We start from the raw sequence: 70,722 nt of genomic DNA, 5'->3' as shown, positions 1-70,722 counted from the left end.
TCACCAAGCTCAGGTTCTGAGGGAGCTCGAACGGCGTCGTGCTGGAAATGGGTCTGATTTTGTCTTCTGTTTTTTCAAGTTAATTTTGGATTGAAAATAGTTTAGGATCTGTGTGGATGAGACTTTTTATGGATTTATGCATTAATGCTTAGTTAAACAATTAGATTTGTTATTTCTAAAATGTTAAATTTGGCATTTCTTGCTTTACTATGTTACTTGAGATTTTATATCCTCATTGCTCATCTGTGTTGCTTGATATGTTCATTTTCTGCAATTGGTTTTTCGTGATTTGCTTCTGGATTACAATTTCATTTTGGGATTCATAGATATTGGATTTCAGTCTATCTACGAATTGGATTTCGTAATTGGATTTCGTCTTGTGCAGCTAGATGTGCTGATTTTGTGCATAGATGGTGTGCTTTTTGCACAAGATCATTTGGATTTTGTATAGTAAATTGTCCTGTATACTTACGTATCAGTTGAAGAGTCACTTGGTAATGCTAAACGCATCTGAGTTTATTGGTAAAACCATTTCTAGATCTGTGTGGAGGTAAGAAATTTGGGGGGAGGAGGGGTAGGGGGAAGAGAATAAATCTGGGTGGGGGGAAGAAATTGGGGGAGGGAGAAGAAATCTGGGTTGGGGGGAAGAAATCGGGTCTGGGTTTCTGGGTTCGTGGGGATGTGGTTGCAGGCTGGGGTGTTGATAGTTTGCAGGTGGTGGTGTCATGGGGTAGAGAGCAAAGAGAAGAGAGAGAGAGAGCTGGGTTCTGAGTTCGTTGCAGAGAGAGAATGCAGAGAGAGAGAGAGAGAGAGAGAAATTTTTTGATTTTTTGATTTTTAATATTTTATTCATATTTTAATCAATTTAAAAAATTAAAAAATATGGGACCCACAATGCCACGTAGGTAGTTAACAGAGAGATCTAACAGAAACCCTAACGGCAGAACCACATTGCAAAAAATTTACAAACTAAGGGTACGTGATTGTTAAAATTGAAAAGATAGGGACTAACATGCCTTAAGTGTACAACTTCAGGGTACCAAACTGTAATTAACCCAATTAATAACTATAATAATAATGGCAATATAAGTAAACACCATTCTCAGGAAAATGGGTTAGTGGGTCGCTCTATAGTTCATGCAAGGAGAGCCTTGACAGCTAGGGTTTTGGCTTTTCTAGTTTTCTTTACTCATTCTCTGCGCCCTATCTCAGTCTTCTCTAATTGTCTCTATGGGTTCTTCTTGGTGTATTGGATACGACGGTTTTTTGCTCTTTTGTTCTCCATGGGGTGGCTGCGTCGACTTCCTTTCTGGGTTCCCATGGAGACAGTCGCCAGTGAGGGATCTCTATCTTAACACTATGGGGGTGGTTACCGCCTCTTCTGCTCAAGGGGGTGACAAGTATGTGGCACCAAGCGGGAATCAAAAGCATGCGAAAACTGGTGTTGGGCATCTGATTGTTAGTGGCATAGCTTTTTCTGGTAAGCATAGTTTTTATATCGAGGATTTAGTTGACAAGGTAGAGAAGACCAGCCTCGAGGGGTCTCCAATGTCTCCCTGATAATTCTCCTAAGGAACGTTCATGGGCTTGGCAACCAATGAACATTCTAACTATGAAGATCTTTCTTTGGAAATTTCTTTAGGCTAAGAGGCCAATCTTGGTCTCCCTTGCTTGCCAGCTGGGGTTCTGGATCAAGAAAATTGGAGGTGGCGGTTGGTGTTTGGCTGGATCTACGTTTTTGACTCTGTACGAAGAACTATGATGCTTTCTTTAGATCATAGGAGGCTTTCTTTGACAGTACATGCGTAGTGATGTGATGTGTTTCAATAGTTTTTTGGTTGGGTGATTGGCTAGATCTGTCCTGAAACGCATAGTACGTTTTGGACTCTGTATGAAGAACTATGATGCTTTCTCTAGATCATAGGAGGACTTCTTTTATTGTACCTACGTAATGATTGGATGTTGTTTTAAGGGTTTTGTAGTTGAGTTCTAGGTATGTCTGTTTCGTATAGGTTGTTTGACTATTCTGCTTAGTCAATAGCATGGGTGGTACTCTTTCCTACTCCGGGTTTTTGTTTTCTTTGGGAAGGTTTTAACGAGACCGCCATTAACATGCTAGTTCTTACCATATAATGTTCCATTAGGTTTAATGAAATACCATCTTTTCTATAAATAAAAAATAAAACAAGTAAACACAATTCTCTAATTACTTCTTAAGTTTTGGCAAGATACACACGGTTTAATCAATTAACATAGGTCTGGTCACAATATACACACAAGTATACATACTCAAAACAAAACCTCATTAGTGAATTGGAATTTCTATCTTAGTGAGGCTGATCAAATGTCAAAGTATGTACAATTATACAAGGGACACGTATTTTGTTAAGAATTAATTTTGAAAATTAGGTGGCTGTTTAGAAAAGTGAGATGAGTTAAAGGTGTAAGGTAGCAAATATATACCAAGTAGGCAAAACATTTAGGAATTGTTCACATAAATAAGCCCTCCCTGAAGTCCAGAGATTCTGCACTTCTCTGTAAAGGAAAAAGAAAGAGAAAACGATGAGAAAGACATAAGAAAAACTGGAAAAACAAAGAAAACAAAACAAAACAAAGGAAAAAACCAAGGGCACATATGCTAACACATGTACAGAAATTGACTGTTATAATCCAATGAGTACACATCCCTTCTTTGTGCCTTTCAAACTTGTATGTTGAAGGGAATCTAATAACCAACTTCCTACCTTTCATCTATGCTCTTTCTAAGCCAATCAAAGCATCTTTGCGAAACGAAGTCCCTTGCTTTCATCATAACAAATACCAAACAGTCGATAATTGAAACCAGCAATAAGAAAATGAAAAGAGACTGAAAGAAGAAAACAAATATCCAACAAAATTTGTACGTGATTCCTCGACCATGCGAAGGATGTTGCTGGAGTTGGTCTTCGACCCAACCAACACAATCAAATATGCCTAAGAAAGGGAAAAACACTTTCAGCCCTAAATCGATCCAAGGAATTGTGGATGCCCAAATCCTAAACAGAAATTTATAAGGTCACCTTTAAACTCTAAATCTTGAAACCTAGGAGGGTGAAACTTCTAACTATTGTTAACCACAGTAGAGAAGATTAGAGGGGGGGACTTACATAAGCTACCTTCACTTGGGTTTCTCAGAAACAGAGAGACAGTAAGGAAGTGGAATGGGTAGTTGAGAGGGTTAGAGTGAAAAGCAAACCCGAGAGAGAGAAAGAGAGAGAGAGAGAGAGAGAGAGAGAGAGAGAGAGAGAGAGAGAGAGAGCTGAATGGGCTTCAAATATGTTTTCCAATGCTTATCGTTACACTTAAACGTATATGACCAAGCTAGTAGCTACGGAAAGAAGAAAAAAAATAAAGTTCCCCGAGTCACCAATGAGTATGCAGATCTATCTCAAAGCCCTGCTAAGACAATCTAATCAAATTGTTTTAGCTAAGCAAAGATGTTTTAGTACCAAGCTGTCTATAAGTTATTCATCTCTCGCTTATGCAACTGCTACATCAAATCCTCACTCCAATTACAGACAAATCAAGCAAGCAGTTACTTAAGTAATCACTGAAGGACCGATATCATGCCAATTTTTTAATCACACTATTCACAAGCAAAGATATGTTTGAGAAAGAATAATGCAACGAACCCCTCAATAATGCAATGATCCATATCATGCCAAGCAATAAGCATCATCAATTCATTTTACAACTTGCCAAGCAATTTAATTCAGAACATACCAAGCTAACTGATCAAGCAAACCAAAGCCAAGAAAGGGGGGAAATCCAAAACCAAACACTTCATGTCATTTCAATTTTTGTACAATAGAAAAAACAATACAAAATTCCAAAAGCAACTCTCACAAAAACTCCACCACATCAATTTCGTCTCCCACCAAAAGACTTCAGTTCAAAAAGACTTCGAATGCCCAAACTCTACATTGGGTTCAGCGGACTTCGAACTCTCAGCCTCAACCTCAAGCACTACATGCTTAGAACTCTGAGCCTCAACGGTGGCCTCAGCATGCCTCGAATTTTGTCCCTCTGCCACTATAGGTTCCAACCACTGGTCTCGACACTTGGTTCCCCGAACAGCTTCCCAAACAACGCTCTATTGGCATCTTTAAAAATCTTCTCATCGTCCTCCCGAACCCTCTTATTTCAACTCTCCAGACCATCCAGCTTTACCTATATCTCCTTGGAGTATCCTACTACCATTCTCGATAGCTTATCATTCTCCTTTTGCAGCTTACGATTCAGCTACTGAAATACGATAACCCTTTTAAAGATAACGATGCCAAGTCATGACAGTTCATTTAGTTTTGGCAGCCAATTATTCTTGTTACACCTGTATACTTTTGGTTAAGTTATGTTTGTTACAGGTTGTTAGAGAAAGTTTTGTACATAGCTTTGGCTATATATATACCTCAAATGTAAGTGTAATTAATCAGGTTAGTAAATGAGAAGAGGATTATTCAATAAAACCATTCTTCTGTTTTCCTTTGGTTTCTTCATGGTATCCAATGCCACCGCCTCACGGCACTCTTCAATCCTAGTCTCTTCCGCTGTGCTTTCTTCTCCGATCTGTAAGCCATTGACTGTTGCTGTTCTTCGATCTTGATTTTTGTGTCCTTAATCTTGATCTCTGATGGCGTCACCTACTGAATCCTCTTCTCCGATTCCGTCAATTCCCACTCAGAATCCCCATTCTTCCTCTTCAAACCCTAATTCGTCCCAATCCTACACTTCTCTTACGATTCAAAACATCGGTAGCATGGTGCTGATCAAGCTCAAGCATTTGAATTATCTGCCATGGTGTGCTCTTTTTGCCCCAATTCTTTGTCGCTACAAGCTTCTTGGACTCATTGATGGAACTGAGCCTTGTCCGGAGCCATTTTTCCCATCCGGATCAGAATCTTCTCATCTGGCTCAATTCAACACTCTCTGAGGAAGTCATTCCGTTTACTGTTGGTGTTTCTTCGTCCAGAGATCTGTGGCTCAAACTTGAGCAGCGTTTTGGTGGTGTTTCTGATGCTCATATTCATCAGCTTCATTCTCGTCTTCGATGTATTCAGAAAGGCTCCCAATCAACGGCTGATTATTTGCAACAGATCAAGGAAATTTCTAATTCCCTTACTGCAGCCGGAGCTTCGGTTTCATACCGTGATCTTATTGCTCCTACACTAGCTGGGCTTCCTGATGAGTTCGAATCATTCATTGATTCTATCATGCTCCGTCTCTCTTCAACATCTCTTGATGAATTACATGGATTATTACTCACAAAGGAGCTTTCCATGACTCGAAGGAAGAAAATTGTCTCTTTTGCAACCACTGAACCGTTTCATGCTTTCTCAGCCCAAGCCTCACCACCTCTTCTTCCTACACCACCTCAGGCATTTGCTGCTCAACATCCACCACTTAAAAACTCTTTTCAATATAATTCCAATCGGGGCAACTACAATTCTGGCTTCACTTCTGGTTTCAATCGTGGTTGTAATTCCAACTCTCGTGGTTCTTTTTCCTCTGGTATTCGTATTCCTTGCTGTTGGAAAAATGGCTCACCTAAAAGGATACAAAGTTTTTGGCGCTCAAAGGATGATTTTGAATCTGCCTAAAAGCGACCGGTCGCTGGACATTTGCGACCGGTCGTTTTGAAGCAGATTCGAAGTCTGGAGCAAAACTGAAGAGCGACCGGTCGCTAGTTATTCGCGACCGGTCGCAGGAGCATGAGCGACCGGTCGCTGGACATTTGCGACCGGTCTCTTAGAAGCAGATTCAAAGTCTGGAGGGAAAACTTCTGGCGACCGGTCGCCCATTCCTGACGACCGGTCGCTCCAGTCGTGCTGTGACGTTTCCTTACGCGTTTTCAACTGTGTTATCAATGGCTATCGCTTTCCACATGATTTCAGAGGCTTTGTGGGTCACTTCTGAGTTAAATGAATGTTGACTACGTGCTGGATAAGTTGGGAGAGCACTCATGGCTAGTTGGTTATCTTATTTCAAAGATATCACTCTCCATTTTCTGGTGTAAGTGGGAGGTGGCTGAGTTGGATTCTATTTACCTACTTGATTTGACATTTAGTCTAAATGGTGACTAAAGGGAAGAACGTGGAGGACAAGCTGATATCTTATCTCTTGTCTATTGGCTTGTGTAGGAAATGGGGTGAAGTAAGATAACACAAGAGGAGAAAACAAGTTGGATAATTAGGAAGTGGTTGCAGCAGAAGTGATAGTTTTTTCCTGTGAGAGTTTTCAGAAAAGCCAAGAGTGAGAGCAAGAGAGTTCTCTAAGTGTATCAAGGTGTTGAGCAAGGGTGAGAGAGAAACAGATTGTGAGGGTAGTGTTCTAAGGGGGTTTCCTTTGTAAACCAAAGTTGTAACCTATCTTCATTAGTGAAATTTCTCAAGGTGATCATCAAAGAGGATGTAGGCAATTTGCTGAACCTCTATAAACACTTGTGTCATTTGTGCTTGGTTAATTTCTGTGTGTGTGTGTGTAAGACTCATCCATCATTGAGTTCTTTGTCTAAAGTCCATCAACAACAAGATCTTAAAAGGGCAGTGAGTTAGTCTTTAATTCACAACAAGTGGTATCAGAGCTGTGTTTGGCAGCTGGAGCTAGTTCTTCTCTTGGAGTGCTAGTGTGTTGAAGATGGCAAGTGACATGGAAGCTGAGAGTGGTAGCAGTTCACAGCATATGAAGCAACCACAAGCAGCAAGCATGAAGGTGGAGTTAAAGCCTTTCACAGGGAAGGAGAACTTCACTCTTTGGCAACGAAGGATGAAATCAGCTCTTACACAACAACAACTCCATGTTGTGTTGGTTGGCAAGGAGAAGAAGCCAGCAAGCATGACGGATGATGAGTGGGGAGTTCTTGACGAGTTAGCCAGAGGAGCTATCGAAAACTATCTCTCCGATGAGGTGCTCATCAACGTGATAAAGGATACAGCGAAGCAAACATGGGAGAAGCTCGAAGAGATGTTTGCAGGGAAATCGTTGTCCAACAAACTCTTCCTCAAGGAAGAACTCCTAAATCTTCGGATGGAGGAGGGAGGAAATCTAATGGAACATCTAAGTAGTTTCAATAGATGTGTTGCTGACTTGCAAAGAATGAAAGTGAATTATAGTTCGGAGGATAAGGCTCTTATGTTGTTGACATCCTTACCTTCGTCCTATAAACACTTTCGAACCACTCTTATGTTCGGAAAGGTTACTCTTGATTTTGAGCCTGTGGTGCAAGACATCATGACACACCATAGGATGACTCAACGTTCGGGAGAAAACTCTCAAGGTGAAGGTCTAGTTGCAAAGACCGGAGAGAGAGGTCGTTCAAAGAGGCGTGAAGGCAAGAAAGGCAATAGAGGAAGGTCCAAATCCAAGGCGAAAGATGGTTGTTTCGAGTGTGGGTCAAAGGAGCATTGGAAAAAGAATTGCCCCATATGGAAGGAGAAGAAGAACAAAGGGAAGAATGCAGCAAACACAGCGGAAGATGTCACGGAAAGTGATGGTGAGCTTTTGTGTGTTAATAGCAATGTTAAAACAAATGCATTGGCTAATTCTTCAAGGTGTTCCTCTTCCGATTGGATTTTGGATTCCGGATGCTTATATCATATGTGCTCAAACAAGGAGTGGTTTGACACGTATGAGAAAGAAGACAGCAGTGAAGTGATGATGGGGGATGGCTCAATGTGTAGAGTCAAAGGAACCGGTACAATCAAGGTGAAGATGCATGATGGGGCTGTTAGGACGCTTGGAATGGTAAGACATATTCCAAAGTTGCGTAAGAATCTCATTTCCCTTGGAACTCTTGATAAGAATGGTTATTCATTCAAAGCAAATGGAGGGAAACTCATAGTCTCAAAAGGTTCACTTGTGATTATGAAGGGAGAGATTCAACCTAATTGTCTATATAGGTTGTGTGGTACAACAATCATAGGTGGAGCAACTGTATCTACAAGCAAGGACTCGGAAGATGAAACTCAGCTTTGGCATTTGAGGCTAGGGCACATGAGTGAGAGGGGCATCCAGGAACTACACAACAGAAAATTGTTGAAAGGTGTTCAAAGTTGCAAGCTTGAGTTCTGCAGGGAAAGCAATCAAAAATAGCTTTCAAGCAGCGAAACAAAGAGGAAGAAAGCACGGATGTGCTAGATTATATTCACACGGATGTATGGGGGCCATCACCGGTTAAATCAAAGGGTGGAGCTCGCTATTTCGTGACTTTCTTGGATGATTTTTCCAGGAAAGTTTGGGTCTACTTCATGAAGGAGAAATCTGAGGTCTTCACCAAATTCAAAGAGTGGAAGGCGGAAGTAGAGAACCTAACCGGAAGAAAGATCAAGATCCTAAAGAGTGACAATGGTGGTGAATATAAGGACAGCAAGTTCCTTGAGTTTTGCAAAAGTGAAGGCATTAAGAGGCACTTTACCGTGAAGAAGACACCCCAACAAAATGGAGCTGCGGAGAGGATGAACCGAACTCTCATGGAGCGTGAGAGATGTATGAGAATTCATGCAGGGTTGCCCGAATCTTTTTGGGCAGAAACGGTTAATCACGCTGCCTATTTGGTTAACCGATCGCCTTCAAGAAATCTTGAGTTCAAGTGTGCAGAGGAGGTATGGTCTAATAAGTCAATTGATTATTCGAATCTTAAGGTGTTTGGGTGCAGTGCATTTGCACTTATTCCTAGTGATGAAAGATCCAAGTTGAAGCCAAAGTCTCTTGAATGTATTTTCATTGGATTTGAGAGTGGTGTGAAGGGCTACAAGCTGTGGGATCCAGTGAACCACAAGAAGATACTCAGCAGACATGTTGTGTTTGATGAGAAGACCATACCTATGAACAAAGTCAAGAATTCAGAGGCAAAGGAGGATGTTGTTCAGAAAGAAACAACCATTGAAGTTCCACTCAAGAAGGTGTCAAGAAAGACTTCACGGAAACAGCCAACTGAAGACGTTCAGGAGGAGGTGGAGTCTGACATTGAAGAGGAAGAAGCTGGGCAGCTTCAACAACACACTCAAGAAGAAGAAGAGGCTCAAGAACAGGTGGAGCCATCATCTATAGCTCGGTCCAGACCCAAGAGAACCATCAAACCACCTCAAAGGTTTGGATGGGAGACGGATGCAGTTCACTATGCCCTAAATGCTAGTGAAGAAGAACCAACCACGTTCCAAGAAGCTGTTGAGAACAAGGAACGGGAAAGTTGGATGGAAGCTATGATGCAAGAGATGGAATCTCTACACCAAAACTCAGTTTGGGAGTTAGTTCCTAAACCCAAAGGTCGCAAGGTTATTGGCTGCAAATGGGTGTTTAGGAAGAAAGAAGAAATGCATGAGAAGGGTGCCACCTTATTCAAAGCTCGGTTGGTGGCAAAAGGATTCTTGCAAAAGGAGGGAGTTGATTATGATGAAATCTTCTCTCCGGTGGTGAAACATACTTCTATACGACTACTACTCTCCATAGTAGCACAAGAGGACATGGAGGTGGAGCAAATGGATGTGAAGACTGCTTTCCTTCATGGTGAATTGGAGGAAGACATCTACATGAGCCAACCTCAAGGGTTCATTGAAGCAGGGAAGGAAAATCTGGTTTGCAGGTTGAAGAAGTCTTTGTATGGGCTGAAGCAATCTCCAAGGCAGTGGAACAAGTGCTTTGATTCCTACATGATGAAGATTGGGTATAGAAGATGTGAATCTGATTGTTGTGTTTACTCTCATGCATTCAAGGATGGTAACTTCATCATTTTGCTTCTTTATGTTGATGACATGCTAATTGCATGTAAAGACATGTCAAAAATCCAGAATTTGAAGACATTGCTTGGAAAGGAGTTTGACATGAAGGATCTTGGTGCTGCACAAAAGATCCTAGGAATGGAGATAAGGAGAGACAGAAAGGAAGGCAAGTTGTGGCTGTCACAAAGCAAGTACATTTCCAAGGTACTTGAAAGGTTCAATATGATGGATTGCAAACCGGTGTCTACTCCTTTGGCGGAGCATTTTAAGTTAAGTGCAAAAGAATGTCCTTCTACGAATGTGGAGAAGGAAGAAATGAGTAAAGTTCCATATGCAAGCTTGGTAGGGTGTCTCATGTATGCAATGGTGTGCACACGCCCCGACTTAGCCCAAGTCGTTAGTGTGGTGTCAAGGTATATGGCGAATCCTGGAAGGCAACATTGGACAGCAGCAAAATGGATTCTCAGGTACTTGAAGGGCACCAAAAGGCTTGGGATATTGTTTGAAAGACAACAAGGAAATGCATGTGTGTCGGGGTATGTAGATTCTGATTATGCAGGAGATTTAGACAAGAGGAGATCCACCACAGGATATGTCTTCACTTGTGGTGGAGGACCGATTAGTTGGAGAGCGGTGTTACAATCGGTTAGTGCCTTGTCTACTACGGAAGCGGAGTATATGGCTTTAACGGAAGCTTCAAAAGAAGCGGTATGGCTGAAGAGATTGGCAAAGGAATTCGGGATAGCTCAAGACTTGGTGGTGATTCTAAGTGACAGTCAAAGTGCTATTTGCTTAGTGAAGAATCAAGTGTTCCATGGGAGGTCCAAACACATTGATGTGAGATACCACCGGATTAGGGATTGGGTGAATGATGGAGACATCACAATAATGAAGGTTCATACAAATGAGAACGCTTCAGATTGCCTAACAAAGCCAGTCACAACAGCAAAGTTCAAGCATTGTTTGAGCTTGCTCAATCTTGTTACATGCTAAAGATTGAGGTGGAGTTCTTGAGAGTTATCAGGACGATTCTCAAGACATTACAGATGTCCTGGAAGGCAATGATGTCCACAAGGAGTTTTAGGCTCGCCATGGTGGAGATTGTTGGAAAAATGGCTCACCTAAAAGGATACAAAGTTTTTGCCGCTCAAAGGATGATTTTGAATCTGCCTAAAAGCGACCGGTCGCTGGACATTTGCGACCGGTCGTTTTGAAGCAGATTCGAAGTCTGGAGCAAAACTGAAGAGCGACCGGTCGCTAGTTATTCGCGACCGGTCGCAGGAGCATGAGCGACCGGTCGCTGGACATTTGCGACCGGTCTCTTAGAAGCAGATTCAAAGTCTGGAGGGAAAACTTCTGGCGACCGGTCGCCCATTCCTGACGACCGGTCGCTCCAATCGTGCTGTGACGTTTCCTTACGCGTTTTCAACTGTGTTATCAATGGCTATCGCTTTCCACATGATTTCAGAGGCTTTGTGGGTCACTTCTGAGTTAAATGAATGTTGACTACGTGCTGGATAAGTTGGGAGAGCACTCATGGCTAGTTGGTTATCTTATTTCAAAGATATCACTCTCCATTTTCTGGTGTAAGTGGGAGGTGGCTGAGTTGGATTCTATTTACCTACTTGATTTGACATTTAGTCTAAGTGGTGACTAAAGGGAAGAACGTGGAGGACAAGCTGATATCTTATCTCTTGTCTATTGGCTTGTGTAGGAAATGGGGTGAAGTAAGATAACACAAGAGGAGAAAACAAGTTGGATAATTAGGAAGTGGTTGCAGCAGAAGTGATAGTTTTTTCCTGTGAGAGTTTTCAGAAAAGCCAAGAGTGAGAGCAAGAGAGTTCTCTAAGTGTATCAAGGTGTTGAGCAAGGGTGAGAGAGAAACAGATTGTGAGGGTAGTGTTCTAAGGGGGTTTCCTTTGTAAACCAAAGTTGTAACCTATCTTCATTAGTGAAATTTCTCAAGGTGATCATCAAAGAGGATGTAGGCAATTTGCTGAACCTCTATAAACACTTGTGTCATTTGTGCTTGGTTAATTTCTGTGTGTGTGTGTGTAAGACTCATCCATCATTGAGTTCTTTGTCTAAAGTCCATCAACAACAAGATCTTAAAAGGGCAGTGAGTTAGTCTTTAATTCACAACACTTGCCAGATCTGTGGAAATGCAAGTCATAAGGCCATATACTGCTATGTTCGCATGGATCCAGAAATTTCTGGTAAAATCCCTCCAGCAAAGCTTGCTGCAATGTGTGCGCATTATACATCAAAGCCCTCTCCTCCTTCATGGCTCATTGACTCTGGCGCAACTTCTCACATTACCAATGACATCTCCAACATCTCTTCTCCATCTCCTTACACCGGTGAAGGCAAAGTCTATATTGGTGATGGTAAAGGTCTGTCCATCAACCATATTGGTTCCTCTTTGTTACATACTGCCAGTACTTCTTTTAAATTGAAAATTGTACTTCATGTTCCTCAAATGAAGCACAACTTGTTGTCTGCTTTTCAATTTTTCAAAGACAATTCATGTTCATTGACACTTGATTCTGATGGATCCCTTGTAAAGGATCGTTCTACGAGGAAGATGCTTTTGCGTGGACCAGTTAGAGATGGCTCCTATCCTTTGCAAAGCTCTACTTCAAATGGTACTTCTTCTTCAATTTCTTCATCAGCATTTGTCAGTATTAAAGCTCCAGTGAAGATTTGGCATAGTAGATTGGGTCATCCCTCCTCCAATATCTTTCGAAAAGTGATTTCTGGTAATAAGCTTGCACTGCAAGGTAACTCCTCAATTGACTTCTTCTGTTCGGATTGTGCTATAGGTAAAAACCATGAACTGCCTTTTCACCCTGCTGGTTCATCTACTTCCCGTAGTCTAGCTTTACTTCATTGTGATGTATGGGGACCTGCCCCTGTAACTTCTGTGAGTGGTTTTCAGTATTACCTGTTGTTAGTAGATGATTACACCATATATAACTGGTTCTTTCCTTTGAGAAGTAAATCTGAGGTGTATTCTACCTTCGTAACTTTCAAGACATATGTGGAAAATTCTGTTTGTAATCAAATAAAGGCTATACGTTCTGACTCAAGGGGTGAATTCACTAGTGCTTCTTTTCAGTCTTATCTTAAGTTGCATGGAATTTCTCATCAGTTCAGTTGCCCACATACACCTGAACAAAATGGATGTGTAGAATGAAAGCATAGGCATCTTGTAGAAACAACTAGAACATTGTTCGTAACTTTTAATGTCCCTAAAGTCTATTGGGTTGAAGCTCTATCCACTGCTACTTACTTGATCAACATGTTGCCCATTTCTAGTCTTGCAAAATCTCCATGGGAGTTATTATTTCATACATTACCATATTATACTAGGCTAAAGGTTTTTGGGTGTAGTTGTTACCCCTGGTTAAAACCTTATGTCACCTCTAAACTTGATGGCAAAAGCAAGCAGTGTGTTTTCCTTGGATATAGTTTACAACATAAGGGTTATAGGTGCTTAGACATGACCACTGACAGAGTCTATTTCTCTCGGCATGTCTTATTTGATTAGAAGTCTTTTCCCTTTATTACCAAGTCAGCTTCAAACTCTGATTCTATCCCTACTGTCTCTCCTGTTATTGACCTGCAATTTCCCATTTCCAACTCACAATCTGTCTTACCAAGTTCTCACTCCATCAATCCTTCTTTAAATGCTCTTCCCCCTAGTGAATTTGTATCACCACACAATTTCAGCCCTTTACAATCTCACTCCTCTTCTCCATATTTACCAGGTCAAAATATTCATCCTATGGTTACTCGATCAAAGAATGGCATTTTTAAGCCTAAAGCTTACACTGCTACCAAACACCCTTTATCATCCTCTCTTGATTATGTACCAACATCCTATAATCAGGCCTCTAAATTTGCTGAGTGGAGATCAGCCATGCAAGCTGAATTTAATGCCCTCCAATCAACTGGAACATGGATTTTGGTTCCTTCTTCTTCATCCCAGAATGTTGTAGGTTGTAAGTGGGTATTTAGAATCAAGAAAAAGCTTGATGGCACCATTAACAGGTATAAAGCCCAGCTTGTTGCCAAGGGATTTCATCAAAAAAAGGGTCTGGACTATCAAGAAACCTTTAGTCTTGTGGCAAAGCCTGTCACTATCAGAATTTTGTTAACCTTTCCTGTGCAATTCAATTGGTTTCTGCATCAACTTGATATTAGTAATGCATTCCTTCATGGTGATTTTAAAGAAGAAGTATTCATGCATCAGCCACCTGGTTTCAGTGATCCAAACACTACTACAAAAAGTAAAAAAGACAACCAAAAAAAGATGACGGTAGAAGAAAAAACCGTCGTTGTGTTTAAAAAGACGACGGTAACAAAAAACCGCCATGGATAAGTGACCTAAACAACTAAAAAACGGAGGTACTGTTGAATATTTTTTTATAACGATGCACACAAATAAAAAAGCGTCGTCTTATTAAAAAGGTTTTCTTCATAGTTAAAATATGACCAAAAAACAACGACAACAGGTATGACAAGCGTCGTCTTTTAAAAATCAAGTGTCCTTTTTTTGGTAAAGACATGGTTGTTTTGAAAGAACTGTCGTCTATTATATGTAAAGATGACGGTTTTTTTTAAAGAAGGGTCGTCTATTGTGAAGTAAAGATGACAGTTTTTTTATAAAAAGGGTCGTCTATTATATGTAAAGATGACGGTTTTTTTTTAAAAAGGGTCGTCTATTGTGAAGTAAAGATAACAGTTTTTTTTTTAAAAAAAGGGTCGTCTATTATACGTAAAGATGACTGTTTTTTTTTAAAAAGGGTCGTCTATTGTGAAGTAAAGATGACGGTTTTTTTTTTAAAAGGGTCGTCTATGATATTGTCTGCCGCGCAAATCTCACGGCCTGGAGTTCCGGGCCGAGGGGGTATGCGTTGACACGCGGCTTCCTGCTTTTGGGTGCGGTGCGGTTGTGCACGGGCGTGCCAGCACGGTCTACCGTGCGTCGAGATGTTGATAAGTGTAGGATGGATAAGTGGTGCACCTATTTGAACTCGTCTTCTAATCAAACGATTGTAGCCGAGAGAGGAACTAGTCTCGGCTGTTAGGTTCACGGCCTGAACTACAAGGCCATTGAGTGATGGTGTTGGTGGTGGGTTTTGGGCAGTGCTCCAGCGCGTTGCTCAGGGAGTGACGATCGTATGATATATGGGGTGAGTGAACGAACAACAGGGATGGTGCTCCGGCGCCTTGAAAATCAAGGGTCGTATGATATATTGATGAATGAATTTTCCTTACAGTCTAACACTACTCATAGGAAAGCAAGTAAAGATATTGAAAGTGCATTACAGGAAAAAATAAGTTGCTCCGTGGGAGGCTTTGGTTTGGTGTTTGAACCCTTTGAATGTAGCTTGAGCCTTGTATTTATAGGAAGAGTTCCTGGAGGAGTAATCGAGGCTGAAAATCTGCATGGTGGAGCCTGATTAGAGCAAGTGGGTAGTCCAATCGACATTTGGGATCGTGAAGTATGGTGGTGTGACCCCATAAATCCTGGTGAATCTCGGTCGCCGCCCCGATCATGGACTCTGCGCTTCTGGCCGTGGAGACGCATTTATGGCCTTGATAGCTGGTGACCTAATATCTCAAGCTGTCAGAATTTTTGTGAGAATGTCTACGTCTAATCACTCTGATCCTCATCACCAAATCCTGACTTCAATCACTTCCCACCTTCCCTCATGCATTAAATGCTTATTTGTGGCCAGTGGGTTTGCTGCATTAAATAGGCACTACTTCATTAAATGAAGCATGGGACCCTGTTGTCACGTGATGATTTGCCTTTAATGCCTTCGGCCATGATTTTGCTCGGCCTCGGCCTCGGCCTGCTCTCGAGGCCGAGATGATCATGCCTTAGCATTTTTCTTTTGTCTTCAGGAAGGCAAAGCACCCTGTTGAAACGCTGCGTTTCAGTTTTACGAGCAAGTGCCAGGGCCGAGAAAAGGGGCTCCTTCGGCCAGCCCATGGCCGTGATTTATTAGGCACAAACAGATATGTAATAGATGACGTTTTTTTTTTTAAAAAGGGTCGTCTATTATGAAGTAAAGATGACGGTTTTTTTTTTAAAAAGGGTCGTCTATTATGAAGTAAAGATGACGGTTTTTTTTATAAAAATGGTCGTTTATTATATGTAAAGACGACGGTTTTTTTTAAAAAGGGTCGTCTATTATATGTAAAGACGACGGTTTTTTTAAAAAAGCGTCGTCTTTTAAAACACGCTAAAAAAAGGCCGCTTAAGTGAATTCGCGGTTGACAAATTTTCAAATTTTCCCCCGTCTTGGAAAACCTTATCTCTCATTAACAAGCGTCGTCTTTTAAAACACGCTAAAAAAAGGCCGCTTAAGTGAATTCGCGCTCGACAAATTTTCAAATTTCCCCCCGTCTCTGAAAACCTTATCTCTTCCTCCTTGAAACACTCCTAAGCTCTCTAAAACACCCTTATGAAAGGTTTGATTTGAAAGTGACCTAATCTCTCAATACCCTTCTATATCTTGCTAGTGAATTCTGGATTAGTCTCTTTGCATTTCTAGTATGTTTTTTGTCTCCCTGATTTCAGATTTTCTGTCTCTCTTGATTTGTCTGGTTTGTTTACATATTTTTTTTATTTCTAGTTTCTTTTTAGATTTTCTGATTTGGTTCTCAGGAGATGAGGAGGAAGCTTGCAGATTTATAACTTTTTCTTTTGCAGGTTTTCTATGTGAGTCGTATGTTTTTTTGTTGTTGAAAATTTGTTACCTTCTCTTTTCACCATCATTTTCTTTATATATTTTTCCTTTTGCAGGTTCTTGATGGTCTATTTTATGCTCATTTTACAAGTTTTCTATGGAAATATGGTCCAATGGTAAAATTTCTCTTCCACCTAATTTTATATGTTTATAATCTTAGCTTTTTTTCTCTCTTTGTCATTTTGATTTATTTACAGGGATGATGGAGGAGACTTCAGTTGTGCATCATTTGTCTGTTTGGATGAGGAAGGCTTGGATTAGGTGTACGTAGGTCTTGTTAGGAAAAGATTGTACTACTTAATTGGTAGTAATTATGTTTGTTGTAGAATAAAGATTGGTTAACTATGTAATAACTATTGAATCTTCAAGTTTTATGAAAGAATTATGGTTGGTTTTCCAGTTAAAATCGTTGTATAGCATCATATGAAATCAAAAAGAACTAAAATGTAGCAGTTTAGGAACTTATTAGACGACGGTTTTCATAATAAATCATGGTCTTTACAGATAATTAACGACGGTTTTTATAAAAAGAGTCGTCTATTATATGTAAAGATGACAGTTTAAAAAAAAAAAAGTCGTCTATTATATGTAAAGATGACGGTTTTTAAAAAAAATGGTCGTCTATTGTGAAGTAAATATGACGGTTTTTAAAAAAAGGGTCGTCTATTATATGTAAAGATGACGGTTTTCATAAAAAAAAACTGTCATCTTAACCTACAATACACGACGGTTTTCATAAAAAACCGTCATCTTAACCTACAATACACAACGGTTTTTAATAAAACCGTCGTCTTTCCTCCTATAATTAACGATCTTTACCTCTAAACAACGACGATTTTCTTTAAAAATCGTCGTCTTTACAGATAAACAACGATGGTGAAAAGCCGTCGTAGTTTGACACCCAAAAAGATGGCGGTCGATTTAACGGCGGTTTTCAAAGCATTACAACGACGTGGATCCCCGTCGTCTATTTCGTTTTTTGCAGTAGTGAAACTTTCCAAATCATGTGTGTCAACTCCAAAAGTCCTTGTATGGACTCAAACAGGCTCCCAGGGCATGGTTTGATAAATTGTTTCAAGCTCTCAAGTCTCTTGGTTTCGCTCAATCATCATCTGACGCATCCCTCTTTGTTCTCAAGGTTCCAGTTCTTGTTATTGTCCTTGTATATGTGGATGACATATTGGTCAGTGGTCCAGATTCATCAGTGTGCAATCTATTCATCACGAAACTGAGTTCTTTGTTTCATGTAAAGGACTTAGGTCCCTTACATTATTTCTTAGGTCTTGAAGTTCAACGAACCAAAGAGGGACTCTTTCTATATCAGGGTAAATATCTGATGGACTTGTTACAAAAGATAAAAATGGAGGGTCCTAAGCATTGTTCTACACCTCTTGGAAGTGCCAAACTGGATCACAGTGGTACACCTTTGGTAAACCCCACAGAGTATTGATCCATTGTGGGAGGCCTCCAGTATTTAACTTGGACTCGGCCTGATATCTCATTTGCAGTTAATCAAGTATGCCAATTCATGCATACTCCAATTGATTCACATATGCAGGCAGCCAAGCGAATACTCAGATTTCTCAGAGGTATATCTTCACATGGTATCTGGTTTCATAAAGGTCCTCTCACTCTATTAGCCTACTGTAATGCAGACTGGGCTGGCTGCACTTTTGATAGGAGATCCACGAGTGGATTTTGTGTGTTTCTTGGCTCAAACTTAGTAAGCTGGAGCGCTAAAAAGCAGCCTACAATAGCTCGTTCTTCTACTAAGGCTGAATATCAATCCCTGGCTCACACTGCAACTGAAGTTACATGGATCTGTAAAGTTTTTAGAGATTTTGGTTTCTCCTCCTTTGTTAAACCTACCATTGGTTTGATAACATTTCTGCCATCTCCCTTGCATCAAACCCTGTTTTTCATGCCAGAACCAAACATGTGGAAATTGATTACCACTATATAAGGGAGCTAGTTCTTGCAAATCTAGTTAAAGTTCAGTATGTTTGTAGCCAAGACCAGATAGCTGATATTCACCACTAAATCTTTGTCTAAGAATCGGTTTCTCTTTCTTCAATCCAAGCTTTCCCTTGGAACTCCTAGTCTTTCCAAGCTCAGCTTGAGGGGGTGTAAAGATAACGATGCCAAGTCATGACAACTCATTTAGTTTAGGCAGCCAATTATTCTTGTTACACATGTATAGTTTTGGTTAAGTTGTTATGTTTGTTATAGGTTGTTAGAGAAAGTTTTGTACATAGCTTTGGCTATATATATACCTCAAATGTAAGTGTAATTAATCAGGTTAGTAAATGAGAAGAGGTTATTCAGTAAAACCATTCTTCTGTTTTCCTTTGGTTTCTTCACCTTTCTTTAGTTCTACTGTATACTCAAACTATCACACTACTCATATGGATGAACTAAGCCATGTAAATGCCATCCTAAATAGACAAGGAAAATCCAAGATCCATTCACCGTTACGATTCTCTCAATTCCCAAACCACTCTCAAGATCCACACCCCCTCGAATTATGAATCCGATGTTTTTCGAACTCTTCTTGTCAACATTCAGAAATTTCAACTCGACCCATGTCTCGTAGTTCATCTCTTTTCAATCTAATCCCAACTTTTCAGAAACTTAACTGCAATTTCGGAAAAGTTGTTGTGAACAGTTCCAACTAATTCAACTTCCCTGCAATTCAAGAAAATTGCCATAAACAATAAACTCCAAGGACCTCTTCAGATCCTTGTACAAAATGCACATCTCGTATACACTGTTACCTTCGCAATAATTCTCATCCAGCAATACCTCAAGCTTAACATGTGCAAAATGCCAAGTAGTTCCCAACACTCCAAGCTCACTGATCAAGAAAATCAAAGCAATGCAAAACCTCAAAGGAACTTACAAGCCAATTACAACGTGCCAAGGAGATTTACGAACCCAATTCACATGCCATGAAAATTGCAACATGTCGACAAAGCAATCCAAACAATCATGAACTATCAAAATTATTCAAGTTCAAGTCATTTGGACACATGTCCAAACCCATGCCAACCCATGCCATGCAATATCAAGTTCATGCAATTCTGGTTTCTTGCAAGCAAACAAGCATGACATGCAAAATCCAACTCTATAAGCAACAAAGCAAGTAACCCAAGTAAAACATGCATTACCAAACACCAAGCAATTACATTTTGTTTCAACTGTAATCAAGCAAGCAAATTAAGTATCAAGAAAACTCATACTCTCTTATAAAAACTTCACTCAAAACTATGCTCTCACAATGATATTGCCAAAACCATTCTAATCTCTATGCCAAGAAAAAGATAAGAAATCAAAAAACGACTACGGCCAAGAAAGCAAGTATGGACACTTGATGCATATTACATGCTGCTAAAAGACTATTATGATGACGCCAATACTGGAAAAAACCAGCGATGCCATTGCCACTTATTTTGGGCTGAAAATTTATTATTCGAACCATTTCAATACTCTTTTATTGCCCCAATAATCAAGGGGGCTAATGTTGAGGCCCACATTGTCACGAGAAGCCCAATGATATTTAAAGTCCAATATAACATATAATGTTGGCCATGCATTAATCCAAGCTGTCTTTTGGGAATTAATTTAGTAAATAAATATAACTGTATTTTTATAAAAGTTCAAATAGTGTACATTCCATGCCAAGAAAATATCGAATAAATATGTGCAAGCTAATACATTTTCCTATGCTAAACCATTTTACACACTTAAGTGGGCCCAAGGCACATACATGCCCGGGGCTTGCTGAGTGGGTTGTGGTATGGATGGTTATAAGTGTTCATAAGACATGTTGAAGGATCAGACAATGGCAGTTTTGGGGCTGCTTAGGAGTACCAAAACTCAGCCTCATTTTCCTTAGCCTAATTACACAGGTAAGCAGAGAGAGAGAACTCCCAGCCTCTTCTCTAACATTAAACCACAACTACCAATCATATTAAAATCCATTACTATTCATTACTGTTCATCATTGTACACACAATCATTACTGCACACTCACGGATCCATTATTGTGAATTATTGTACATTAATGTACACTCTCACAATAACCAAAAGCCTATGCATCCCACCTTATAAATAGAGGAAGAAGGAACGCAGAAAAACACAACAAACCAAGGTAGAGGCAAGCTCACCCTCTACTGGAAAACACGCAGAAACAAGCCTTAGCCAAACCCAGAAACAAGCCTTAGCCATTCCAAACCCAGACACACAAAACCAAGCAGAGACAAGCTCATCCTCCAGCTCCCCCAAAAACCCAAGCCTTAACCATTCCAAACCCATGAACAAGTAGAGGCAAGCTCATCCACTAGCTACTAGAACCACCCAAAACCCAAGCCTTAACCTCTCCATGCTCATTTTCTTTCAGAATACCACTTCAAGCCTTAAACACCATCCAAATCCCTTGACAAAGCACATCAGCAACAACAAGAGAAAGCCCATCCTCTAGCTGTTAAGAAGTACCAGACTCAAGCAGCAACCTTTCCCAAAACACCACCCAATCAATACACTGCCATAGTCATCTATTTCTCAAGCAAATCACTCTATCTTTCTAAACTTATGGATTCTTAGCTCCCACACCACAATTCTCTCATGCCAAGCCTATACGTAATATCAATGCAGCTATCAAAGACATTCAAAGATCTCCAAAGAGCAGCCGAAGACATTTAATACCACTGATTTTAGACACAATAACCATCAAAACATTAGTTGGAAGAAGAACATAGTATTCCCTAGAACCTGCTTCTCCTTCAGGATACTTTGGGCCTAGTTCTTGATAACTTAGAAACGAAGACTTGAAGGCTATATTCACATCTTCCCAACTATCCAACCCTACTAAGCCTTCTCAACAAAAAGACACCCACACATTTTAAAATGAAAAACTATATAATAAAAAATTAAATTAAAAAACATAATTGGTACATGCTAAAGGGTCTGGTGTATGACATATTTACTCATTTGTAATCAGAATCAAAATAAGGAGTTAGATTCCGCTTACGTATTACTCATGTGTTGACTTCACATAAAGGAATGAAAATGCAAGTGGGGCCCACACAAAATCAGGAGTTCTAGGGTGAGTGGTGGTATTCTAATTTTTGAAGAACTAACCCATCAGAAATTCACCTTATTTACTCATTATATCATCACACACTTAACCCAATAAAAATTTGCATATAAATTAATTTATTTAGAATAAGGGCATTTTAGTAATCAAGCTAATTTCAATTTCAATTCCTTCTCCCCCAATTTCGAATTAGTAAGCATACCAATGAAATGAAGAAAATTTGTTTAATTCATTCAGATTCTAAAAGTTTTAATTGACCTAAAAAAAAAAATTGGACCGATGACATGACTATTTGTTTTGCCCTAGCCAAGGTTCATGAAAATATGATGTGTCCTTTTTTGGTCAAAAAGAATAATTTTTTTTGGTAGCCAAAAAGAATAATTTTGATAGTAAGGAGTTTCAGATTCCATTCTGTCGGTATCTCCTTCAGCTGTTCTTCTATTAATAACGACTTTCCACTTCCCTTTGACTCTGTCTCTCTCTCTCTCTCTCTCTCTCTCTCTCTATGGCCACCCTTTTCAGGCCGTTTTCACCTCCACCGGCAGCAAAAGCTAGTCAATTCAATTTCTCTGATTCATCAAACCCTCCATTTTCTTTTCTAAAAACCCATCACCCATCTTCAAGAAAATCTTTCTCCAAAATCCAAAGCAGCAAGTTTGGCAATTTCCTTGACTTGAAACCCGAGTCAAAACCCGAGTTCTTCGATTTCGACCTCACCAAATTCGACCCATCAAGCCGTTCTCGCTTGGATGTGATTATAATCGGCACAGGCCCTGCTGGGCTTCGTCTTGCAGAGCAGGTTTCAAGCTATGGCATTAAGGTATGTTGTGTTGATCCTTCACCCCTTTCTATGTGGCCAAATAACTATGGTGTCTGGGTCGATGAGTTTGAAAGCTTGAACCTTGAAAATTGCTTAGACAAAACATGGCCTATGGCTTGCGTTCATGTTGATGACAATAAGACCAAGTATTTGGACCGTCCTTATGGTAGAGTCAGTAGGAAGAAACTCAAGACTCTGTTATTGGAGAGATGTCTCTCCAGTGGGGTTCAATTTCACAGGGCCAAGGTGTGGAAAATTGAGCACCAAGAGTTTGAGTCTTCGATTTTGTGTGATGATGGGAATGAGCTCAAGGCAAGCTTGGTTGTTGATGCTAGTGGGTTTGCTAGCAGTTTCATAGAGTATGAGAAGCCAAGGAACCATGGGTATCAGATTGCTCATGGTATTTTGGCTGAAGTGGAAGAACACCCCTTTGATTTGGATAAGATGCTTCTGATGGATTGGAGAGATTCCCATCTTGGAAATGAACCTTATTTGCGTACTAGTAATTCTAAATTTCCGACGTTTCTCTACGCTATGCCATTTGATTCAAACTTGGTATTCTTAGAAGAAACTTCACTTGTTAGTAGGCCAGTGTTATCTTATATGGAGGTTAAGAAACGAATGGTTGCGAGGCTAAGGCATTTGGGAATCAGAGTGAAGAGGATAATTGAAGATGAGAAGTGTTTGATCCCAATGGGAGGCCCTCTTCCTCGGATCCCCCAAAGTGTGATGGCAATTGGAGGGACTTCTGGGGTCGTCCACCCTTCAACTGGGTACATGGTGGCTCGGACCATGGCTCTAGCCCCGATATTGGCTGAGGCCATTGCAGAGTGCCTTGGCTCAACCCGAATGATTAGAGGGCAGCCACTTTATCATAAAGCATGGAATGGCTTGTGGCCAATTGAAAGGAGATGTGTACGGGAGTTTTACTCTTTTGGTATGGAGACTTTGTTAAAGCTTGATCTGGATGGGAGCAGAAGGTTCTTTGATGCTTTCTTTGACTTGGATCCTTATTACTGGCATGGGTTTCTCTCCTCAAGGTTGTCTCTTAGAGAGCTTGCTTTGTTGAGTTTATCGCTGTTTGGCCGTGCCTCTTCCCCATCTAGGTTCGATATTGTTACGAAGTGTCCTTTGCCTTTGGTTAAACTGATGGGTAATCTAGCACTTGAAGCTGCATAATACTGTAACACTTGGAAACAATTGCTTTTTGTTTCATTCTGTAATGTTGTTCGTGTTGTTAGCTTGGACTATACACATTGGTCCATTCCTTATACAATATACTTTACCAGAATATTAGAGCTCTAGTTTCAAGTGCTCCTTGTTAAATGATTGGATTAGAACCTCTTCTCACATTACCTTAGTTTTCTGTTTACATCTCATATTCCCTTAGGTATCTGTTTCTGGTGTGTAAAACGTGACGGCACACAAGGGAGTGCGTTTCTAGTACATCTACTAGTGGTCCTGAATCTGCTTAAGCTTCTAAAGTATAGCGGTACCGAAAAATTTAATGCAACAGCATTCTCCACGAAATAACTATTTGTATGTTTGCTTTCGCACCCCAATTGAGAAAATTTGACCTGCTACGTATTCATTGCCCCAAAAACTTGTTAAAATAGAAACACAACCATGGTTTCCGTTTAAGAGGAACTGAATATGAAGGAAACATTGCAGCAACACACAAACTTTGATGGTTTCAAAAACAAACCTTACTGCTGGAGATGAAAGAGATTAACCATGGAATTTCAGTGGTTATGGAAGGGGGAGAAGGGGTGGAGGACCTGGAAATGGCTGATCGGTTGGTGTGAAAGCTTTTTCAAATACGTAGTTGACTTCGTGAGTGAGTTGATTTTACTTGGTGGTGGAGAAGTTGGAGTTTGAGTGGCCTCTGAGTTGGTGGACAATTTGAGAGGTCTTCTTGAGTTGGAGGAGATGGTGTGGGTGCTGGAACAACAAAACGAAGAACACAAATTATAGGCTATCATTCAAGAGAAGTGACCTTTAGAAAAGAAACAAACTCGAGCGTTTCACAAATCATGAAATCTCTGTGTCCAAATCAAACACTAGACAACTCAAAGACTTTTTGTTCTTCATCGAGTTCGAGAGAATCACCAACGCACGTGCCAATTCATCCACTAACAAAGTCAAAGATCACTAACCATGTGATGTGACACTACTCGTGGTCCCGTTTGATTCAAGATCAAAATGTTGATCATCCTTGAATCCAATTTTACTGTGGAGATCGAATTGTGTGCAGAACCTAATATGTTTTTCTTTATTAGGTTTTTGCTTATCTTTTTTCTGCTTAAAATACCTATATTTACGTACCTAGGAACATAATGAAAATACCTCCCTGCAAAAATTATATAAATAATTTTTTTTTTTGTTGGAACAAATAATGCGAAGACAAACATAGCCCCTCTGATGAAAATGAAATTTTGATGATGTCAATTAAGGGGCTAATTTGGCTGATTTTATTATTATTTATTTTTTCTAAAGGGGATGATTTTTAAAGGGGTACTTAAGAAAAATAGTGAACCTCAAACGTGTCGATGAAATATTGACATGTTACTTCAAACTCGAAGGAAGAACATCATATACCACCATCAAACATTGGGGTGGAATTGGGATCGAGTTGCTCACCAAGAGGTTTTGAGTTCGATTCCCACCAATAGGTTGGTGTGGGCATGCCAATTCCCTAGAGATGAAAGCGTGTAAGTGCGTGACATTATGAGGGTGGATTTGACCAGTTGCAAGTCATTTTTAACCTATTCTAATTTTTAATGTTTGGTCTACTACTATAATACAAAAGTTACAAAGAGTCATGCCCACACCATAAGATTCGATATTGCATTTTTTCTTCTTTTATAAAATCAAATTTTAATTTAATTTCTTAACATAATATCTAACAACATGCTCCCCCTCCCCCTTTTGACTGAGAGATGGGTTGTGCTGGTGGTGGGTGTTGGGAGGCTGGGTATTTTTTGGATTAGTTTTTTTTTAAAAAAATTTAAATAATAAAATAAGTTTTTATTATTATTTTGTCCATGTGGAAGTTTATGTAATTAAATAAACAATCACACTTTTGATACGCAAGCATTTAACAAATTCACTAACGATTTAAGTAATGGAGAGAAAAATTATAAATTTTTCGCAAGTTTTACAATTCCCAAAAATAAATATGAACTTGAAAATGGCGTCATTACACTGTAGTCTTTCAAACATGACTGCACGCTATAAGGACTAAACACCCAACACTTTCACTATCTGGCGGCTATACCAAAAACAATGATTTTTTTTAATTTTATTTTTGTTGTTATCGGTGGCCGTGGCCCTATACCAAATATAATGCAATTCATTTCAATAATTTCATTGATATTACTACGTGACGTCGTGATATTATAAGTATGAAATTTGGTCGACCAATTGCATGTGGAGTTTTGATAAATCTGGCCGCTGCCCACTCATATTTATTATTTAATTTGAGCAATGAGCAGAGCATCACATGGGACAAATTGGTTTTTTAATTTGAAGTATGGACATGTGGATAAGTTATCGCGATCAGCATTGAAGAAGGCTACTTGAGCAATCTTTGGGATAAATTTGCTTGAATAAGAGCCCAAAACAAAACAAAATAATAAAGGTTGTTCGTGCTACGTTACAGAATAATTCAATTAAAAAAAAGAGTATGTATTTAAGAAATAAAAGCTGAACGAACACATGTTATTTTTTAACTAAATTGTTTTACTAATCTGCATTAGGAACTGTCTTATAAAAGTTTATCAAGATTGTTTTGTTATATGTTGCTCAGAAGTATCCCCAACAAACATTTCCTTATAAATAATAGTATTTTAGGATTCATTTCTACTGGTTCATCTCTCTAATAAACTCTCTAATGGGTACTCTTATGAGGCTGTTTTCACCACCACCAGCAACCCAGAGCTGCCAATTTTTACATTCATTCAATCCTCCATTTTCATTTCCAAGAACCTGTGGCACATCTTCAAGAAGTACTCCTTTCAAAGCCCAGAGCAGCGAATGTGGAAATTTTCTTGATTTAAAACCGGAGGCAAAACCTGAATTCTTAGATTTCGACATCCCCCAGTTCGACACATCTACTAGGTCTTCCTTAGACGTGATCATCATCGGCACTGGCCCTGCCGGGCTTCGCCTTGCAGAGCAAGTGTCACAGCATGGCATTAAGGTATGTTGTGTTGATCCTTCACCGCAATCTTTGTGGCCAAATACCTATAGTGTTTGGGTTGATGAGTTTGAGAGCTTGAAGCTTGAGAGTTGCTTAGAAAAAACTTGGCCTATGTCTTGCCTTTATATTGATGAAGACAATGTCAAGTATATAGACCGCCCTTTTGGTCGAATTAGCAGGAAGAAATTCAAGACTTTGCTAATGGAGAGGTGCCTCTCTAATGATGTCAAGTTTCATAAGGCCAAGGTTTTGAAAATTGAGCACCAAGAGTTTGAATCTTCGATATTCTGTGACGATGGCAATGAGCTCAAGGGAAGCCTAATTGTTGATGCTAGTGGGTTTGCAAGCACTTTCATGGAGTATGACAAACCAAGGAACCATGGCTATCAGACTGGCCATGGCATTTTGGCTGAAGTGGATTTTCACCCTTTTGACTTGGATAAGGTTGTTCAGTTGGATTGGAGAGACTCCCATCTCAGAAATGAGCCTTCTATGCTCACTAGAAATTCAAGATTTCCAACTTTTCTCTTTGCCATGCCAATTGATTCAAGCCTAATATATTTGATGGAAACTTCATTGGTTGGTAGGCCAGTGCTGTCTTATGAGGAGGTGAAGAAGAGAATGGTTGCAAGGCTAAGGCATTTGGGAATTAGAGTGAAGAGGGTTTTGGAGGCTGAGAAGTGTTTGATCCCAATGGGAGGCCCTCTTCCTCGGATGTCTCAAGAGGTGATGGCTATGGGAGGAACTTCCGGGCTTGTCAATCCTTCAGCCGGGTACATGGTGGCGTCGGCCATGGCTCTAGCCCCGGTGCTAGCCGAGGCCATTGTTCAGTGCCTCGGCTCGACCCGAATGATCAGAGGGCAGCCACTTTATGATAGAGTGTGGAAGGGGTTGTGGCCAATTGAGAGGAGATGTGTTAGGGAGTTTTACTCTTTTGGGATGGAGACTTTGTTGAAGCTTGATCTGAATGAGACTCGAAGGTTCTTTGATGCTTTCTTTGACTTGGATCCGTATTACTTGCACGGCTATCTTTCATCAAGGTTGTCCCCAACAGAGCTTGCCTTTTTCGGTTTATCTTTGTTTGGCCATGCCTCTGTTTCATCTAGAGTTGAACTTATTACAAAGTCTGCTGTACCCTTTGTTAAAATGATAGGTAATCTAGCACTTGAAGCAAAACAATATTATATCTAACATTTCAATGCATAAAATAAATGTAAGATATGTCCTGGTGACTTTTGGTTAGTCATCACAATTCAAGTTTTTCAAGGTTATAAAATATATAAATTTTTAGGGCAAAGTGTTGTTTTGTCCTCTAAACTCACCCTAATCGAACTTAACCCCTTTTATTATTTTTTCAGCCAATTTAGCACTCGAACTCAATTTAATAGTCAATTTAGCCCTTACAGTCAAAATTTTCAAATTTCTGTCCAAAAGTCACATGCCTTCCACGTGATTTATTGTTTTAAGTTTTTTTTTTTTAAAAATTTATACGTTTATTAAAACCTAAAGATGAAAAAGTCATATTTGGTTGGTTCTAAAGATGAAAAAGTCCAATACCAATATAGGTAGGGTTGAGGCAAAGGAAACATAGGTTTAAGTAGTAGTAGTAGAAGCAGATATTCAGCAATGATAACACATGATATGATATAGCTTGGGACTGGAGACTGCAGGCTGCAGATATTTCGATCAGACACTGCATACTTGTATAACTTGCAGTCCAAGAAAGGTAGTTGAAGTAGATATTCGTGGATAATAATACATGATATGATAGCTCGCTTAATTATATGGACATTTTGGCACATAATTAGCGAAGGAGGATATATATGTTCGATATAAACGGCCAAAATTTAATTGCATACTTCTAACCTTCTTCTAGCTACTTCTAACTCTCTTAGACATATTGGGTTTTTTCACTTTGTCTAATCGTTGTTTAGCTGTCTAAATCCATACAATTATCAATCTACCATCTTTTCCACTTAGAAGTGACTAATTGCCGTGACAGAGGAGAGAAACTCTTATGCAATGGTAAGAGACTTTTTGCTATTTCCGACCAATAACACAATGATATATGGACAGTTTTATCTCCATTTCATGAAAGTCTTTTTCGTGACAATTTTGGTGTTCCTTGCATTACTCATTTAATAGTACCCATCAAATTATTTAACAAAATATTTGCTTGATCTTTTAGATGGACCAATTAGATGATAAAATCATTTTTCAAAGGCCACGTACGTACTCCCTCGATATAAACCCCATGCAATGTGGCAGGGAGAGCTACCAAAAACCCTCCAGTTAATTATGGCAATGCATTTAGGCTCTTTGCTCTTATTTGTGGTGCTACTCATTGGCTTTGCATTCACAAATAGCAAAGCTGCTTATACAGATCTACCCGTTCATTGTGACTCTCTCAATAGGAGCAGTTTCGATGCTCTCGAACCGAGCATAACTAATGAACATTATCAATCGTAAGCCTAGCACTGGATCCAGATTATCAGAATGCTTCTTTTCTATCAGCTGAGTTCCATTCACCACCCCCAACCAATACTTACTGTCTCCACCAGCTTCTTCTCACTACTTGGATGCAGGTAATGAGAAACTATATCCCAATCTCTTCTTAGGCATTCCTCTGCCTTCATCATGTAACTGTCCTCCAAAATCCCATGTGTCAAAATAAGTATAGCCACTCGGCTATACTATTTTTTAAATATTAAAAAAACCGTGTATAACCGAGCGGCTATACTATTTATATATATTAAAAAAAGGACCCGCCTATCGCCTAGGTACCATGTGTCAAAAACAATACAGCCGCTCGGCTATACTATTTTTTAGAAACAATTTGGGAAAGACGAGTACAGCCGTGCGGCTATACGATTTGTATATTTAAAAAAACTCGTCTAGGCCTAGCCACGTTTAAAAACAGTAAAGCCGTGCGGCTATACTATTTTGTTTAAAATTACGGGTATAGCCGATCGGCTATACTATTTTTAAGCATACAAAATTTGGTTGCCGGTAGCTAAATGCTACCGTGATTTGGTTTACCAGGAGGTAAATGCTAACGTAAGAGAAGCTACAATTCGTATTATTGATAAAGAACGCGAGGGAGGAGAAATCGACAAAGCACTATTGAAGAATGTGATAGATATATCTGTTGAAATTGGAGCGGGACAAATGGATGTTTACAAAAAGGACTTTGAAGGATGCATGCTAACCGATACTCGTGATTACTATTCTAGTAAATTATCAAGATGGATTTTGGAGGACAGTTACATGATGAAGGCAGAGGAATGCTTGAGAAGGGATTGGGATGTAGTTTCTCATTACCTGCATCCAAGTAGTGAGAAGAAGCTGGTGGAGACCGTAAAGTTGGTTGGGGGTGGTGCATGGAACTCAGCTGATAGAAAAGAAGCATTCTGAATCTGGATCCAGTGCTCGGCTTATGATTGATAATGTTCATTAGTTATTCTCGGTTCGAGAGCATCGAAACTGCTCCAGTAATGGGAAGCGGCGGCGGTGGCTTGTGGGAGATCGGCAATGGCTAGTGGTGATCAGCAACAAGTAGGCAGTGGTCGGCGCGGAGGTGAACATGTGGCATAGTCAGGGACGAAGTTGCGTTAAGGCCAGGGATGGCCTTTGGCCACCCCGCCCCCCCCCCCCCCTTCCTTTTTAGAACTTTTATTTAACCCCTTTGAATGTATATATATTGGGTGTTGTAACACATGTAAAGAAAAAAATGCTATGCTTAAGCCTATGGACCCCTCACCACAAATCAATACTTATCAAAATTGTATTCCAATATGAATATAGTAGTAAAATCATACTACATTTATGAAACAAAACCATTCATTTCAATTTAGTACTCTTGTTGGTAATAGTTTACTCAATAAGCCAATAAAAGCATATAACTAAACTTTGTGTTGACGTTTTGACCCCCCCTAGATATAAAATTCCAACTCCGTCTTTGGGCATATTGTGATTGACTTAGAAGAAGTGGCAATGTGTGTAATTTTGAGATTTTTCAATTATATTATTGTAAATTGTATCTAATTTTTTTAGGCATTGAAATTAGGTCACTATTTACCACAATAATAAACTTCCCATTGAGTTTAAACCAAACCTCCCAAAAATTTAATTGCAGGGTTTTGGTAGGGCGAAACTGGTATTTACTTGTTGGGTCAACCTAAAAGATTTGCATGGTTTGAATAGGAAAACTCTAGAGCACATATAATTGTGGAGAATTGTAAATGGATGATGATATGGATCCTGAGTTGGGCTCTGCCTCCTGTAACACCCCATAAGGCCCAACCAAACGAAGAAAGGCATCACGGAATTGCCTTGTTTTGCTGGGTAACTTTCCGGGCAACCGAAGAGTAGACAGAGGCAGGCCAGTCGAGCAAAATTAACTGCCAGTCGAGCACAATTAACTACCGTCTCTATTCCACCATCCTTCGCGGTTCTCACCGATTCTTTCCTCTAACCCTCAACTCTGCTTGCCTCTTGGCATCAAGTTTCGAATTGAAGATCCAAAATCTCAAGTTCCATGAGGCCCATACAACTTCCGGAGCCGCCCAGTCCCAAACTGGGCACGCCGGAAATCTTCGAAGGTGGCGTATACGGCGTCGTTAGGCGCGCCGTTGTGATTGGCAACGGCTTCCCGGGTTCGGAGAATCAGAGCATCGGCTTGGTTCGCGCTCTCGGCCTCGCTGATAAGCATGTGTTATATGTAAGTTAATTACTTGATTACGCCTAATAATGGGTTTAGTCCTTTTGTTTTCTTCAAACTATGATTATAATTGTGAAGATTAAACTACCCATTAACTAAATTTTCTTTAAGCGGCTGCAGTTTTAAGTTCAAGAGCATATAAACAAAGAAAAGAATGGTTGGCTTCATAGCAAAGTTACCTTTATAATTTCTATATAGAAATCATATCACTTATAAACCTAAATATGTGATTTCTAGTGCCTTAATGTACATGACATGAGTACGAGGGTGTTAGCAACTTAGCACTGAAGTATCATCCTTTGATAACTCTAGCAAGAAATCACCGTAGAGCTAAATTTTAGACATATAACATTAAACTAGTTTAGTCAAGGTTGATTTCACTATCAAGTCCAACTAGAATTGGTATGAACCAATGTACAGTTTTCCAAAGACTGTTGTCTTTCAAGATGTATGGGATTTCCAATGGTCATTGGTAGAGGATTTGTGGTTTTGCTTTGTTGATCACTTATTTCTCAGTTGTGAAAAGAATACTTAATATGAACGATTAGGTGGTTTTTGATATATTGGTGTCTTCATTGAAGATGGTGGCCTGAGTTACCTGAGTGACCACCACATTGTTATTGCTTGTTACAGTCCCTTGCTTGCAGTAAAGAAATTTTTGCTTCCAATATGTGTTTGAGGGTTCGTTTTCCCTACAAGTTTTTTATAGTTTAATTTTTAAACTCACGCATACATGTTAACTATATATCCCTTTGTGATGTAAATGGCTGAACTATCATGATTCAGTTTTTTTTTTCTTCCGGTTTTTATATTATGTACGGGATTCTGCCCTAATTACATTAAGCAACAACATCGTAAAATCATGCTTTATATAAATCATGTGATTTGAGCACTACTGTATTATAACCAATCATTTTCTGGGGATATGGTCTTAACATCAGTGTTTTACCAGCCTTTCAGCTGCAGTTTTACTTACATGTGTACCTTTTGATGTTGTTTATCTTTTAAATTGACGATGCCATGCAGCGGGTTACAAGGCCAAAAGGGGGAATGAATGAATGGCTTCACTGGCTCCCGGTTTCTCTTCACAAGAAGTTAGATTACATCGTAAGGCAGATCTGTGTTTTATTGATATATCGAGGGCAGAAAACTTTGCCTTTACCTACAGAAAATGGTGGAAGTGCGGGCTTGAAATGTGTTTTAGAAGCTGATGTCCAGCAGATTGTGACAATGGCTCGTCAGACTTTTGAAAAGTAAATTTCTGTTTTCTTGTATTTTTACAGATATAAGAAGTGCTTTCTTGATTGCTTTCCTAAATTGTGTATTCAGTAAAGAAACATGGGTTAGTTGAGTGGTTAGGCCTGTGGTTTCCTCCGACGTGGTCTGGGATTCGATTCCATAAGGCACCTATCTGGCTATTTGCTTGAGTTTCCTCCCTCCCAAAGAATGTAGGGTTTGGTAGGGAGCCCCAGTTTTGAACTGAGTCTGTGAAGCGGGTTTGGGTGATTTCTGGGTATCCAAAGAGTGTATTCAGGAAACAAACATGCTCAATAACCAGAATGGGTTTTGCTTCTTAAAATTTAGAATCTGGTGCTTAACTTGATCTCTGTTTCATATTTGGTACTTATTCTTTTCTTCTTCTTTTTATTTATTTATTATTTAGGGATGGACCTATATTGGTGGTAGCTTCGGGCAGGGATACCATTTCTGTTGCAAGTTCTATTAAACAACTAGCATCGGATAATGTTTTTGTTGTTCAGGTTTGTCAATGGGACCTGGCTTTATCAGTTTGCAGTTAACTATATATTCTGTTCTCAAATTACTTTGGACTATGAACCTATATTATATGACATGGCTTAGTTGTAGATGCGGAGATAATGATAAATGAATATGTCAATGTTTACATTTATTGTGATGCTGTATGTTCACAATATCCTTTAACATTAATAATTTCCTACATGTTTTGCTTGAGTTTAGGTCAACTTGAGATAGTTCTTATTTTTACTCCCAAGTAGAGTTTTATTTTGTGGTAAATTTTGATTGGAATGGAGTAAATGTTGTTCTTCTTTTTAAACACATAACAGCCTTGTTATTGGTCCATTATATTCCATTGGACATTTCCTTTTCCCTTTCCCATAGTTTTCTTGGCTTTACCATGCTCCACAAGAACAGAAACAGCAGTATATATGCTCCACTAGGAGGAAAGCAAACATAGAGCAACCAAAAAAAAAAAACTCGCATTCTCAGTTGGGGAGAAGCCATATAACCAAAATCAACACCAAATCTTGACTTGTTGGCTAAAAATCTATCAAAAAGCTACCTCAAGACAGCTCCCATCATTAGAACAAAATCATATCATGATATTCAACTACATATTAGAGTGAAAGGGGAAGTACGAGAGAGAGATTTAAGAAAAAAAAGGTTTGGGGTCTGATGCTTAACAGCCCTGTCACCTAAATAATGAATTTATATGATAAGGTTATTCTACAAAAATAGATTACAATAATACCTCCAGACTAGCATAAAATATCCACTCTAACAATGTGCCATCCTTTTTTACTTATGACAATGCCTCTATGCTAATCCGTGGTAGTTTCTCTTTCACTTCGAATGCTTTTCCTCTTCCGTCATCAATTTTTATTAGTTTATTATGGTTTTACTCATCTGTTTGGCAATGAGGACTTAGGGAGTTTGAAACTATCATGTTTGGGAAGCCTACATAACGGTTTATATGGTTTTACTGTTTAAAGTACACAATTTTATCTTCATTAAGTGCTAAGGTTAGAGAGATCTTTGGAGTGGGAGCCTATTGGATACAGTTATGGAATCATTTGTTGGCTTGCCAAATGACTTTTACTCTGTGACTAGGTTCATAAGTTTCAGCATCTTAACTATGGAGATCTCTTTTGTGGCTGTGGTCATTTGTTGCCTTGTCATTGGAATACCACAAAATGTGTTTAAGTATTTGATTGACCCACCTTTTGCCATTCGCAGATACAACATCCCAGGTTGCATCTAAATAGGTTTGACTTGGTGATAACCCCTAAGCACGATTATTATCCTTTGACTCGTGAAGCACAAAAGCAGGTTCCTCAATTTATTCATAGGTGGTTAACTCCTCGTGAACCTCCTGACAGGCATGTGGTATGTATGAAGACCTAATTATTTGCACTGCAAATTTGAGAAGCTTTAACCTTACTTAAATATCAACTGCTCCCTGCACTTTGAAGCTTTATGCTATTATAATTCCCTTCCCCTGCCCCCTCCTCCCAAAAGCTATGATAACTAAAAACTTATAAAATCAGGTCCTCACTACTGGAGCTTTACATCAAATTGATGCTACTGCACTTCGAAACGCAGCTAGTGCATGGCGTGATGAGTTTGCAACTCTTCCGAAGCCCATACTTGTGGTGAACATTGGTGGCCCTACAGGTAATCTTTTGTTATACACTGAATCTTTCTTGCTTGATGTTTTACAGGATTTGCATTTAATTAGTTGACCCACTACATGATGATTGCTATTATGCTGTTTTTGAATCTAAAGACCTCCTTCATGTTAGGTTAGATTAAGCTCTTTGGAATGCTAGTAAAAAAATTAGCGTTTGGCTGTGATGTTTTTTTTTTCTCTTCTAATTTTTTTTTTCTATCAATCACTTGTACTAATGAAAAAAGACCAGAAAAAGAACCCAGGATACAGAGAGTATATGTTACAAGTGTAGTGAATCCATGAACTTTATATAAGTACCCCTGCTACCCATATTTCTAGTATTGGACCAGTCAGAGGAGGCAAAACTTCTTTCTTTAACTGTACAACAAGATCTTTGTTGTCCTAAAAACTCCATCTAGTCCTCTCCTTCCAAAGGGAATACTATCTGGAGTAGATTGCAAAATAAATGCCCCAATTTTGTTACAAGAGCAGCCTTGCCAACACCCAACAGCAAGGCCTACAAACCAGGCAATATCCACTGGATACCAAAGACCAAATAACAACATTAGTTGGGCAACAGAATAGTGAAGGGAAAAAAAAGTAGTCTACACTACTTGGGTGATGTTTCACTTTCTACATTACACAGTATAGTATCACTTCACATGTGGTTCTGGTCACATGTTTGATACAATTTTCTTAGAATTTCTTTTTAAATACATGTTAATTTCTGTTTGCCTTTTCGTTCATCAACTAATTTGATAAGATATAGTAGTTTATAAGCCAATAGACACATAGAGTTTACAAGTCCCTAACAAAACATATTTGTGTACTAATTGATGCGTTAGCGAGTGGCTGTCCTCCCAGAAAGAAATTGTTTCAGTTAGCAGAGGTTGCGACTTATTTAGCAAAATGCATTCCTTGACATAGGGAGTGGCTTACATTGTGTGGCATACTTTTTTCCTTTCATTTTATTTTCACCGGCTCACTCCAAATTTATACTTCGAAGGATGGTGCAAGAATTATTTTATAGCTCTCCTTTTTCTGGAATTTGTTTGAATCTCAAGTTCAAATCATTATGACCTGTTAAAGGACATTTAGGAAAGCTTAAGATGTTTATCTTTTAAGTTACAGAGATTTCCATTGCACGTATGTGATTGAAGAGTCAATACAGACCTCATTTGCTTGAGGAATATTAGATCATTCATTTAGTGTACTAGAATGTTTGGAATAATTTTTCTCATCCTACTTTGTTATTGTTGTTTGGAATGGTCCATTTATTCTAGTTAAATGATTTATTTTGTTTTTTTTTTCCTCTTTAATAGGAAATTGTCGTTATGGTGTTGACCTTGCAAAGCAATTGACAACCAATCTGCATAGTGTTCTTGCAAGCTGTGGAAGCATCAGAATATGTTTCTCTAATAGGACGCCTGAAAAAGTATTGCTACAGAAAACATTTTCTTAGAAAAATTTGTATTACTATGGCTGGCACTCATTTTTCCCTTTTGCTTGTCCACAGGTATCTAATGTCATAACAAAGGAGCTTGGAGATAACCCAAAAGTTTACATCTGGGATGGTCAAGGTATCATGTGAAATTTATTTATTTTCAGGTCAAATTTATCGTTGAAATGATTTAGGGTTTTTATGTTGTACTGATATGATTGCCAGAGCCAAACCCACACATGGGCCATCTAGCCTGGGCCGATGCTTTTGTTGTCACTGCAGATTCTGTCAGTATGATAAGTGAGGTTTGCAGCACTGGGTAAGATTAAGGAAGTTACATCTGTAATTGATGATTTAGGGCCTATTTTCTTTAACATTATTTTTCATTTAAGTAGATTAATTCTATCTGTCCATATTTTCAGGAAGCCTGCCTATATTATGGGAGCTGAGCGTTGTACATGGAAGTTGTCAGAGTTCCATAAATCACTCAAGGAGAGAGGAGTAGTTCGACCATTTACAGGTTCTGAGAATGTAAGTAAAAATTAATCTGTTTCTATTACTCTTCCTATACAAGGGTCATCTGATTGTAGAAGGATGCCCTTTTTAGGATTGAATTGTTCTTTTCATCATTTTCTGTTTACTCTGATATACAAATTGACAGACAGTGTTGGTAAATAAAAGAGATAGAAAAACAAGGGGGAGAGGTTATGTTGATATCCCTTCAGATCCCAGTTTTGACCCTTTTAATTGGCCCTTCCTCACCTAGAACTTCGGCCGATGATTTTTTAAACTAACATTTCTTGATGAACTCATATTTATATGAATGAAAATTCAGATGTTTTCGTAAATGTGTTTTTTCGCTCCCTTTCTTTTATAGTTTCATGAGGTTTATGGGCCATTATAGTGTTAGAAGGTTCTTACTCGTCTAGTTTTCTTGGTGGCATCACAAATGTGTACATTTTAGTTTGCTTATAATGATAAGTTAAATATTCGTGCTTGGAATTTGCTTAAAAACTCTTTCTTTTACTTACCCTTATTCTAACATATTCTTACTTTCTTTTGATCGCCATCTTTACAGAATGAAGATTTATATTGGTCTAAATCATACTTATTTTTTCTCTATCTTATTATCTCGTTGCTGTATTCAAATTTTGACAGATTTCAGAGAGCTGGAGTTACCCTCCACTTAATGACACTGCAGAAGCAGTGAGTCGAGTGCATAAAGCACTTGCTGAGCGTGGATGGAGATTGCGGCCATAGGAAGTGAATTGATAATCATTGCTTCTTGTAAACACATTCAAATCTTATGTTAAAAGGTACACCCATTAAAAATTAGGTTTTCCTGATAGCACGTATAGGAATGACAGCTAAAGGCTGTGGCAGCTAGTATATTTTGATTTTTCCCCTTTTGGGGGTCTTGAGATGTGTAGAATAAAGGCTCTCTATAATTGTGCGGCATGTAAATTTGAGGGGCGAGCTTTTATTTTTCTAAGGTTGGGTTGGTCTTTATTCTGAAAACAATTCATTTGTAATTTAAAGTGGTTTACTAGATTCTTTTTTATTTCCAATTACTTAGAGCAATTCTGTAGTAGATTGTTATGAGATCGTTACCATACCTTTAAATAAGGTCCCAGATTATTAATAGTTAATATTGACAGGGTAGCAACAGAAAATTTCCCAGAAAGATGTTACGTTAATCTCTTCTCTCTTTTATCTTACTTTTCGTTTCCTAATTGATTTGAAAATTAGTTTGATCAGAATTGTGTTTTTCTGGAGTTGTGTTCGAAGACTTTAGCATTGTTTGGTGGACAAGGCAAGCTTGCATCGAGCAACATAACACCCAAGTTTGAGATAGTGGATTAATTTAATTAATTTCACTACCTAGAACTCGTTTTAATGTTTTTTGACTTTGGTTGGTTGATTAGAATTTTATCAAATCGTCCTTCAAGAGCCAGTTTGTACTTGAACCTTAACATTGGACTTAAAGTTCACTAGTAACAGGAGTTCAAGAGAGGAGAAAGAACAAAGCCCTCGAGACCCAAAGTCTTACAATTGTGAAATTTGAAACTTAAAGTAGTACCAATAGAAATATTTAGGGTAATTCTATAGGAGTACACTCAACTATTCACAATAGAGGTGCACCCAGTTCTTCTTTGAATACAAGCGATATTCTAAACTACCAGGAGGAGGAGGGTTTCTCACACACACTATCAAGGTGTCACGGGAGATCGAACTTAAGACAACTGGTTTGCAAGTCAAAACTATTTTTCACTGGGCTAAACCTTGTTGGCGGGGTGCACTCAGCTCTTAAATGTACTACAATTATACAACCAGCAATATTTGAAAATTGTCAAAACAAATCCTCAAGTTTTCTTTTTATTTAGTGGGAAAGTAATATAAGAACTGAAAATTAAAGAAAATTTAGCAAGGGAAGGAGTTAAAGCACTGAAAATTCGAAAACTACATAAAGAAACCGCCTACTATTTACTAGTGTTTGGTCTACTTAGCTTGGTGGATGTGCTTTTTTCAAAGACCTAGCATGGTCACACAGCTCCTCCAGTGTTTCTGAATATATACTATGTGAAGTAAATTAACTCAAGGAAATCTTAGCATCAAGCTTATAATTATATTATGTAAATTATTTCGTGATCTCATTGCTGACTAAATCCCACCACTAATCTGATCCATCACCCAAACCAATTATTATATACTTATTAAGTGCAGATTATACTCATATCATGGTCAAACACAAACTTAATGCATAGGTTGTACATAATTAAACACCATCTCTTACATAATACTTGCACTTCCATTCACATTTGCCTATGATGTTGCATAGGTGGTGGAGCAAGTGAGCTTTTGGCAACAACTCCTGTTCCTCTATACATGCGTTTTATGATGTATACATTAAAACAAAGAACAAAATTAACTAACCCATTAACTATAAATCTCTCCTCTCATATCATATACCTATATAAAACCCATACATCCCAGCATCCCTTTGCACAAATACATTCTATCCCAAGCCCTCTCAATAACCCGATCACAGAAACCTTTCACATTCTACATTCTAATATGAACTCAAAAAGGAGTGGTGAGGTGGCAATTAGTAGTGATGCCAAAGGAAAGGCTGTTGAACGTGCTCCTCCTCCACCTCCTCCACCTGTTGTAGTTACCACAAAAGCTACCAAAATCCGGAATATTAGAGGAAAGAAAGGTCTAGCAATTATAGACATCGTGCTGAGGCTCGGCGCCGGTTCAGCTGCTCTTGCTGCTGCTTACATTGCAGGGAATACTGAACAGATTCTTCCCTTCTTCACACAGTTCTTCCAGTTCCATGCTCAGTACAATGATCTTCCAACTTTCACGTATGCAAACTTCTGATTAACAAATATTATGTGTGTTTAATTAATTTAAGAGCAGTGATGGTTTCATTAATAAATATGCAGGTTTTTTGTGGCTGCAAATGCAGTGGCTGTTGGATACATAGCCTTCTCCTTGCCCTTCTCAATAGTCTGCATCGTTCGACCTCATGCAATAGGGCCAAGGCTACTACTTGTTTTCCTTGACACAGTAAGCTAATATAAAGCCATTTGACTAACAAATTACATATATAAATACTAGGGTTTAGGGCTTTTCTCTTGCTTGTTAGATAAAGATTGACTTGCTGAAAACATTGCTTGCTTGGTCTTGAGAAAGAGATAAAAAAATGGATACCAAAATTGTTGTTAAATGCTTTGCAGGTTATGGTTGCTCTAGTTATGTCTGCAGCTGGCGCTTCTACAGCAATTGTATACTTGGCTCATAATGGGAACTTGAACTCCAACTGGCTTGCTATTTGCACGCAATATACTGACTTTTGCCAGGCGCTTAGTGGGGCTCTTGTGGCTTCGTTTGTCGCTGAAGTCTTTTTCATGTTGCTGGTGGTGAATTCTACTTTTGCTCTAAAAAGAAAATGAGAAACCACCTTCTTATTGAATATGATGCTTTAGTTATCATGGCCATCACAAGCATATTTCAAAAGAAAGAAGATGGAGAAGAAGAAAAAACCACAACGGTTCTAGTTTCTGGTATCTGTTGTAAATTAGTAAAGTGATGGAGTGGAGGAATTGTGTTGTGTGGGTTTGATTAAATGCCAGGGACATATGTTATCTGTGTATATTATTAATTGCATCATAATTAGGATTTATGTCAACTATTTAAAGTAATGGAGGAATTGTGTGGGTTTGCTTCAAGGTGTTTTTCTTCATTTTTTTGTTTACTTTCCCCAGTTTATGGAGAATATTCCTTGACAAGGCTCCAGACTCCAGTCGGAGTGTTCTTGGTCGGTACTATGGAAGCAAAATATCTCAGATCCTAGGTCAAATAATTAAGCCAATCAATTTGGGAATTATTTGACCTATTTGGGAGTTATCTGATTTAATTGGGATTTATGTGATTCTTGCCTTAATTAGGGATTTGATTTAAATCCAATCCCTAATTACACCAAATCAAGGAAGAATAATTCATTTCCATCCGTGGAATTATTCTTCTGAAACCCTAGCCTTCGAGGCCCCTATAAATAGATGGCTACGCACAAGGTTTGAGGGACGTCTAAAATTCTATATGAAACCTGCAGAAATTCATTCTCACAAACCCTAGCCGCCACAACTTTCTCTCTCTCACACAAGGCTCCGGCCACCTTACACAGCTCCAGCCGCCCAGTTCACACCATACACACATCTCCGTACCCTTTTTAGCTATTGTTTCTTTACGAATCAATTGAACTAACTTAGGCATCAGAGGGCCTTTGGCCAACACCCCCGTGTGTGGTCTTCTTATTCCAATCTATTTTGCAGGGGGAAAGAGACGATGAAGAAGAAAGGGGAATCAATCGATCAAATATTCTCGTGGGACGAAATTTGCTCCCACAAATTGGTGCTCAAAATATTCGATCGATTTATTCCCCTTTCTTCTTCATCGTCTCTTTCTCCCTGCAAAATAGATTGGAATAAGAAGACCACACCCGGGGGGTGTTGGCCAAAGGCCCTCCGATGCCTAAGTTGGTTCAATTGATTCGTAGAGAAACAATAGCTAAAAAGGGTACGGAGATGTGTGTATGGTGTGAACCGGGCGGTCGGAGCCGTGTGTGGTGGCCGGAGCCTTGTGTAAGGGAGAGAGAGAGAGGGTGGCAAGGAGGGAATTTTTGTGAGCTTAGAATGGCTTACCTCATGCCTTGCATAGCCTCGTATTTATAGAGCCTCGTAGGGTTAGGGTTTGGAGAAAAATAATCCTTGTTGGGAAAGAAATTATTTTTCTGATTTTAGGATATTTAAATCAATTAGGGATTTAATGAGAATCAAATCCCTAATTCAAGGCAAGAATCCCCAAATGGAAGGAAATATTTGACCTAGGGTTTAGCTAAAATTCAGTTCCCACAGGTACCCCAGTAGTCATCCCTTACATTATTCTTTCTCGTTTTGCAGTTCTTAAAATATTTTCTCAAGTGTGCGAAATTGTTACCCAACATAATATTGCTAGTCCATCTCAATATACCTTCATTTTGCATTAGCTATGTGGCCAAACGCAGTAGTACTAGTTTACATCATAGGAGCCTTTTCAAATTAATTTCGACTACTTTAAAATGACAAATACAATAGGTTACCAAAGTTGGTGCCAGTTAGGTGTGCCGATTTTTGACATGACTCTAAAATGACAGAAGTTAGTAGGATAGGGTTTACCATTGCTCGACACGAACACTAATATGGCACGACTAGTTAAAGACGGGAGTATTTGAGCGGAGTTATTCTTGGTTGTTATAAAATCAAATTCTTATTTCTAATGCATTGGTTGTAGGGCTGGTTCTAAGATTTTGAAGATCATGTGCGAAACTTAAACTCGGACCTTTACATATTCTAATACGAAAATACTAAAAATATAATTTACCATGACTTAATGCCATAAAACAATTGTTTATAATTAAAATTCATAATCAATTCATACTTAATGACAATAACAAATCAAATTCATTAAAGTTTTAATGTTTCAATTTGAGAAAGTTAAATATTAGTATGTTCGGTACAAAAATAAGAATTCATTGCCAATGTCACGAATCTTTCTTATTAATTCCACAAAAGGCCGAACTATATTTTCCAATGTATTTCACTCTTGATTCGTTTTTGAACAACTCCACCAATTCTTTTCTTCTTTTTTTTCTTTTTTAGTGTGTGAGAAAGAAAAGAGAGAGATTGATGATGACTTCTACATAACAGAAAATAAGAGTTTAAGAGGAATAATAAGACATTAACTTTTTTGTTTTGTTTTGAGTTGGGAAAACCGTATACTGCAAATTTTTTTGGGTAAACTGCCTTTTGCCCTTGAACTATGCCCTAATAATTTTCAATTCACCCAATAATCAATTTTTTTTGGTAAATTAAAGATATGAACTATACAAAAATAGCCAATTTCTCCCTTACTATTAGATTTCAGACTTCATCCAAATTTCCGTTACAAAAAAAAATGACATGTGCTTCTCACGTGGAAAATAAAAAAATAATTTCAAAATGGAAAAGTGGAAAAGTGGAAAATCCACTCGAATTCGTCGCCAACAGCCAGATCCAAGTCAACGCCATGAGGAAAAGAGAAATAGGAGGGAGCACTGGCGGATCTACAAAGGCGCAAGGAGGTGCAGCTGCACCTCCCCTCGCCGGAAAAAGCTTTGAAGTCACCGGAGTTTGCCCCTCAGCTCTACCTTGGAGGTGTGTTGTGTAGATACAGCTGCACCAAAATGGATTCAGTTGCATCCTCAACTTGTGATACTCGCAAGTGCACGAGCCGTTTGGTAGTATAGCATATGTAAGTGCGAGGTCGATCCCACGAGGATTGGTGATTGAATGATCCAATTCATTTTCCCTATACAAAACAGAAACAAAAACAAAGAACATGAAAGAAGGAAAAAAGAAAATAAGAAAGTAACTCAAGCAAATAAGTTCCCAAGTTCAATTAGATTAATGGATTGATTCTAGCTAAAGTATGGTTAAGCCATGGTGTGTGGTCATAACCTTGTGTTCCTAATTCCCTAATTTGATCATTTGTTGTCTAACCTAAAATTAAGCATTAGGAACCCATTAAGCATAGAAGAACAATTTAAACAACCAAGCATGTATCTAATCCCTGTTGTCGAATGTCCATACATACTCTTCCTATTCATAGTTCAATTCGAATTAAAGCATGGTGTCTACTCTTAATTCAAACCAAGATAGCTAACATGCAAGCCTAAATGGTGATCAATCATTCAAACTAGCATATTAACTTATAAGCATAATGAATAAGAACAAAAACCATAATTGAAACTTGGAAACTAATCAAACTTGAAACTAAAGAAAAGAATTTACATAATGAAAAGTAAAGTGGAACTAAGAAAAACTTAAGGAGAATTTCAGCACAAAGATCTCATTATAACAATTGAAAACTAGAAAGGAAAACTAAGAGAATTTGAGGGAGAGAAGGGAAGGGAGCTCTAGAGAAGTGTTTGAGAGCTCCCCCCCTTGGGGTGTGTTTACAAGCTTGGGAAACCTCACTATATATAGGCCTAAGGAAGCTGAAAATCTGAATTAAGTATGGCTAATGCATACAACACTTGTTTTATAAAATCTGAAATGGTTGATGCACTTCACTAATGCATACAACACTTCCATTATAAAATCTGAAATGGTTGATGCACTTCACTAATAAATCCCACCAGCAGCCCTAGCTCATCTTCATGTCACCATGACCAAGCTTCCAACCAGAAATAATAGCTCATCCTGAGGTCAGCATGACCAGCAACTTCAAGGGCTTACGAATTGGGCTTCCCTTAAGCAAATTAAGACTTTAAGCACTCAAACTTGAAGTTCAGAATGTCTTCTTTCCAGCCATATATCATTTGGGCCAATCCAAGGTCGGAGGAGGAAGTTAAGGCCAAAACAAATTGCTAACTCATTTTGCGCGCTGATAAAATCCATCCTGAGCATGGCTCTGTGTTTGCTAGGTAACAGACTCCATATTTATCCAATGGGGCTGAATTTTGGATATGTTATATTACACACCCATTGGAACAACTTTCATGAAGAATGTGGCCTCATCCGAGCTATGTAGGTTGCTGAAACAAAGCTTGCAATATGACCTACGAAACTGAGCTGGCAGGGGACTGTAGCCAAAATTGAGTTTGTCTTTAAGCTCTTCATCCATTCATCCAAATTAGGCCCTAACATGCATGGATTGCATCATTTACTATCCAAAGCCCTCATTATTACCTAAAGCTCAATGAACTGAAAGATAAACACAAAAAGGATTAAAAGCACAAGTTTAACTCAAAAACATAACCAAATCATAAGCTAGAAGGGTACAAAATGATATGTAAATATGCACCGATCAAGGTGCCCACCACCTATTCGAATAAATGCCTCAGCAACCCAGCGACCATCCTTTTCTTTGTTGCGATGCTGCACTGAGTGCAGTGCGTGTTCTGTTTTTTAAGTCCTGGCCAAACGATGTCGTTTGGATCAGGCAAAAAAAAAAAAAAAATTAAATAGCAAACCTGAAGCCTTATTTCCACAGAACAGATGAGCGTGTTCTTGGAGTCCAAGTAGGAATTAAATGGACCAAGGGATGCCTTCTGTTGAAGTCTTATTCTTCACTCAGCTTTGCGTGCTCCTGAGTCTTTGCTCCAGATCCATCCCTCTTCTCCAAGTTTGAATGTTTTTTTTTTCCCATCTTTTTTTCTTATGGTTTTTTTTCCTTCTGTTTTTTTATTTATAATATGTATTTTAATATTGTTGTTTTTTTCAGAGATATTATTTTTGTTTTCTGATTTGGTTATCTTTGTGTAACCATAAACCCTAACTCCTTTTTTGAATAATTCATGTATTTCTTTTGAGTTTTTAACCTTTTAAATGTTGCCCCTTCCCAGGAAAATTCCTGGATCCGCCTATGGGAGGGAGGTGGAGAGATGAAGTGAGGGGAGAGAAATAGAAATAGAGGAAGAGACATAAAGGAGGTGGCACGTCGCCAGAGCCAGTATGGATGTCGTCGGTCTGAATGGGCAAGGTCGACTTATTCTTTGAGTGGCTGGTGGCGGTGGGGTTTTGTATTTTCTCTTTTTCTAATTTTTTTTAATTTTTTAAAACTATTAGTTGCACCATCGCAGTTGGGTGGACAACTTTAATGTAGGGTTATGGTAGAGGAATTCTAAGATACTGTCACACCATCACGTGTTGTTATCAACCCAATTATTATAATATGGGTGGACAACGACAAGGCTCATATGTTATGGATCCCTAAGCTTAGGGTTTAATATTAAATATATACACATGTTACAATATAAATGGATTGAAAACAACGTGCCACTGAAGAACTACTCACATGAGGTACTATAATATGATGTGGCATTGGATTTTAAAAACACAACTTCAATTATATTTTTAAAAGAGATTTTCTATTTAAACTCCGCACTTCATTTTGTTCACCCCCAATACTTAAATCATTAAGCTGTAAGTTTTATTATTGTGTAAAAAGACAAAAAAGGTCATCCAACTTAATAATTAACCCTAATGCATCTATACACACACCCCACCACTCTTCATATCAAGTTTTAGAAAAATACAAACTCCTCTACATCCTATTGCCAGATTACTCTTCTCCTTTAAAGACATAGAAAATTGACGAGCCTACCTCTTTAAATATGCGTAGGAGTTGATGGAAAGGCTTGTTGATTATCAACTCAACAATACCCAAGTGTTGGAATTCCAGTTACAGTTCTTGGAGAGAGGTAAAGTTGTTCTCTTTCTCTAGAAAGTATTAAATTTTGGGTTTAGGGTTCTATTTGTTTGTGTTTTTTTTGCTCAGAACAAAGAAAATTATGGGGTTTAAATAGAAAATCTCTTTTATTTCTTATTTTTTCAGTTTGGGGTGTATTTAAGGGTAGTTTGAGAAGATAGTGAGGTTTTCTTAGAAATTGTGAAAATTTAAATTAAAAGATGAGGTGAACTTAGAACATGGGGTGAACTAAGAGAAGTGTGGGGTTTAAATAGAAAATCTCTTTTAAAAATCATCTCATCTTATTTAAGCCCTAAAATCTAAATGATTCCCCAAGTATATCCAAAGTCACTAAATGCGATTGCTGCTTGTTTCTTGACCGGGACCCACGCGGCATATAGATTCCTTATAATTATATGTTCTACTCTCGAACACAACCAATTAATTGTAAGTGTTTTCTAAGTAATACTTAATAATTGTTAGCCCTTTAAAATAAAAACTAACACAACGAATTGTAAAGTTTTTCCAAGTAATATTGAACAATCAAATATCGGCAAAAAAAAAAAAAAAAAAAACCTTGACATAATCTTATTTAATTGGTCTCGGAGAGAAAGCTTGTAACAATTAAAGATATAACAAAATGTTGGTGCAAATTTGCAGTCGCTAATATTCTGCTTGTACAACTAAATATAAAAATTAACTCATCCACAAAAAAAAAAAATTAAAAAAATTAAATCATTTTAAAACAAAACAAAACAAGAAGGAAGAAGAATCCCTGTTACTAATAAATTTTGATATCTTGTTGACCATTTATGCATCTCATTATTGAGATAAAGTTTTTTATATAAGACCGAATCTCAGATCTCATATTTATAGGTAAATGTTCTTAATCACTTAAGCTACAAATTCCTTGCTATCATTGGATGAAGTTACTGCTAATTATTAGACCACATAACATAACATTATCAGAAGAAAAATGCAATAATTATTCATAGCTCTATAAAAAAGGCAATAAATCAGTCTCAATGTCCAAGTTTCTCTTTCAACATTTCCACCAAATCCAATACAATAAAGCCTACTTATTCCCCAACCCAATAACCATAATCCATACAGATTTTCTCTTTCTCGCTCTCTTATTTCCCGGAAAATCTTCCGTGATCTCCTCAGTCTTTGATTCCTTGCTTAATAATTCCCCAAGGCTGCAATTGCGTTCGTTCTCAAAAGACCTTCAAAAACTAAACCCTAATTTTCTTTGTCATTTGCAAAGCATGCATTCACACCAACCCTTTGATAACGTGATGGCAGCTGAGAAAGCCATTGTCATGAGAAGCTACCAAAACTTCAACAAGGAGATGCTGATCACACTGTGCTTCGCATTCCCGCCTCTCTTCTTAGCCCTCTGGTGCTCCTCCACATGGCATCCGGCCGCTGCCAATCTGTCCCGCCAGTTTTTCGGGGCACTCAGCGCACTCCTCGGTAGTCATCATTTGTACGCTTTCTTGTTCTGCAATGTGCTTATTGTTGCCATCCACTCTATGTCTCCCATTGGGCGATCACCCGATGTCTACGAAGAGTCCGCCATCAACAGTGAGTATTGGTGGAGTATATATCTGGAACCAGAGACAACGCCAGAGGAGGAGAAGGAAGAGGATCAGAACAAACAAATCGCATGGTCTGAGGATATTAGTGCCGTAGTGCCTCTTGTTGATGACAACACAAAGTCGAGTTGCAGTGAAGAGCCGACAGGGAGGCATCCAAGTGCTATGGAGGAACTGAACGATAAGGAATTCCAGCAGATAATAGATGATTTCATTTTTAGATCGAAGAAGGATATTCTGGGGGAAGAGATTCAAAGTGAAAAATGCATGAAAGCAAAAGGAGAAGAAGAAGATAATAGGGCAACCACATTAGCATATATGTCTCTTTCGATATCTTGTTAATCAATAAAGTCCTTTATCAAAGGTAATTTCAGTAGGAATTAGTATTTGACTATAATTAAAATGGTTAAATAAGTAGGAGGTAATCTGAGTAGGATTGGGGCGTATGTATTTTCTTGTTGACTGTCTTTAGGAAGAAGGGAAGGGGTTTGAAACTGAAAAAAGACAGAAAGAATGGCTCCAAGTCTTTTTTGTCAATTTATGATGTTTAAACTTTAATATGTGTTGATTATTCGCGTTTTCTTACCTGAGATATCCTGACAATGAATTAAAGATTCATCGATTAATTCTTGTATATATATCCACTACATGTACATAATCTATTACAAGACAAACAATTGGAATCTCACTCAAAATGACACAGAGATGTGTTGAATGGTTTTTTTTTTTTTTTTTTTTTTATATATGAACAAAAGTTTAGGGGGTGATTGGCTACTCTTACTACCAACACCAGGACAGACCCACAATCTCGAACTGGAAGGACTTATGCATGTCACCCAACTGGTATGGATTTATGTAAGAAATTACAGATCAAGCACCAATGAGGACTGCTAACGGGACTCGAACATTGATGGAGCTACACGCATGGACTCGAACACTATTGAATGGTTATTTTTCTGTAATGATCAGAAGCATATATAACAGTAATTTACACTTTTTAGAACATCTCTAAGAAAATATATATTCTTAAGCAGTGGCGGATCCACATAGGGGCAAGGGGGGTCAATTGACCCCCGCAAGCCCGGAATCCACCATAGGAGGCCAAGAACTTGACCCCTGCAAATGCCTAGAAGTTGTTTGATGAAATGCCCCAAAGAGGGAGCAGCCATAGCCAGGAGCAAGCAAGAAGCTTGCTGCGCAGCGCCCAGCGCTTCAATATTTTTTTATTGACGTCAAAACGACGTCGTTCCACTTAAGTTTTTTTTTATAAAAAAAACTCTGGCTAAAACGACGTCGTTTTGGCTCCGTTTAAAAAAAAGAAGAAAAAGAAACCCACAAGCAGCACAGCAGCTCGATAAAAGAAATTACAATCAATTGCAAACACACACACACATATGTATGCAAACTGATTGCCGTCTGTCTAAGAATACATATGGTGAAATCAAACACGTGGCTGAGATTGATCCTTTTTGTCACTAGCAACAGCCTCATCAGTGCTTCGATCCTGCAGATTTGGATAATTTTTGTGCTGAGCCAGGTGACGCTCATGCAAATTAAACATTTTAGCATCAGCTTGCAAAGAAGCCAAGATCATCACTTTTCTTCTTGGTTCTGCCCTCTCCATTGTTTTTTATGCATCATCCATGGTGGCCATGACACGGTAGCACAGCCATTAAGTATGGCTTTTATGGTAGATGCAGAATTTCTTATCTGCTTTGCAAACAACTTAAGTAAACCTTACCTGACTTGTATATGTTGACCTCTTAGAATCGAACCCTGGAGTTTGATGAGTTTAACAGAAAAAGCTAAAGACGGAAAAAAAAAAAAAAAATCTTGAATTAATCTATAAAACCAAGTTGTGTTTATCCTGGGCCAAATCATTTGTTTTGTCTAACATTTTCCCACGAGTCGAAGGACCTATTACAATTTACAAATATTTTTCTTGGTAATATATTTCTTGGAAACAAGCCCTCTGTCAAAGCGGCTAAAAGAATTATAATCGAAAGTCGTTATCATTAATATCGTCATTATCATCAACAAGAAAACGTACCGTACATAACTTGTAATATACAAGAGAGAAATACATATAGTACTTTCTTATATTGAAAATTTAACATAAAATATGAGAGTGGTACATTTTGTATAGAATTTTTTGTCTTTAGACGTTGACCCCTGCAAGGAAAATTCCTGGATCCGCCACTGTTCTTAAGGAACAAAGTAAAGGCGACTTTGAGCATAATTTTGCTCCTTTTTTGGGAAGAATTAAAGTATTTTGAGGAAAAACAAAACTCGTAAGTGACCACTTGGAATTAATCCCTTTGATTGTAGATGATCGCCTCCAATTCCATGCTCAATATAATGATCTTCCAACTTTCACGTATGCAAATTATGCATGCGTTCATATGCTTAGGCGGTGTCCAGTTTTTGCCCTTTCAATTATGATTTTTTTTTCTTTCTTTTTGTTGATACAATTATGAAATTGTTTTTTGGTCAGATTATGAAATTGCTTTTTGAGTGGCAAAATATGTGTTTAACTGAAGAGTGGTGATCTGCTCCAATAAAAAAAGAAAAAAAAAACTGAAGAGTGGTAATAGTTTCATTGATATGTGCATCCCTTTTATTATTGCGTATGCGGTGGCCTAAATACAGCACTTGAAGCTCTCGAAGCCCTAAGATTATAAGATCCTATTTGGCGGGCTGGATTGTATTAGATTTCTTCAAATAAAATGGACTAATATCCAAGTACGGACCCATGATTCAAAAATGGGGTGGGCTAACTTGCAGACCAAATCTTCCAATTGAAAGATTTCTCTTCAAATTTCGGCTAACTCTACTTTATTTTTATAATATTTTCCAAATTGTATATGACTTGTTAAACACTTTTATTATTCACTTCTACATGTTTAATTATATTATAAAAAACAACATGCTTCCCAAATTTTACATAAAATCAAGGTTTTAAACATCAAACACTTCATAAATATCAAGAGTCTTAAAACATGGATATAATGACGGTACATATTGATATCGGTAAAAGATGAATGAAAAAAAAATAATAAGAGAGGTATTTTTTTTCTTCTTGGAGATGCTCTTAGATTTTAAAAAGTCTTCCTCTTCTCTTCAAACTTCTCATTTTCTTCTTCTTTTTCTTTCTATTTGTTAGATCTTTCTTCCTCTTCATATTTATCTTCTCTCTGTGCATCGTCGGTTTGATGTCTTACACGACTTCTATGGCTGACTCGTCAAGCCCATCTCGGCAATCAAATCCCATTTTCGTCACCTTTTTTCCTTTGTTGGGTACTATTTTTGTTTCACAGAACCTTGTGTTATTGGTTTTCATTGTTTTTGGCTACTATATTTTTGGTGGTTTAAGGGGCTGAGCTTATGGGTTTTCAGAAGCCGTACAATTCCCCTTACATCATTAGGTTTTAAGTTTTTCTTTTGGTTGCTTATGTGGTTGTTGGTATGAACACGAAGGAAAAAAACTATGAAATTGTGGGATTGGGCTTATGGAGGAATCCTTGACCTCTGAAATAACTAAAGTTACTTTCTATTGGCTTCGCAAATCTCACGGCCCGGTGTTCCGAGCCGAGGGAATCTGCGTCAACACAAGTCGTCCTTCATTGGTGCCGTGTGGTTTGTGCGCGGGCATGCCAGCACGGTTTACCGTGCGTCTGAGGGTGAGTTGATTGGGTGAGTAGATGGGGAGTGCGCCTGTTTGAATCTAACTTCTAATCAAGCGACTGTGGTCGAGTGAGGAACTGATCTCGGCCGTCAGGTTCACGGCCTGAGCTACAAGGCCGTTAATGGTGATGCTGATGGTGGTTCTTAGGTGGTGCTCCGGCGCGTCGCTAGGTGGCGACGGTCGTATGATATATGAGATGAACGAAAGAGTAACAAAGGTGGTACTCCGGCGCCTTGAAAATCAAGAGTCGTATGATATATTGATGAATGAATTTTTCTACAAAATGCCACTACTCCTAAGAAAGCAAATAAAAGTATTGAAAATGCATTATAAGACAATAAATGACAGGAAGTAAATGACAGAAAAATATAATTTGCTCGATGGGAGGCTTGTGTTTGGTGTTGAACCCTTCAAATGTAGTTGGAGCTTGGTATTTATAGGGAAGGTCTTGGGAAGACAATGAAGCTGAAAATCTGCATGGTGAGGTTTGATCAGAGCTAGTGGGTAGTTGAATCGACATTTGGGAATGTGAAGTATGGTGGTGTGACCCCTATAAACCCCGGCCGCCGCCCTGATGGTGGGCTCTGCGTCTCTGGCCTTGGAGGAGCATTTAATGCCATGGTCTGATGGTTGGTGGCTTAACCTTACAAGTCATGGGATTTTCGCACCTAATCCTTGATTTTACTCACCATATCCTGACTTCAATCACGTCCCCTCTTTCTTGGCTCATTAAATGCTTCTACGTGGGTCATGGGCCTTCTGCAGTAGTTAGAGACATTACTTCATTAAATGAATCGTGGGACCCCAACGCCACGTGGCGACGCCACTTGACCTTCCTACTTTGGCCGTATATCTGAGGAGTTTGTCCTCAGCCGGTATTACCGAGGCCGTGATGACTTTAAATCATAAGCTCACCTTTGTTTTTAACAAAAGGAAGCGAATGATGACCTGTAACGTTCGGCCGTGGATAGACGCTAGGGCTGAGAAGAAGTTTCTTCGGTCAGCTTTCTCGGCCGAGATTTTATTAGGCACAAACACTTTCTGAATAATTTTCTGCTTGTTTATACCATTCAAAGAAAGCACAATCTCTTCTTACCCCATTATTGGCCCAACCCCAAAATCTTCTCCCAAGGTTGTTGTCAGACGACATTGATTATCGCAGCTACAAATGGGCGGGCACACTTCGAATCTTCGATTTGCAGACATCGTCGTCTTTGTCTTCTTCGAATTGGAACCTAGGGAACGATTTCTGTGGAATTTGGGCTTAAGGTCTGAGGGGTCTAGAGATGTTTTGAACTTAAGGTCTGAGGATTTTCGTAAACCTGAGATGCCGAAAATGCCCTTCAAGAATTATCTAGCTAGACGCCACGTAGGCAGATAACGGATTTCTTGACGATCTCGATAACGGAGAGGGCAAATTGTAGGTTTTCCAAGAGTTTGAGTATATACTCATAAATGTCTCTAAAATTGGGTATGAACTTGAAAATGACCCCATAGTTTAGGGGGTTTTATGTAGTTTTTCCTTTTTTCTAATATTGGTTTAAAAAACTTATGAATATTTTATTAAGAGTGCTGCTATTTCCCCACTCTTGTTCTATTTCCCTACCAACCTTATCTTCAAAATTTTAAAGACAAATTTACCCAATTGTAAAATGACTTCTAAAGACCATTCCCCAACCACCACAATTAGCTTTTAAATTTTTTTAAATATTTAAAAATTCAGAAATAAAGTAAAATTAATAATAAAATAACATTTAAAAAATACAAAAAACAAAAGAAACGTATATCTCCTTTATCTTTCCCACCTACCAGACCCAGCCCCACCATGAGGCTATTCTCTACAACCACCCTCTCCTGGAGCAATACAAAAATAAAAATCAAAGTAGCAAAACTAAATAGACATATAAATCTAATAAATGCATTCTTGACTGATCTTGAATTTTAGAATATCTGTCATGGCTTAGTTATGTTGAATCCCAACCAAGAAAGATGGAGGTTATTCAACCCACATCCTTAACATCATCAATTTGCAGCAACGTTGCTCGATTACAATGTTGGAACCCAACACCTAATTGAGATGGACCAAAGTCGTTTGCCAAGGAGAAAATGGAACTTGCAAACAAATACCCAATTCAATAAACCAAAGTTATAGCCAATCACAAATGGCTCAAATTCCATGAACAACTTTGACTCAAAGTTGGGTTTTTGGGGGTTAAACTTTTCAGGGTTCCATGAAAGTTTGAGGATTTTGGTGACAAAAAATCAATATTTTCAAATATTTTTTATGGGGTTTATTTTTTGTGGATTTTAGCTTGGTTTCATGGCCTTATTCGTGTTTGGTGTTTCCTAGTGGAGAATAGGGCCTCACGGTGGGAGAGAAGTGGTGGGGCATGCGAGAGAGATAGAGCAGAGAGGAAGAGAGAGAATAAAAGGAGAGAGCGGAAAGGAGGTAATAATTAAAGGGTATTTTAGAAATAATGGTCGGTGGAAAGATAAAATTGTGTTTTTTTAAATTTACATAGTGGGTGAGAAGATAAAGTGAGTGTGGAAATAGGACATGGGGTGGAAATAAGACAGGGGGTGGAAATAACATCACTCTTTATTAAAGATTTTAATTTTTTTTATTAATATTTTATTCTACTTAAGCAAAAAAAGTGGGCCCCATAGTGCCACATAGGCAATTAACGGAGAGATTAGACGGAAACCCTAACAACAAAACCACATTGTAAAAAATTGAAAAGAACGGGGTATGTAATTGTAAAAATTGAGAAGATATGGACTAACATGTCTTAAAGGTGTAACCACAAGATATCAAATTGTAATTGACCCTAATGACTATATTGTTTGTGATGTTGAGAGTTGCCTGCTTCACTTGTGTATTGAGATGAAATTAATTAGAAAGTTCAAAATCTGAAAAGAGGTCATGAATTCATGTAAAAAGAGAAATCCATGATAAAGTGTAATAGAGTGTATCATGAGTATTTTTGGTAGTTAAATAAGATATACTTAGTTAATTTTACATTTTAATTTAAATATTATGATATACTTAAATTATAAAGTGTACTCAATTAATGTTAGAGTTCGTTTAAGAGCACTCATACATATTGTCATCGCATACATATGAAACGGGGTATGAGAGTGGAGAAAATCACACTTGAATCAAAGACTTTTTTGTAAAAGATTTACTCAATAGCAATTAATGGTTTAATCACATCATTAATTGCCAGGTGACTTTAACGAAGTGGAGAATAGAAGTTAACTTCACTCGCACGCACGCACTCAACTGACTGACTCCTGTTCCACACGTGTAGGCAGCGTAGGGGAACTTGACACGTGTAAGCCTCTGGTGTCTGACTAGCCGTAGCTGGTAAAGTCCACGTCACGTGGCCGTCTCCCACCCTCCGTTAAAACGCAGCCTCCCATTTTCTTCCTCGCAAGTTCTCTTTCCCTTTCTTCCTCCTCTCTCTGCTCTTTTTCACCTTGCAAAATCAACAAAACCCTTAACACAAAAGTTAGGAATTTTGTTAAAATTTAATTAAAATTGATTAAATTTCGCTCAGCTTTTGCAGATCTCAGACTCGCGCTTGAAGCTTGAGAAGGCTCTGTTTCTATCTTTGTTCTCAGGTGAGTCGCCAACTCGTGCTGAGTCAACCCTAGGGTTTTCTATTTAATTCACGGAATTTGTTAATTATGTGCGTTTTTTTTAACTGGGTCGTCTTTGATGCCCCTGATTGATGTTTTTCTGCCGTGGGTCGTGGAGTTTTGGAGTTTTTGATTCGATTGTGTTGGATTTGTGTCTGCTTGGTTGCTGAGGAAAGGTAGGAAAAGGGAAACAAATTGAAAGAAAGTAGAAAGATTTGAGTTTTGTGTTTTGTTGATGTTGTGCTTTTTTGATAAAGTGATAAACTTTCCCCAAGTTTAGTAAGGGTTTTGTTATAATCTTGTTAGTTTTCCTATCTTTTTCCTCAGAAGCCAAGCGGATTATTAGAAAGCTGCGTTTTTGTTTTGTTTTGTTGATTTTTCTTGGAAATGTATGGTGTTTGTTGCTTGCAGCTTGGGATAGTTGAAGGGTGAAATTTTTGGCAATTTTTCGGGTAAAATTCGAGTAGCTTAGAGGGTTTTCTTGTTTAAAGTTCGAGCTCTGGGTCTCATGAGAATTGTTAGGGGAATGCAGAGATCGTTTCCTAAGGAGCAGAACGTGCTGGGCTGGAAGCAAACCTTCAGCCAAGGGATAGGCGTGACTGCGCCCAAGGCCAGAACCCGTGACAAGCATAACTCTAAGTTTGGGGTTTTGTGAAGGAGATTAGGTTAGTGTTTCTGTTGGAGACGTTAAGCATTGAATGCAATGACTCGGATTCTGGTTCAGCGAGGTTCTTCAAGTGGTTCTTCTTCAAACCCAAGCCGTCCTTCTTCCTTGTCTGGGTCCTCTTCAGGTTGGGCACAGCCACAGGTTAATAGTCCTCAGGTTGTTTCAGCTGTGAAAGATGAGGAAATTGGAGAGGAGGCACAGGAACATGTTATTGTTGATGAGCTGTCAGAGTATTGTGGGAGTGGTGACAATAAGGCTGTAAAAAATGACGATCTTTTGACCGAAAGCATTCATAATGACGACAATGTGAGTTCAAGTGATGAGCTAGCTGAGGGGGAGAAAGTTGGTAAAAATGACGTTGCAGACCCAGGGGAAATGATGAAAGGTTTAGGTGGGTTGAGGATTTCTGAAAAGGTGACAGTTGAAAATGTGGACTCAAGCAGGGATTCTTTACAAAATGCGATTGGGAGTTCTCAGCCACCACCTCCTCCTGTTCCTCCCCCGAAACTTTCCTCAGCAAACTCAAATTCAAGGAGATCTGTATCAGGAAGTTCAAATTCTGTGCGAATTGGACCTTCGAGAAGAGCAGTTGCCTGGCCTGTTGTTTCAACTAGGACTTCACCAACTGGGTCGCGGCCTTCTTCCCCCCGGTCTCATGGTGAAGGCGAGGGGTACAATAGTGCTGATGAACAGAGCCCTTGCTTTGTATCCTCCTATGATGATGTTGTAAGTTTCTGATCTCATATATACAAACATCTAGGCAAGTCTGTCTGTCTCATGGATTTTATTGCATATATTCCTGGTGGTTTATACTGAATTGAAAAGCATGGCATAAGATATTCATCTCTTTTAGCGATTTTTGTTACAATATTTAAAATTTTGCTTTGATTTTTGGGCACGCTAGCCTAATCGCATCTCAAAATTGAACCTCCTTACATTATATCACAAAACAATACTTTGGGTTTCTCAAATTAGAGCTCTACTTATATCCAATTGTATCCTCACATCTTCCTTGACAAAACTATGATGCTTATTTTTTCAGTTCTTTTATAAGAACTAAGATAACTGTTTTAAAAGAAATGAGAAGTACAATGAAAGTGGAGCAGCAGCCCACAGAAGTACTACCCTTCAAAAACAAGAAGCCACAGCTAAAATACAAGAAAAATCACTCAACCATAAAGAATCCAGAAACACTGACCACTTGCATTTTATTAAAAACCTTAGAAATAGTAACTTCCTATGTCCACCAACTACACTCCTCCAAACTACAAAATCGATTAGAACTGTAGTAAGGGGAATGCCTTTGAAATGTTTCAACAAAGAATCTCAAACAGAAGCGAATCCTCTAAGAGGAGGTATCTTTGAAACATTTATTCTTTTTTAGGTGAAACTTTGGAGGTTGCATTCTGCACTCTCAATTTGATGTTATCATTTGTTGGCTCCATTCTTCACTTCAAATTCAGAAATCTCAATTTGACATTTTCAATGTATGTCAGGAAAGAGAACGACAGTTTGAAATTGATATTAGACGTGCAAAAGGTTTTGAAGTGAAAAGAATGCTGGAGGATGGGAATTGTCTCTTTCGTGCTGTTGCTGATCAAGTTTATGGGGATTCTGAAGCATATGACTTGATCAGGCAAATGTGCATAGATTATATGGTGTGATTCCTTATCCGTGATCTTCTCTGTTGTATGCTAGTATGATCATTTTAGCCACTGCACAATACTACATTTGTACACATTTTTTCACTTTTTAATTCTATGAGAGGTTAATTGGGAATATGGTCATTTAATGTTACTACATGCTCACAAATAATAAAAAGAACTCTGAATTCTTCTTGAAAGTATTCCATTTCTATATGGTTTGTTCTCCAACAGTGGGTTTGCCGAACAATGTTATGTACTGTCTGAGGTTGGTTCATCATAATGAGTTTCATTCATGTAGTAGATCCTGTTGCTAAATGATATTTCAAGTTGATTGGTGGAATGAGTCGGTAGACCTTCTGTTCAGTTAGTGGGTATCTCAAGTCTTAACAATAATTTATTTGTTGTGCTTTGTGCGTGAATAATGAGAAGAAAAGTGAAAGAACTGAATAATAGAAGGGAATAAAATCAGGGAGAAGAGTATATGTTTTGTTCATACGAAAACAGTTGTAATTTATATTCATAGCCGCTAATTGGTAAAGAAAATAAATTACCGGAGAGAAAAGAAATGTTGCCTTTCACTATTATAATCTCATCAATTAGCTGATAGTTTTCCAAAAGAAAGTCATACTAGACCAGAAAGGAAATTATCATAATCTAATTTGTACCCTCTTAATGCTGTAGTTCATTATGATTCTTGATACATAGTTCTCTTTATTTTTCCAGGAGCGAGAGAGGGATTACTTTTCTCAATTTATTACAGAAGGATTCACCTCTTATTGCAAGAGGAAAAGAAGAGACAAGGTATGCAGTATCATAATTTCATTGATGTTGTTTCCTTGAAATATATTATTGAGCAGAGGAGGTATGGCTGCACATGTAAGAAGCTCAATATAGTTTCTCAGATTGGCATCCTGAATTCCTCTCCTTTATTCCCAAATTGTCATCAAAGACACTCATCAAATTCAAATTTCATCCCTAAATTCTTCCTCTTAAAATTCATTAACATAATAGTTATGTCTATGTTGGAGATTAGCGAAAGTCTTGGTGGTATCTATTAACATGACAAACCTATGGCCCACTATTACCGACACTGATAGTGTCCACAACTTAAGCACCTATATAGCCCAGCAAGTGTGAGGTTTTATTGCAAAAGGCCTCAGTGTTCCACGCCCCCCTCACGTGGGACCACCACATAGTGGGACACATGTGCAGCCAATTCCACATTGGTTATTGATTAACTTTTTGTTTAATTAAAGGTAGAGGGTAGTTCAGGCTTGGTAAATTGAGCCCACCACCTGAAGTCTTTCCTAACCTAGCATGGCACCCTCAGAGACGCAATTGCCCTAATTGGCTGTTGTTTTTTAGGATGACAATTGCACTGTCCCGTTGGAAGTATAGATACTAGGTTTTCCTATGCATTCTGATTGTGAGAATGTGCAAGGTCTAGAAGTTGAATTATGGCACATTGATGACTATCAGTGATTGTCAACAATTATGGTAGGTGATTGAGGTGATTTTTGAACCTTATATCTTATCTCTAAGATTGGATGGTACCTATTACTCTTCCTCACGGCCTCCTTACTTACTAAGCTCAGTGTTTAATTATCTGATGGCCTTTCAAGTAGTCCTCTTTTAGTAATTTCATATTATTGTGGCTTCAGTTTCATCATGTGAATATGTTTGCTTAATTTTAAATTTAATGATAATCAGTGGATTATCTGACTCAGTGGGATTTTGCACACAGTTCCCCATCTTTTCCACTGCTGATCTGTTTAATAATTGATTTTATCCTGTGTCAGGTGTACGGAAACAATGTGGAGATCCAAGCCTTATCCGAAATGTATAATCGACCCATCCATATTTATTCCTATAGCACAGGTGCTGAATTATCCTAGCTGCATAATGATTTTTGGTTTCTTCAAGTGAACTTTTCTGTTTGCAATATACCATTTTTGTTAACTTTATGTCTGATGACAGAACCTATTAATATCTTCCACGGGAGCTATGACACGGACACACCACCCCTACGATTAAGTTACCATCATGGAAATCATTACAACTCTCTTGTTGATCCACGTCGTCAGACCATTGGTGCAGGACTTGGGTTCAGCTGTCTTCGTGGGATGGGTGTATGTGCTTAATCATTCTATCTTCATCTGGCCTTGATTATGTTAGTATTACTTTATGTTGATGACACATGCATGACATAGATTTTCCTTTTCTATGTCATCCATGTCTAGTTAATTATCAATAACAAGTTCTGGTTATGGAAAGAGGAAGGGGAAGGGTAATTTGGGAGTATTGATTCAAGGGGTGTTTGGGTAAAGTGATTTTATATAATTTTTTTGGGGGTGGAAAATAAGATGAATGGGATGATGATATTGGGGGCTGGAAATAGCTCCATTCATTAAAAAAAAAAATCTCAGTTACTAGTATTAGCAATCGAAGAAGTTGTCAAAACGTCAGGAACTGATCATCAGCATCATGTAACGAGTGTGTGTGTGTGTGTGTGTGTGTGTGTGTGTGTGTGTGTGCTTTTTTTTTCTTTTGTTTTGGGGAATTTGGATAAAGGGTAAGAAATATGCAACTGTTCTTTGTTCTGTAAACCTTGCAGTAGTTAATGGCTTATTACCATTCTTCGATTGATCTTCAACAAACGTGATATTTCATCTTTTCATTGCTGCAGGCAAATGTTGACAAGGATCAGGTCAAGGCGGCTATTAAGGCTCAACAAGACCAACAAATTGATAATGCAAGTGTCTTGATTTTGTGCATTATAATTTTCAAGAATATATTACCTGGAATATCATGATCATATCTTTTTCCCTCATCTTCTCCTACTGGCAGGCACTTCTAGCTGAGGGGCGATTCTACTCAGATCTTGAGCTCACTGAGAAAGAAATTGAACGCATGGTGATGGAAGCTTCGAGGGCTGAGTATCATGCAGATGACACATTCAAGCAACAACTTGGAAGGAGAGAATCTTCCACTTCTAGCGCCGAGCCATCATCTTCTGGAGCTAGTGAGTGTCGTGTGTTTTCTTTCCTTTTTCCCCACACATACAGAACTGGATAGATGAACTTGTTAAGTTTTTAGTAGCAGGGGATCATTTTACATGGGATTAAACTGCATTTTTGTAGGATATAGTTTTGGCTGCTCTTTTGTATGTGTTTGTCAAATGACTTGATTGATTCTATGCTACCTGTGAATTTGAGTAGATTGTGTTGCTGACTATAGAGTGTCATGTGAGTAACAGGATCATCAGGAAGTGAGACTAAGCTAGGAGTGAGGGACCATGGTTTTCAAGATTCCCCTCTTAGCAGCAGTATGCAAGTCGTGCTGTCGATGGGGTTCAGCTACCTGCAGGTGATCGAGGCTTACAGCATATTCGGAGATGATGTTGATTCCATGGTTTGTTACTTATTGGAAACTAGCAGCAGTAGCAGGCGCAAAGGCAAGGCAACTGAATGAGCTGGTACAAAACAAATTTAGGAATGTTGGTGAGATGGTGTTGTCATCTTTGTGATCAAACTGCAGTCTTCGTAAAGAAAATGATTCCTATTCAGTTGTAGCCTGTGAACCTTAAATATGTTATCTACGTTAAATCAATAAACTGTAGTCTTTGTGATCAAACTAATCTGTTGCCAGAGGTACCGCCACACCATTCTGATATAGGAAAATTCAACTGTATCGTTATTCACACTAAGAATAACTTTCAGTTTATGAGCAAATTGAGCCGAATCTGTTTAGAGAGATGTGTGATGGTGTTTATCATTCTCGACTGTATCGTTATTCACACTTGGAATAACTTTCAGCTTATGAGCAAATTGAGCTGGATCTGTTTAGAGAGTTGTGTGATGGTGTTTATCATTCTAAAATAGTTATCGTGCACTCTTTCCTTATAAGAGTATAAAGAATAACTTGGTACTTAGGGTCGAAAAACCAGTTCTTTGAGGGAAAAAAGAAGCAAGGCATGCATTCTTTTAAGGAAGAAATTGTCTTCTTCGAGGAAAAAAGAAGTAAGGGAGAATTGCGGGCTTTGCTTTTAATCAATTTGGTGCAGAGTCAACAATTTTTCTCTAGTCAACTCATGAATTGTAGATGTATGAGTGTGCAAATTGACATTTGAAACACAATCACAAAGGAGTGGAATGTATAAAATGCCATTTAAAATGCGTCGTTTTATTTTTTGTCAAAATACATCAGAATGAGAATTGAAGAGACATGAAAAGAGATGCGGATGAGAATGCAAGAGATGAAGCATTTGTAAGAGAAAGGGAGTATGTACACAAACAAGACATGGACGAGAATGATCGGGAAACTATGGCTATGAATACGAGCCATATGTCCCTTGAAACAAAGACATTTTGGAAGCTAGAACGAAGGGATGTTATGAGAAGGCTTTTTTGTGACAATGGACCAAGCAATACTGATTGGTTAAATGATGAAAACCATTAGGTTGTATTGCTTGTCTTTTATTTAATTAGTTAAATGATGAAATTTGAGATGTGAATTTTATATTCAATATAGACACATGACAACCGAAAATCTTATCCGAAATATGAGATATGAATTTTATAATAAATATTAACACATAGCAATCGAAAATCTTATCCAAATTAATCATTCAAGTAAAAAAAATAATAAATTAAAGTGAATAGTATTTGCCCTTTGCCATGGTAATAGGTGGAGACACAACAAGCCTTTTGCAAAAACTGACACTATTCATGTAAATAGTAACAGCCCTTGCCTCCCTTTACCCTTTGCCATGGCAAATGGGTGAAAATGCTCTTATTGAAATGCGCTTAGTGGTTGATAAAGCAAAGGAGACAATTTATTTGTAGTTAACTACAATTCTTATTTAGAAATAAATTTCATTAAAATATAAAAATTAGAAAAGGGTAGTTACACGCACAATAAAAGCATATTGGAGAGGTCTAGGTTTTCTTGGACATTCCAATAAATACAAAAATGACTCATTTCCTCCAATTACACTTGGTAACGCCAACTATTGCCACACAAAGGGATAAACTACCGTTTTGCCCGCTTAACTATGTTATAATTGTCAATTTATCCCTTGATCTATTTTTTAAAAAATTAAAGATACGAACTATATAAAAATAGCCAAATGCAATTTACCTATGTTTATATCAGGGGAAGGTCAGTTGCTCAGTACCCATATAAAAAGGAGTGGATTTTGTTGCCTTTCCTTTGTTTTTGTATTCAATTTCTAGATTTAAGTTTGAGGAATGCTATTCACAATCGCTCAAAAGCGATTGTCAAAGGACTTGCTATACACGTGTACACGTTCTCATGCCTTCCAAAAAACAAATGATTTTTTCTCTTTCTTCTCTCGGTTGCCTCCCTCTCTCTCTCCCTTTCTGTTTTTAATTAGTTTTTCTCTCTCTCTCTCCCTCTTTTTTCTCTCCGCCTGTCTCCATCTCTTTTTCCATCTCTCTTCCTCTTCTTCTCTCTGTTGCCTCCCTCCTCCTGCTTCTTCTACTTCTTAACAAACTGGGGCTAAGCCCAGACAACAACTAAACACAAATCAATCTAGGCTAGTTATTTATTTTCTTCGCGAGTTATTGTCTTCCTTTTCTCTCCCCTTCGTCCTATTAGTCTTGTTTTTTCCCTTCGTTTCTCCAAAAAAATTTCTGTGTTTCTCTCCTTTTCTCTATGACGCTGCAAATTTGTGTTTCTCTCCTTGAGTTTTTGTGTTTCTGATTCCCACAATTGCTGCGTTTCTCTCCTGCTGATTTAATCATTACCCATCAAATGAACACAAAAAAGGAGAAGAAAGTTAAGAAATATGAGGGAGAGAACTGTGATTTGGGGGAAGACAGACACAGAGAGGAAGAAGTTTGGGTTTTTAAAGCTTCGGGTTTTTGTTTTTGTGTTACAAAAAGTTTGGGTTTTTACAACCCATCGATGGAGACAGACACAGAGAAGAAGACGGAGGGGAAAAAGAAAATAAGAAGTAGAAGAAGCAGGAGGAGGAGAGAAGAGAGGGAGAGCGATGGAAAAAAAAAAAGAAGGGAGATGGAGACAGGCGGAGAGAAGAAGAGAGGGAGAGAGAGAATAGAAGAAGCAGGAGGAGGGAGGCAACAGAGAGAAGAAGAGGGAGAGCGATGGAAAAAGAGATGGAGACAGGCGGAGAGAAAAAAGAGGGAGAGAGAGAGAAAAGCTAATTAAAAAAAGAAAGGGAGAGAGAGAGGGAGGCAACCGAGAGAAGAAAGAGAAAAAATCATTTGTTTTTTGGAAGGCATGAGAACGTGTACACGTGTATAGCAAGTCCTTTGACAATCGCTTTTGAGCGATTGTGAATAGCATTCCTCTTAAGGAGGTGAGAAGATCGGATATCAGGCCACCACGCCACGACTAGTTTGACACTGGAAAACTGCTACCACACCATAAATTAAGGCTACAAACATAGTAACACAAATTTGCCACCTTAGACAATTAATCATTAAAAACAGAAAGATAAACGCAACCAGAAAATCCACTTGAGAATCCCAATTCCACCATAATTGCAATCGCCCAAGTTGCTGGATAGAGAAAACTTATGCCTTAGTTTTTTTTCTTTCTTTTGGTCTAAACTTATGCCCAATGTCTAAAATATCGATGGTTTCGGAAATATCGGTAGTCCAAAAACACCGAAATTTCGATGAAAATATTGGGAAATTATCGATATCGATAAAAATCACAGCAATTGTAAGAAAAACTTGGAAATTTTTCTTGAAACTTTGGAAGATGTTTATTTAGTCAATTATCTATTTCTTTATCACAAAAAATTGGAAGGAAATGATGGGTTTAACTTATTTAAATTGATTATATAGCGAGCTGACAAACACTGTGAGTGTAGAATATATATAGTAATTAATGAAAGAAGATTAAACACAAAATAATCATTTATTTATAATGATTTACTACAACATTTTACACTTTATACATTGCATGGTAAGATATACGAGTGACTTAGTACCACATAGAGTTCTTATAAAGTTCAAATTTAGTTATTTACACTAACACCCCCTGAGGTTTTTGGCTTTTTCACAAAAATCCGTCAGGTTTTAGAAATTACAAGAACACTCCCCCTGAGGTTTTAAATTGTTTTCACAAAACTCATTTCATTGATTTTTCATCCAAAGATTGATGATTTTATACAAAAAAATTATCCGAATGACAAAGTTGGGCTTTGAGATTAGATTGCATATACTTCATTGAGATTAATTTTGTCATTTGCATAAGTTTTTTTTTCAATGAAATCATCAATTTTGGACAAACAATCAACGAAAATGGGTTTTGTGAAAACAAACTGAAACATCAGGGGGTGTTCGTGTAAGTTTTGAGACCTGAGGTGGTTTTGTGAAAACACAAGAAATCTTAGGGGGTGTTAGTGTAAATAACTCTTCAAAATTTTCAGTGTCTTTATCATCTCAATATTATTGATATTATTGCGATATTTAGGCCAAATGTTGCTGAAGTGTGAGAGAAATTATCGACGTCAATATTTTCCGATATTATCGTCGATATTATTAATACTTATATGATATGTGTATGAATATATTCCAAAATATCCTAGACCTGAAAAAATAATAATATCCTAGATATTATCAATATTATAGATTTTTTGGTATATGGTCAAAACTTATGCCTCAGGTTTTTTGGTATTTGGTCGAAACTTTGGCCTGAGTTAGTCCTTGCATCGCACGTCATTCGACAAAGGATAAATTTGTCATTGACAATTTTAATAAAAAGGCGGGAAAATAGAATAGCGGCAGAACAGCAGAGCTGAGAACTCGAAACTACCCTTTCCTTTCTTCTAGAAAATTCTGCAGAAGAATGTGAGGGTATTTTCGTCATTGTGAAGAACGGCGTCGCGGGGTCACTTACAGAAGAAGGCTTGGGTGGGGGCCTTTCCATCTTCCATAAATTGCGTCTCTTCTTCCTCCCTCTTCCTCTGCGAAAGCTTGGCATTGCTGGCTGAGAACCGAACCAGTGACAGCGCAAGAAAACAAATAAAGCAAAAAAAGAAGAAATAAAATGGCACAGAACGGGAAATTAAGGCCAAATCTGGACCAGCAGAGCACAAAGCTTCTCAATCTTACTGTTCTCCAGCGAATCGACCCATTTATCGACGAAATTCTCATCACCGCAACTCATGTCACCTTCTACGAGTTCAACACTGACCTCAGCGAATGGGTATGCTTTTTCATTTTTTTCTGTTTTTTTATTTATAAATTTTTTTTGTCATTCTCTGATTGTGTTCTACTCATTTTCTGTGGGTTTTCAAATTTTCAGAGTCGCAAGGACGTCGAAGGATCTCTGTTCGTCGTCAAGAGGTGATTTTCTCTTTACTATGTTGATGGTTTTTGGATTGTAAAATTTGGGGTGGTTTGTTTTGGTGTTAATTTTTATGGGTTTTTTTTTAATAATTTTTTTTCTTCAAATGGGGTTAAGTTTCTTGCTGTTGTTATTTCAGGAATGCTCAACCTCGGTTTCAGTTTATTGTGATGAATCGCCGGAGTACTGGTCAGTGTATTTGCATTTTGCTCTAATTCTTGATACATTTGTCATTTGGTCGCATTGCTAATTATTTCGACTGGAAGTTTTATTGGTATTTGACAATAGGTTTATCAGATTCTCTTGTTACAAGCTAAACTCTACTCCTTATTATATGCTTGAAATTACTGAAATTGAATGATGGAAAATTTGCTATGATACTATTGATACAGGGTTTAGGCTTTACTTAGAAAGTAAGCCAAATGTCACATCATTACTGGAGTCTGGACCACATTTCTGGGTTATTTTTTCTGTTCAATTTCCTTTCCTTTCTGGTTCGATGTTCTTCTTTGCCTCTCGTCTTAAAATCCTTTGCATTTGCTCCTGCATGAAAGGTTAAGGATCAAGAGGACAGTATTTGAGATTAAGATTTGACAAGACATTTACATAAGACTTCCAATTGATCTTTTGGTATGGTTATAAGACTTTCTAGAAATTTTGTTTTGTTTTGAATACCTCACATTACTAACAAGCTTGATGATGTTTTTGTCTTTTAATTTTTGTATGGCTTACATTTTTGTTTAATTATTTTGTTCTCAGTTTCTGAATTTTAAAACAATTCAATATGTTTGCATAAGCAGAAAATTTGGTGGAGGATCTTTTGGGAGATTTTGAATTCGAAGTTCAGGTTCCATATCTTTTGTATCGAAATGCAGCCCGAGAGGTCAATGGTATTTGGTTCTACAATGCAAGTGAATGTGAAGACGTGGCAAATCTTTTTAGCAGGTAGAGCTGTCGTCTTGCAGTCTATGTTGATTGAAAAAATTATAATCTTTGTGGCGTTTTTTATTTGATACAATCAATAACTTTGTGGAAAGAGAGATAGATAGAGGTTGAAAAGTACAGAGAGAAGAGAGAAACAGAGGAAGGGAGGCAAAGTTGGTGGGTAAACTCAATATATCTCAAATGAGTGTGCCAAAGTCTGAAATCCCTATTACAATTTACAATAAGGCATTTATGTAGGCAACTTCATAACAATAAAATACTTCAAAAATATTAAATTGCTCAAATAGCACACATACTAATTTAATCCTCAATTCTATGAAGAAAACTAGTTCCTTTTAAGACTGAAGAAATATACATAACTAAATTTTAATAATTTGTAAGCCTGTCCTCATGCCCAGAGAATATGTAATCTCTCTATCTGTATCTGTTATCAGAGTCATTGTTTGAAATAGTTGTGTGCGGAAAAGCCCTTCTCAGGAGTTTATCCTCTAATTGTTTCACTCTGTTTGTTGGAGGTAGACTATGAAGTCTAGTTTTTTATTTGTTGAGTCATTGTGTTGGTGCTCCCTCTAGGTGCATGTAGGTGCACTTTTTTTTTTTTTTTTTCTGCAGTTATTCTGGTCATAGTTTAGCTGAGGAATGGGTTTTGAACTCTTCAGTATTTAAAGAATTTCCATGTCTTACTGTTTTTGTAGGGTGATGTTGTCTCACCAGATTTTTTTGTTATTCTAAATTGTCTTGTTTCTTAATCAATTTTATCTTGTATTACTTTTGTCCAGGATACTTGGTGCATATTCCAAGGTGTCATCAACAAAGAGGTAATATTTAGTTCATTCATACTTCACAGATTTAGTTATACCGTTTGAAATGTTGAAAGGATAATTATTTTTTTTCTTCTGAAATCTATGGTATTATAAGTTTTTTTCCTTGCATGACAATAGTATTATGAACTTCTGGGTTTGTGCTATTGATCATCTTGAAGGTTGATATTTTGTTTTTGTATACTTCTGAGATCTGGGTTATTACACAATTTATTTTCCTTTAAACCTTTGGAATGTTTTACCTATATTCTGGTCTCAGGACAATAGTATAAGAACTTCTGGGTTTCGAGCATCTTAAATGTTCAGTTGTCTTGTGTTCTTTTGTAGCGAGTTTGAGGAACTGGAAGCAGTCCCAACTATAGCTTTTATGGATGGTCCTTTGGAGCCATCATCATCAACTGCCTGCATTGTCACAGATGTTCCAGATGATCCTGCCTTTGTGAACTTCTTTAGTGTATGTTCTCTTCCTCTTGATATTATGTGGTTGTGGAAATATGTTCTGGCGTTCACATTTTTCCTACTTGATATCTTAGTTATAGTATTCTTGTTTTTGGATCTATCGTAAATATGATTGTAATACTGAACAATAGAAAATGTAGCCACCCTATTTGTGTGCTGGAGTGTGTTTTTGTGTATGTATTTTATTTTTGGACTTTCTAGTCTTACCATGTGGATTATGGGATGATTCTAACATGATTTTCAAGTGTGTAGCATCAACTGCCTAGGGTTTCATGAATTTCTAACTTTTGAGTTATCGATGTAGGAATTTTGATTGTTCTATACACAGTAGTAGATTGCTTGTCTAAAAATTTCTGCCGTTGATGGTAACATTGGTTTACTTTTAAATTCAATGATGCGTAATAGAGTCGTTTTGTTGGATTAAAATAAATAAATAAATAAATAATTCCAATGGATTACCTCCCTAAATGTGCTGGGTTTATAGTGTTTTTTTTCTTTCACATTTTAAGCTCGCATATATGTTGTTCTTATACTCAATGGATGCCTGCATATATATACATTAACACAGCACACGCATGCACACAGCTTGATATCTAGGATTGAGTCTCTGACTCTTGTCCTTTTCTCTTAAGCAGATAAGTTTATGTTTGTCACAATTCCACCCCTGCATATGCACATGTGTTGGTCAACATACTGATGATATAGATTTATGTAACAAATGTCCTTATTTCATTTTCCTGTATCTGGGCTGGACTGAATTTTATAATTAATTGCAGACGGCTACAACTATCGTGAATTCTTCAACTACAACAATTACTGGACAGCCTTACCAGTCTTCTTCTTCTTCGACAATCTCTCTACCTTCCCATCCAGTCGGAGTTGCCCCTTCCCCTATTCCTAGCATGCAGATATCATCTGCAACTGTATCCCCTTTCCTTGACATCCTTGAATCCCACAGCAACACCAAACTGGTCAATAATCTTGTAAAGCCATCTTCGTTTTTTGTCCCTCCTTCCTCTTCACCAACAACGATGCCACGTGTCTCTTCATCAGTGCCTACTGCTCCTCTTCTTCACCCTGCTGTAAGTCTACAACGTCCATATGGTGCTCCTTTGTTACAACCTTTTCCACCACCAGCTCCTCCACCATCTCTCACTCCTGCTTCTTTTCCTATCCCCAACTATGGGCCAGTTAACAGAGACAAAGTTCGAAATGCACTCATGCTGCTTGTGCAGGTTAGTTTTCAGTACCGGTGTTACATAGTTATGTGACTGCTTTCACTTTTCAGTTGAGAAGATCACATGTTTGCATTAATCTTTAAAATTCATTCACGCATATTGTGACAAACGTTTCAAAATACAAAATCCACCAGGAACATTTTGTAGTTTTATGTTCGATAAATATTTGGAGCTGGTTGTACAGGGTATACTGTATATCAAAGAAACCAATACCTAGTTTAGCTACTGGTTGTACAGGATAAAATTATTGAGTTTATGTTGATATTTTTTGCTTGTTGGATTTAATGTGCCAGTTTTGTGAACAAAGAGTTTAGCTACTGTTGTTTCTTGCACATGATTTTCCTTGTGGTCGTTACCTAGGATCTGAAACCCTTACTAATAGATTCAGCAAATTATACTAGTGAAATTGAATTTAACCAGGAAATGTGCATTCAAAGCTTATCTCTCTTTTATCCCCTTGTGTGTGTGTTTTCTTTGTGATAATTTTAATCTAGTTTGTGGAAAATAATTTTTGGTAAATTGCAAGTCAGTTGACAAAAGAGATGATTTGGCCGAAGTTGTTATATGTCAATGGTTGACTAGAGTTCTAATTATCTAGACTGTGAAGTAAACTACCAAATCAGAACTCAACCTCTTTGCATGAGTTAGGCTCCTGCCTAATCCTTATGTTCCTCTTAATGATGATTATTACTAACTCTGTTCATAATTTGATAATGTGTTGTAGGACAATCATTTCATCGACATGGTATATGGAGCACTCCTGAATGCACACCATTCATAACCTTATGAGAGAAATTTTACTGTCAGCATGTAGGCCACTGAACATCCTACTCGAAGCGGCATACAATCTACAAGCTGGATTGTTTTTGTTCATTGTGTAGCTTTTTCTTATGTTCAGCTCCTTTTTTTTCGTAACCCCGTCAGATGTGTGCGTATGAATGTATAGCATGTCAATACTCATTCGCATGAGATAGTACTTGACATATATATAGGTGTATTTTGATATTGTAATTGTCTGTGACATGTACTTTTGAATGTTTGGTTAGTGATGCAGCGAGATTAGCACTACTTACATACATGGACCATGGGATTCATGCAAGATGAGGTTCATTCAGTTATAATAAATAGGTGTCCTAGTGATCTATAATTAAGATGAGTCTTTTCATATTTTGGGATTATCTAGTCATAGGTGAAATTCTTGGATTTATGAAAGACGAACAACTGCAGGTTCAAGATATACAATAAATAAGGGGATTTGGTTCAATGTAAGTGATATCTTCCTGATATCTATAAATAGTTGTTTTAGTTGTTTTAGTTGTTTCAGTTGTTGATGTAAGAAATGTCTTGAATCAGTTATTGAAATCTTAAAATCTCTCTTTTATTAACTTGTATTCCGTTAGAATCAACAAAACATAGAGCTCTTTAATCTTGGCTATTCTCATTCTAGAGAATCAACAAGGCATTGAACCCCTTCGTTCTTGGCTATTCTCGTCTCGAGAATCAACAAAGATTTAAGATTTAAGATTTAAGGCATTGAAACCCTCCTCCAGCCATCCTTTGACCGCCATTTCACTGGTGCTCATCACTAGGGTTGGGCACGGTGCGATTTAGCTCGGTTTTTCGGTTGGAACTGATCATCAAACCATGTCAGTTAACCAAATCTCATAAAAGATGCCAAACTACC

At 38.1% G+C, this 70,722-nt stretch overlaps 6 protein-coding genes across 9 annotated transcripts; all 6 read left to right on the top strand.

Moving 5' to 3' along the window:
* Window positions 1-22,051: 22,051 nt before the first annotated feature.
* Window positions 22,052-23,742, top strand: LOC110750027 (capsanthin/capsorubin synthase, chromoplastic). Its single transcript, XM_021950277.2, has one exon. It carries the CDS (start codon window positions 22,117-22,119, stop codon window positions 23,608-23,610), a length of 1,494 nt encoding a protein of 497 aa, XP_021805969.1. The 5' UTR covers window positions 22,052-22,116; the 3' UTR covers window positions 23,611-23,742.
* A 2,481-nt stretch (window positions 23,743-26,223) lies between these two features.
* Window positions 26,224-27,882, top strand: LOC110750026 (capsanthin/capsorubin synthase, chromoplastic-like). Its single transcript, XM_021950276.2, has one exon. The coding sequence runs from the start codon at window positions 26,324-26,326 to the stop codon at window positions 27,821-27,823; it is 1,500 nt and encodes a 499-aa protein (XP_021805968.1). The 5' UTR covers window positions 26,224-26,323; the 3' UTR covers window positions 27,824-27,882.
* A 3,019-nt stretch (window positions 27,883-30,901) lies between these two features.
* ELM1 (fission ELM1-like protein (DUF1022)) lies at window positions 30,902-37,822 on the top strand. The gene is made up of 10 exons (XM_021950281.2): window positions 30,902-31,352; window positions 32,379-32,605; window positions 33,016-33,112; window positions 34,347-34,496; window positions 34,658-34,784; window positions 36,102-36,214; window positions 36,296-36,359; window positions 36,446-36,539; window positions 36,643-36,751; window positions 37,379-37,822. Exons 1-10 carry the CDS (start codon window positions 31,170-31,172, stop codon window positions 37,478-37,480), a joined length of 1,266 nt encoding a protein of 421 aa, XP_021805973.1. The 5' UTR covers window positions 30,902-31,169; the 3' UTR covers window positions 37,481-37,822.
* A 1,284-nt stretch (window positions 37,823-39,106) lies between these two features.
* On the top strand, window positions 39,107-40,378 carry LOC110750029 (casparian strip membrane protein 2-like). The gene is made up of 3 exons (XM_021950280.2): window positions 39,107-39,588; window positions 39,670-39,793; window positions 39,964-40,378. The coding sequence occupies exons 1-3, from the start codon at window positions 39,107-39,109 to the stop codon at window positions 40,177-40,179; spliced, it is 822 nt and encodes a 273-aa protein (XP_021805972.2). The 3' UTR covers window positions 40,180-40,378.
* A 14,327-nt stretch (window positions 40,379-54,705) lies between these two features.
* On the top strand, window positions 54,706-60,865 carry OTLD1 (OTU-like cysteine protease family protein). Of its 4 annotated transcripts, XM_021950271.2 has the most exons (10): window positions 54,706-54,901; window positions 55,331-55,371; window positions 55,452-56,312; window positions 57,083-57,244; window positions 57,956-58,033; window positions 59,032-59,110; window positions 59,210-59,361; window positions 59,919-59,984; window positions 60,080-60,254; window positions 60,489-60,865. In XM_021950271.2, the coding sequence occupies exons 3-10, from the start codon at window positions 55,623-55,625 to the stop codon at window positions 60,701-60,703; spliced, it is 1,617 nt and encodes a 538-aa protein (XP_021805963.1). In that variant the 5' UTR covers window positions 54,706-54,901; window positions 55,331-55,371; window positions 55,452-55,622; the 3' UTR covers window positions 60,704-60,865. The 4 variants fall into 4 exon arrangements, with proteins under 4 accessions (XP_021805963.1, XP_021805965.1, XP_021805964.1 ...); XM_021950273.2 differs by lacking the exon at window positions 55,331-55,371; XM_021950272.2 differs by lacking the exon at window positions 55,331-55,371 and having other exon boundaries at window positions 55,442-56,312.
* A 4,253-nt stretch (window positions 60,866-65,118) lies between these two features.
* LOC110750028 (mRNA-decapping enzyme-like protein) lies at window positions 65,119-70,110 on the top strand. Its single transcript, XM_021950279.2, has 8 exons — window positions 65,119-65,434; window positions 65,534-65,574; window positions 65,715-65,764; window positions 66,376-66,520; window positions 67,300-67,338; window positions 67,669-67,795; window positions 68,577-69,035; window positions 69,763-70,110. The coding sequence occupies exons 1-8, from the start codon at window positions 65,276-65,278 to the stop codon at window positions 69,817-69,819; spliced, it is 1,077 nt and encodes a 358-aa protein (XP_021805971.1). The 5' UTR covers window positions 65,119-65,275; the 3' UTR covers window positions 69,820-70,110.
* Window positions 70,111-70,722: the final 612 nt, after the last annotated feature.

Source organism: Prunus avium, chromosome 6 (assembly GCF_965620075.1).
Source record: "Prunus avium chromosome 6, drPruAviu1.hap1.1, whole genome shotgun sequence".
Taxonomy (NCBI): Eukaryota; Viridiplantae; Streptophyta; class Magnoliopsida; order Rosales; family Rosaceae; genus Prunus; species Prunus avium.
The sequence above is the reverse complement of the archived record's forward strand: the minus strand, read 5'-3'. Positions and strand labels throughout refer to the sequence as shown.

Bases quoted from the DNA above. Each gene is read 5' to 3' on its own strand.
- LOC110750029 (XM_021950280.2), top strand. From the start codon at position 39,107: ATGCGTTTTATGATGTATACATTAAAACAAAGAACAAAATTAACTAAC. The intron at 39,589-39,669 runs GTATGCAAACTT...ATAAATATGCAG, and splicing joins AATGATCTTCCAACTTTCAC to GTTTTTTGTGGCTGCAAATG. The intron at 39,794-39,963 runs GTAAGCTAATAT...AATGCTTTGCAG, and splicing joins TACTTGTTTTCCTTGACACA to GTTATGGTTGCTCTAGTTAT.
- OTLD1 (XM_021950273.2), top strand. From the start codon at position 55,623: ATGACTCGGATTCTGGTTCAGCGAGGTTCTTCAAGTGGTTCTTCTTCA. The intron at 56,313-57,082 runs GTAAGTTTCTGA...AATGTATGTCAG, and splicing joins TATCCTCCTATGATGATGTT to GAAAGAGAACGACAGTTTGA. The intron at 59,985-60,079 runs GCAAGTGTCTTG...TCCTACTGGCAG, and splicing joins AAGACCAACAAATTGATAAT to GCACTTCTAGCTGAGGGGCG.
- LOC110750027 (XM_021950277.2), top strand. From the start codon at position 22,117: ATGGCCACCCTTTTCAGGCCGTTTTCACCTCCACCGGCAGCAAAAGCT.
- LOC110750028 (XM_021950279.2), top strand. From the start codon at position 65,276: ATGGCACAGAACGGGAAATTAAGGCCAAATCTGGACCAGCAGAGCACA. The intron at 65,435-65,533 runs GTATGCTTTTTC...TCAAATTTTCAG, and splicing joins ACACTGACCTCAGCGAATGG to AGTCGCAAGGACGTCGAAGG. The intron at 69,036-69,762 runs GTTAGTTTTCAG...AATGTGTTGTAG, and splicing joins CACTCATGCTGCTTGTGCAG to GACAATCATTTCATCGACAT.
- ELM1 (XM_021950281.2), top strand. From the start codon at position 31,170: ATGAGGCCCATACAACTTCCGGAGCCGCCCAGTCCCAAACTGGGCACG. The intron at 33,113-34,346 runs GTTTGTCAATGG...TGCCATTCGCAG, and splicing joins ATAATGTTTTTGTTGTTCAG to ATACAACATCCCAGGTTGCA. The intron at 36,215-36,295 runs GTATTGCTACAG...GCTTGTCCACAG, and splicing joins CTAATAGGACGCCTGAAAAA to GTATCTAATGTCATAACAAA.
- LOC110750026 (XM_021950276.2), top strand. From the start codon at position 26,324: ATGGGTACTCTTATGAGGCTGTTTTCACCACCACCAGCAACCCAGAGC.